The sequence below is a fragment of the Malaya genurostris genome, chromosome 3, assembly GCF_030247185.1.
Source record: "Malaya genurostris strain Urasoe2022 chromosome 3, Malgen_1.1, whole genome shotgun sequence".
Classification (NCBI taxonomy): Eukaryota; Metazoa; Arthropoda; class Insecta; order Diptera; family Culicidae; genus Malaya; species Malaya genurostris.
Window position 1 is genome coordinate 29286927 of NC_080572.1, and position 60948 is coordinate 29347874.

At 36.0% G+C, this 60948-nt stretch overlaps 2 protein-coding genes across 3 annotated transcripts; one reads left to right on the forward strand and one right to left on the reverse strand.

Moving 5' to 3' along the window:
* Positions 1–28389: 28389 nt before the first annotated feature.
* Positions 28390–52881, forward strand: LOC131435407 (sialin). Its single transcript, XM_058603251.1, has 6 exons — positions 28390–29026; positions 41532–41777; positions 41833–41917; positions 41991–42370; positions 42426–42800; positions 52448–52881. The coding sequence occupies exons 1-6, from the start codon at positions 28682–28684 to the stop codon at positions 52724–52726; spliced, it is 1710 nt and encodes a 569-aa protein (XP_058459234.1). The 5' UTR covers positions 28390–28681; the 3' UTR covers positions 52727–52881.
* LOC131435406 (structural maintenance of chromosomes protein 2) lies at positions 52882–56987 on the reverse strand. Of its 2 annotated transcripts, none has more exons than XM_058603249.1 (6): positions 56839–56987; positions 56574–56773; positions 56089–56511; positions 54490–56000; positions 54232–54380; positions 52882–54173 (listed from the first exon to the last, which is right to left on the reverse strand). In XM_058603249.1, exons 2-6 carry the CDS (start codon positions 56739–56741, stop codon positions 52882–52884), a joined length of 3543 nt encoding a protein of 1180 aa, XP_058459232.1. In that variant the 5' UTR covers positions 56742–56773; positions 56839–56987. The 2 variants fall into 2 exon arrangements, with proteins under 2 accessions (XP_058459232.1, XP_058459233.1); XM_058603250.1 differs by having other exon boundaries at positions 56835–56891.
* Positions 56988–60948: the final 3961 nt, after the last annotated feature.

A 60948-nucleotide genomic window follows, 5' to 3' on the forward strand; every position in this document is an offset into this window, starting at 1 on the left:
AATGACTGCTACAATATTATTATTATTATTATCATTATTATTATTATTATTATTATTATTATTATTATTATTATTATTATTATTATTATTATTATTATTATTATTATTATTATTATTATTATTATTATTATTATTATTATTATTATTATTATTATTATTATTATTATTATTATTATTATTATTATTATTATTATTATTATTATTATTATTATTATTATTATTATTATTATTATTATTATTATTATTATTATTATTATTATTATTATTATTATTATTATTATTATTATTATTATTATTATTATTATTATTATTATTATTATTATTATTATTATTATTATTATTATTATTATTATTATTATTATTATTATTATTATTATTATTATTATTATTATTATTATTATTATTATTATTATTATTATTATTATTATTATTATTATTATTATTATTATTATTATTATTATTATTATTATTATTATTATTATTATTATTATTATTATTATTATTATTATTATTATTATTATTATTATTATTATTATTATTATTATTATTATTATTATTATTATTATTATTATTATTATTATTATTATTATTATTATTATTATTATTATTATTATTATTATTATTATTATTATTATTATTATTATTATTATTATTATTATTATTATTATTATTATTATTATTATTATTATTATTATTATTATTATTATTATTATTATTATTATTATTATTATTATTATTATTATTATTATTATTATTATTATTATTATTATTATTATTATTATTATTATTATTATTATTATTATTATTATTATTATTATTATTATTATTATTATTATTATTATTATTATTATTATTATTATTATTATTATTATTATTATTATTATTATTATTATTATTATTATTATTATTATTATTATTATTATTATTATTATTATTATTATTATTATTATTATTATTATTATTATTATTATTATTATTATTATTATTATTATTATTATTATTATTATTATTATTATTATTATTATTATTATTATTATTATTATTATTATTATTATTATTATTATTATTATTATTATTATTATTATTATTATTATTATTATTATTATTATTATTATTATTATTATTATTATTATTATTATTATTATTATTATTATTATTATTATTATTATTATTATTATTATTATTATTATTATTATTATTATTATTATTATTATTATTATTATTATTATTATTATTATTATTATTATTATTATTATTATTATTATTATTATTATTATTATTATTATTATTATTATTATTATTATTATTATTATTATTATTATTATTATTATTATTATTATTATTATTATTATTATTATTATTATTATTATTATTATTATTATTATTATTATTATTATTATTATTATTATTATTATTATTATTATTATTATTATTATTATTATTATTATTATTATTATTATTATTATTATTATTATTATTATTATTATTATTATTATTATTATTATTATTATTATTATTATTATTATTATTATTATTATTATTATTATTATTATTATTATTATTATTATTATTATTATTATTATTATTATTATTATTATTATTATTATTATTATTATTATTATTATTATTATTATTATTATTATTATTATTATTATTATTATTATTATTATTATTATTATTATTATTATTATTATTATTATTATTATTATTATTATTATTATTATTATTATTATTATTATTATTATTATTATTATTATTATTATTATTATTATTATTATTATTATTATTATTATTATTATTATTATTATTATTATTATTATTATTATTATTATTATTATTATTATTATTATTATTATTATTATTATTATTATTATTATTATTATTATTATTATTATTATTATTATTATTATTATTATTATTATTATTATTATTATTATTATTACTATTATTATTATTATTATTATTTGAATCTTTACATTTACTTTATAGTTATAAATTTCATTTCTCTTCAAGGAGTATGTACCTAAAGAAAGATTTTTTTATTTAAAAGATATTTTATTCAGGCCTATTTGCGTACAAGCTTTACGTGGCCGATTTAGCTGAGTTTTTAGATATTTTTTTTTGTATTGGATCTCGTTGACACCCTTTTTCTAGGGGAGAGGAGCTTCCATTTACCTCCTGCGAGGATTGAGGGGCAGTTTGTTCGTGGTTCGTCTCGTCATCTATTGCCGAGGTATTGTTGTTGATTTCGTTGCTAGTTGCTGTAGATGCGCCTTGTTGTACATTGTTTGCAGTTGCTGGTTAGTTAGATGGTAAGCTGCAGTGTACTTTGTTCTATAGGGGATACGTTGGATGGTTTCGTTGAAGGGGATGCTTCACTGTTGTTGGTGACTGTCACTGGGTGTACTGGGGTTGCTTGGGGTTGGTGTGAAGAAAGCACCGTTGTCCTTTGGTATAGTTGTCTCCTTGTCCGGTTTATCACATGGCTTACAGTAGTGAACAGCTTTTTGGCAATATTGACATGTGGCCATCTGATTGTCATAGGTAACAATTGATGTGCACGGTATCGAGTACTGTAAAGATAGTGTCTTCGAAGTTCTGGACATACTTTGGAAAATATTTAAATTTCAGTTAACATACGCATTTTATTGATCATTTTTGAATAGTATGAAATTCTCTTATGTGTTGGTTAGATATTACCAAATATTTGATTCCCAACGACAATTGTTAGAGATATGGTCAAAACACCCAAAACTTTTGCACTTCAATTGTAAATAACATGAAAAGTAAACATCGCAGCTCGGTTGTATAGAAGATATTATATTTGGAACAAGTCTTATAAAAACTCAGCCATTTCTGAAATTTTGAACGCTTTCTTGCGTACATATAGACAGACACACGCATATTTCTCATTTCGTCGATTGGTATATGAAGCTCGGTTCTCCGGGCTTCAGAAAAATTTCCATAATTCGGTTTGAATGCATAAAGGTGAAATTTTTTTATTAGTCCAGTAAAAGTGGTAAGCTAAATTAAAATTTGATTCATTGCATATTGCATTTAATTATACAAAAACGAATAGACAGATCGATAAAATTGATTTTTACCAAACATGAAAAATTATAAAATCGTTGAACAATTCTCTTATTGCCGACGGTGCTAGTGTATATGAATTACCACGACTGTGACATTTATTTTTCAGTTCAATATGTAGGCTTTCCTAAAAACATACAATTTAAAGTACTGTTTACCTAATGCTGGTCGTAAGAAAGGTTTTGGCTGAAATTCTCGTTTATACACTCTACGGTCTCGGACTTGAATCATATTCGGCTTATATATATTGCCTAGCAAACTTTTATTTTAAATGTAATATGCTGAAAAAGGACAATTCAGAAAACTCCCGAGGGACACATTTATTTACTTAAAATGTAAGTAACTGTTTTTCTGGATCAGCAACAAAGTCGTCGTCCGAGTACAGGTATGATGACTATAAGCCTGTTCTCAACTGACAACTGGGAAAAGCAAAGAAAGGGTTTCAGTTTATTTGGCGAAAAGAAGGGTAGTAATTTTATATACTTTTCGTTATGGAGTGAGATGATGTTGTGTGTGAATTTTTCAGTACCTCCTAACAGCACTGTATTCCGAGTGGCCTTTTTTCTAATTTAGGAACAAACATGAAGTATCTCCTGTTCCAACAGGCAACGTCATCGAATTGATAACTAGATATATGTTCTTGTAGGATTGATGTCTATCCGCTAGAATTTATTTGTGAGCAAAAGTTTTACAACTTCAGCCCTTCCGCATGAACTTTTGTCAATAGAGTGGTCTAAATGTATGCATAATTGAACAGAAGGTTGTATTTCGGAGTTGTGAAAAACCTGAAGTATAAGTAATAAACTCTTACAAGAGTTTACATTCAGCCGATGGTCAGATCATTCGCGATTTTTTTCGTCTCGTGTATCGGCGTACACATCGGAAGGATTTTTTTAAAGTATTGTGAGTGATGCATTGGTGGTGTGTTGACGTTTTGTCTTTCTCATATACAAAGGCTATACAATCACGGCAAAAACCGACTTTTGAACCAAGGCCCGACGAGCTGAGAAAATTTCTGTGTGTGTGCAAAATATTGTCACTCACTTTGCTCGGATTTTCACAAACTTAGATTCAAATGAAAGGTCTAACGGTCCCATACAAAGTTCCTGAAATTCATTTGGATCCAATTTTCGGTTCCGGAATTAAAGGGTGATTTGCATCAAAAATGTGAAAATAATGTCGCTCACTTTTCTCGGAGATGGTTGAACTGATTTTCTCAAACTTAGATTCAAAGGAAAAGTCTTATGGTTCCGTACAAAGTTCCTGAATATCATTTAGATTCGAATTCTGGTTCCGAAATTACAGGATGATATGCACCAAAAAAGTGAAATTAATGTTACTCACTTTTCTCGGAGATGGTAGAACCGAGTTTCACAAACTTAGACTCAAATTAAAGATCTCATGGTTCCAAACAAAGCTCCGGAATTTCATATGTATCCATCTTCCGGTTTTGGAATTACAGGGTGATATGCACCAAATATGGAAATAGTGCATTAAAAATGTGAAAATAATGTCACTCACTTTTCTCGGAGATGGCTGAACCGATTTTCACAAACATAGATTCATATAAAAGGTCTTATGGTCCCATACAAAGTTCCGGAAGTTTATTTTTATCCAGCTTCCGGTTCCGGAATTACAGGGAGATATGCATAAAAAATGTGGAAATAATGCTACTTACTTTTCTCGGAGATGGAAATTCCTAAGATGCCATAAGAGTATCAAAATTTTCATTCGGATCGAACTCATAGTTCCGGTGATAGGGTGCTAAGTATGAAAACATTAATTTTAGGAATACTTTGTTCATAAGCTACCTCTTTTTATTGTCTAGTTTGCAGACCATGAGACTCTGTAACTAAATAAACCATTGATAGTCCCATAAATGACTTGCTGAATTTTATCCAAGTCCGACTACTGGTACATTTTTGTTCCAAAATTCAAATCGTCATAGAGAATCGTAAAAATATGTGTAGGTCATATTAGTACATGGTTGTATGAACTGAATGTCACTATGTCGATATCCAGCTTTCGGTTCCGGAAGTACCGGCAATAATAATCCAATATGATAAAATGGAGCTCACTTTCTCACATATGATAGAATAGATTTTCACTAACTTAAATTCAAATGTAGTGTATCAATGTAGTATTATTATGCAACAGAAATCTTCAAATCTATTTTCTGAACTTTTTGTCGTGAATACGACTTACTTTACTATGGGGCACCTTTTCAAAATTTACCCTGTACAAGAATGGACAGAACTTTATCACGAATATCTCTTGATGTACTTAACCCAACAACAAATTTTTGCCTTTCTCTATAGAAAGGTATTAGAATTGCTGGAAAAACCGACTTTCGAACGGAGCCTCGGAGACCCATAGTGTTATATACCATTCGACTCAGTTCGTCGAGATCGGAAAATGTCTGTGTGTGTGTGTGTGTATGTGTGTGTGTGTGTGTGTGTGTGTGTGTGTGTGTATGTGTGTGCACTTTTCGAAGATATTTGAACGCGCTCAATTTTCTCAGAGATGGCTGAACCGATTTGAACAAACTCGGGCTCGTTTGAAAGCTACTGTCGTACCATTGATCAAGTTCGAAGATCAAATGGCTGTGACTTTTGGTTCCGGAGATATGATTGCATAAGTGACGTAACCGACAAAAAGCGTTGTATTTGAACGCGCTCAATTTTCTCAGAGATGGCTGAACTGATTTTAACAAACTTTGGCTCGTTTGAAAGCTACTGTCGGGCCATTGATCAAGTTCGAAGATCAAATGGCTGTGACTTTTGGTTCCAGATATATGATGGTATAAGTGACGTAACCGACAAAACACATTGATTTTTATCGCTCTTATATATATAAGGGTGCCAAAATTTTGGGATCACCTCTATTTTCGTTAAGCTCTAGTGCTCAAAAGTTTAAGCACCTCGAAAAATGCCTTCATGCAAAATTTGAGCTAAATCGGACATGCGTAAGGGGTGCTGCCCGGTGGTAAAGGTTTGACAATTTTCGATCTTGAAAAAGCACCATAGGGGGGAGTACATGAAATTTCCAAAATCGAAAATTTTTTTTGATGCCGAAACTCTTAAAACTGCATAAAACATCTAAATTTAGTGTCATTTCAAAAAAAAATTTTTTTGAAAAATTCAACTTTCTGGGACTTTTTTCTAAGTCCCAAAAAGTCGACTTTTTCAAAAAAAAATTTTTTTCGAGATGACACTAAATCTCGACGTTTCATGCAATTCTAAGCCTTTTAGCATCAAAAATTTTTTTTCGATTTCGAAAATTTCATGTACTCCCCCCTATGGTGATTTTTCAAGATATATGAAAATTCCACTAAGTGGACTAAGAAGGCTTTTTGCCTTTCTCTATAGAAAGGTATTAGAATTGCTGGAAAAACCGACTTTCGAACGGAGCCTCGGAGACCCATAGTGTTATATACCATTCGATTCAGTTCGACGAGATCGGAAAATGTCTGTGTGTATGTGTGTGTGTGTGTGTATGTGTGTGTGTGCACTTTTAGAAGATATTTGAACGCGCTCAATTTTCTCAGAGATGGCTGAACCGATTTTAACAAACTTGGGCTCGTTTGAAAGGTACTATCGGGCCATTGATCAAGTTCGAAGATCAAATGGCTGTGACTTTTGGTTCCGGAGATATGATTGTATAAGTGACGTAACCGACAAAAAGCGTTGTATTTGAACGCGCTTAATTTTCTCAGAGATAACTGAACCGATTTTAACAAACTTGGGCTCGTTTGAAAGCTACTGTCGGGCCATTGATCAAGTTCGAAGATCAAATGGTTGTGACTTTTGGTTCCAGATATATGATGGTATAAGTGACGTAACCGACAAAACACATTGATTTTTACCGCTCTTATATATATATGGGTGCCAAAATTTTAGGATCACCTCTATTTTCGTTAAGTTCTAGTGCTCAAAAGTTTAAGCACCTCGGAAAAAGCCTTCATGCAAAATTTGACCTAAATCGGACATGCGTAAGGGGTGCTGCCCGGTGGTAAAGGTTTGACAATTTTCGACCTTGAAAAAGCACCATAGGAGGGAGTACATGAAATTTCCAAAATCGAATTTTTTTTTGATGCCGAAACTCTTAAAACTGCATGAAACATCGAAATTTAGTGTCATCTCAAAAAAAAATTTTTTTGAAAAAATCAACTTTTTCATATTTTTTCTAAGTCCCAAAAAGTCGACTTTTTCAAAAAAATTGACACTAAATCTCGACGTTTCATGCAATTCTAAGCCTTTTGGCATCAACAATTTTTTTTTCGATTTCGAAAATTTCATGTACTCCCCCCTATGGTGAGTTTTCAAGATATATGAAAATTTCACTAAGTGGACTAAGAAGGCTTTTTTGTTTAGATTAGCATCACTGTTCTCATACAAATAGGCAACGCAAATGTCAAGCACTAGTTTGGAAAAATGTGCTGACTGTGTGACATAAACACTGAAGCATGCTTTTGTGAACTACTTGAAACAATCTGAATCAATTGGTGTCAAAATTAGTATCCGAAATTATTTAATAAAAGTATGAAATATATTTTCATGAGACTGTTATAAAAGAAGAGAAAGGCATTATCACACCACTAGGTGGATTAAGAAGAGGTTTTTTAGATTAGCATCACTGATTACAAATAGGCAACGCAAATGTCAAGCACTAATTTGGAAAAATGATGCTGACTGTGTGACATAAACACTGAAGCATGCTTTTGTGAACTACTCGAATCAATCTGCATCAATTGTTGTCAAAATTAGTGTTCAAAATTATTTAATAAAAGCATGAAACATATTTTCATGAGACTCTTATGAAAGAAAAGAAAGGCATTATCACACCACTAGGTGGATTAAGAAGGGTTTTTCTACAGCTTATCGGAAATATGATCAGGAATTTGTGATTAAATTTTCAACAGCGTGAGATAACCATAAAGAACTGTAAAACAAAGTTTTGGAAATAATGAAAAAAATTCATCACGCTTGCTTACCTTTTTCACACCCGGACGACGGTTTTAAGGTAGTCAGGCACATATCAATTCCGATTATCTACTGGACGAGTATGGTAGGCAATCTTTGTTTGAAAATTGTTCATTTCTTCCAGTGCTTCAGACGGAACTGGATGTCGAGGTGAGGTTCTCCCACCAACTTTAAGGTAGCGCTTCGCCGTGGTCAAGTCGAAGCGAGACAACTCACTGCTTCCTCTTGCTTTGTCGCCGAAATTTCACTCTAAATTGCAAATTTCTCCAATACTAACCCGATTCACGAAAAATCAAAAACATACGATTGTAGGTAAATGATTTTACTATGCATTTGGCGAAAAATATTAGTTAGAAAGCTTTTCTTTCGCGAGATTTCGTGTGAGTTTTGTTAAACCTTTTGTTTTCTTTTTTCCATTTCTCGCTATAAACAACTCGCATATGTAGGGATGTGCTACGTTTTCAACAAAGCTTCAAAGCTAGTAGCGATGAAAATCATTACTGATTTCTGGTTCTACTGAAACATGAATAGAAATTATTTTACAAAGTAGTAACACTTACTTACATTTTCTACTCATCTTTATTCAACGTTTACACAGAGAGAACGGACAACGAAAACAAAAGAAATGTTGTTAGCGTCTACCGCATGTGGCATTTTTCACACCCCAATGCATGCGTTGACATTGTGTGCGTGCGAAAGAATAAGGAAAAACTCATTTATTTTTAAAACTCGCACGAAATCTTTCGATAAAAACGTTTATCAGGCACAGTTTATATACGAATCGATAGAAAAATTAATTATCTAGAATCGTATGTTCTTGGAATTTCCGTTTTCTTTACCGTTTTCTCACAATTTTGGGTAAAGTGCGTGAAACCCCGGGATAGGCAGCGAACTCCCGTGACCACGGCGAAGCGCTACCTTAATAAGAACAAACCAGGTATAAAGCGTGAAACGCTCAGGTCGTGATTCCATCTGGACTTCGGTCGTCAGGAGGAGCAGTCGTCGGCAATGAAAGCAGACCTTTTGCGTGGAACAAAACCTCAAACGCTCAGGTCGCAGAGCCAGTTTTCCTTCAAAGAAGATGGATATCGTCATACTGCTGCTGGATGTTTGCAAAATACAACGAAAAATTCACAACAATGGGGAAGATTATGCAAAATAAGCTCTTCTAATGGCTCCAAATTTTATCTAAAGAACTGTAAAGATTGCTTCTTTGCAAATCGGAAATTAAAACCATTATTGTAATAGTTCAAATCCAGGATAATTTGGTAAGCTTTGTGCAATTTTCGCAACATTGCGTAATATAGTAGAGAATTACACAATTTGGCCCTTCTAAATGCTAGAAATTTATGTCGTGAATACGACTTACTTTACTATGAGGCGCCTTTTCAAAATTAGTTTTATGGAAGAATAGGTAGAACTTAATCGTGAATATGTCGACTTGTATTAATGGCAGCAACATAATACTTTCACTATTTCATCAAAAATACGATCAGGAGTTTAGGATAATATTTTGAACAGTGTGAGATAACCACAAACAACTCAAAAATTAAGTTTTCTCAAAATTTTAAAAACAACGCGGAAAACTCTTTACTTTCGCTTGGGGTTTTCGCGCAAGGACGACGATTTCGAGGTAGTTAGGCACATATTTTCAACTGAACGTTATTAAAGGGGAACCGTGGTCGAAAATCGACCATTTCTTCTTGTGCGTTAGATGGAAGCAGACGTCGGTGCGTGAAGACGCATTCAACCAGCGGCATCGGAGAGTGCACCTTCTGCATTGTTAAAAACCTCAAACGCTCAGGTCGTAACTCGTAGTTCTCATTTGCCTTTTGGTCGTCAAGGCGAGAAGACGCATTAAACCAGTTTCGCATAATTTGGCACTGCAAGCGGATGTGTTGCGGTTTGTACGCAAAGCTAGTTCCAACCAGGCTTCCCAGCAGTACTGCTTTTCAATGACATCCGCCACGAGATAGCATGAACTGTCGGAGCGCAAAGTCGAAAGCCCAGTCTACAATATGTGTGAAGCATACGCCGAACTGTAATGGCAACAGCGCTCGCATGCCTAAATGAATGCTGTCACTGAGACAGTTTGTACTCGCCAGATTGATGAGAGTATTCTATCCGGAGAGTAGTCAAACCGAACGGGCTGTTTGTATCCTGTTTCTTTCTGTTCGCTCATTCGCATAAAATGTTACGGAGACAGCCTTTGAAAATCGAAGACATCCTTTGATTTTAAGGGCATTACTGTTACGAAGGGCTGTCGCAAGCCGGCTGTCTCATCAATGTCTCTTGAAGCAATGAACCGGCTGTTTCTGGAGACGAGCCGTGGGTCATAGTGCGCTCGCACTATTTCGGCTGCCTCAATGAAATGGTACTAGTACATACGATTGCGTTGTTGGGATTACCTTTGCAGGAAACTTTAGTAACGTTTCATTACAATACCATTGTGAAATAAAGAAATTGTTTTAGATTTATATATACTGTCGGCGAAGGCAATGAATTTTAATAACTAACGAATATTAAAAGATAAACACTGAGTTTTGTGTAACGGCTCATATGTATATATGAATTTCTAAAGTATTGATCCTTACTGCTTCCTTCTTATTCCTAAAGAAACAGATACACTTCCATTCATTAACAATACTCCGAAAATGTCTTATGCACCCTTATTCTGAATAATGACGTTTGATTTTTGGATCGAATCGTAGCTACTTTTCACAACTAATTAATTATGTAGTGTATTTAACGTTACTCCACCAATAGTCGGCACACTTTGGTACCCGTGCCTCACCGATTTCGTTGAAACTATAGAATATGATACTCTGAACCCAAATAAGATGTTTGGTGCACTTTGAATAGTTTTCGACCATAAAATTGAATGGGCAACTTTTATGTTTATATGTGAACATGTGCTTTCAGATTTTCGCTAAAAGTGTTTTAAAAAGAAAAATATAATGAAACCATTATTTTTCCCAAAAGCATCAAATTTTTTGGTTTACCCCAAACTTTGTTACAAATTTAGTATTCTCAATTGTTCTTTTCCACATAGGAATCAATCAACTAATAGCTTAAATTTATTTAAAATAGCTTAAATTTAGTTGTTCATTTAACATTCACATAGGTTTTGCCAGCAGTTGAAGGAATGAGAATATAAAAAACGTTGAGTTCTTAATTTGTTACTACCTTTGAGAACAGATCTTCAATAAACCTCTTTTGTTTTCATAAATATCACAAAACTAGAAAAATAAGTTTATAAGTTTTTTTATGGAATTCAGTGCCTATTAATATAGCTTCATTGCGGCTTAAATTGACTTTCCCTTTGCTCTCATTGCAAGTTTCTAAGTACTCCCCGGACCTTGTAATTGAGCTCTTTTTCGTTGAGGTGGTAGATCTTTTAGTACCATCTACACAAATACAGGGTCCGCAACCATGAAGTTGATTGGGGGAGCTCTCAGATAAAAAGTAGTTCAACAGATGGTTGTTTATGTGAAGAAAAGTTAAGAAGAAATTTTCATCGCAAATCATTTAATCATCGCAAATCATTTAATTAAAAGCCTTCCATTTAGTTTCATCCATATTCGACTTCTTGTTTCGAAATTAAGGGATGATCAGTACCAAAACTGGGAATTTAAAAATTTAATTTTTGAATTTTAAATAAATGAAAGACAAATTCGTGTCATATACAGCTCTTAAATTCTGTTTCTCCTAGGATAACTAAAACAATGAGTTTCTTAGGGTCGGAAATGACTGCTACAATATTATTATTATTATTATCATTATTATTATTATTATTATTATTATTATTATTATTATTATTATTATTATTATTATTATTATTATTATTATTATTATTATTATTATTATTATTATTATTATTATTTTCATTATATCTTTTATTTATTCCCGGTTTCAAACTTAATTGTTCACCGGGGATTTACACCTACATTTTTCAGAACATAATTTCTTTTTAGAAAGAAAACTGTTAAATATGTGCAAAGAACTCGGCTCTCAGAAAGTTTGACTATTTAGTTACAATATTTATAGTTCCAAACGTTTGATTTTTTTAAATGCAGACACAAGCTACTAAGGCAATTAGATTTTAGAAAATTTTCGACATTATTAGACTTTTAACTGCGGAAGTCGGATCCGAATTAAATTCAATAGTTCGCTTTGCTATTCACGAATAACTTTCCTTTTCCGTGAGGGCGTGAGAGTCGACTCAAACAGAAAACGAAAAATGTGTACGAGAATTGTAGCGAGCGCATATAAACTGGATGTGCTGTTTGAAATTTCAATGCACCGCATCTTCTTCTGCGTGCGGCTCGTGATTGCAACATCTACATTTCCAAAATTGGATTGAGCGTAAAAGCACATAAAGGAAATGATTGAGATACTTCTAGAAGTTTACATGAAATTGTCCTTTTAACTGTAGATATAAATTTGGGCCTCAGTTACTTTTATAGCAAGTTTTGTGGTAAACAACGACATTAAGTTAAAGAATTCAAAATATACTGACACAAGCTTCTACTTGATGAAAGATACGCTTTAACCGAGTTTTAAATTTTACAATGTAAAGTGACAGTTTCAACGTGTGTAAAAGTCGCGAACTTCTGGTAGCTATGACCAAAATAATGTAATAGTTAATATGCTGTTTCTGGAAATAAGATAATTCTATGCATAACAGGAAGAAAATGATTCAGCAGATTATCAGCACAACCCTATATCATATAAGTAACCGTACTATATCCGATTTTTTTTTGGAATATATTCCAGGGTAATAGAAACACCATACTATTCATATATAGAAGAGAACTTGATATGTATGGAAAGCTTGAGACCACATTACTCAAGAAAGACATTATTACATAACTTGGGGAATTAAAACTTTTTTTCTAAATAAAACAAAATAAACATTCGAATCTGTTACGGGCAACCATGCTGCATTCCACGCTTGGAAACATATTTTTTTGAAGAACCGGAATTTTTCATTCAGTTTTTGCATTCAAAGCTTTGTTGTACGGTACCTGAAAATAAGATGTTTCTGGATGATTTTTGCCTTGCAAATTCCGACTCCAAATTTTTCACTCAAGGTTTTTATTCGATTGGTGGTTCAACGTATAACGAACTTAACGAGCCAGGTTTTGTATGTTTCATTCCTGACTTGAAAGAATTCTTAGTGTCCGTAGTATTGCAGCACTGGCCATGCAAAAATCCCGTAGACTTACAAGTCGACTGCAAAGCTAACGCTAACGAGTATCGAATACGGAATCTTTGATTTGAACATATCTTTCGCTACGAACATTTATTTACCGTTAACATATAAATCTAAAATCTGATTCAATTGGCTTTTACACTCTTATATAAGGAACGATTGCGCCTTTACTATCCTGAAGGAAGAGATAAAGAGGATGAAAATAATGCTCCACGCACATCAGTACGCGCATACACTATGAATGTTACAGCCCACAAACCGACCGCAAACTGCCTGAAAGGAGCACGCCGAACTGACTCAGCTATTAAAAAACATTGCTCTTTAATTAATCGATCTATCAATTCATAGAAGATCGACCAAAATATAAAAATTAACTTTCATTAAAACCAAAGTCCGTTCTTCAATCCGTTTCGTATTAGGAGTTTCGTATATTATTAATTATCAATTATATTGTTATCAATGCCCTACCAACGGTGATTGCTATGCGCAATGATCAACCGCTGCGCAAAGCAATCACCAAAGGCAAAACTAAAACCCACATGCTTGCCTCGAATCTTCATAGCAAACCAAGAGCAACAAATTTGAACCGCACCGGTTACTGTCGCAGACCTGGTCAAGGGAGAGTAATATTTTGCTCTCGACAGAAACAACGCAGTGACTGATACCCGAAGCTTACTGTCGCAACAGCGAGAACTTCATGCTTCTTCGGCTGTCGTGGACCATGACAAAATGTCTTACGATGGAATGAACTGTCGAACGAAGTGAATGACGGCAACGTTGGCTGTACAGAACTATTTGTCTAAGGGCTGTCGTGATGAAACCTATCACAAGGCTGTCATGGAAAGAGTAGCATGACATCCTCAATAATAATGTCGCGCGGCGGTACATTTGGGAAGCCTGGTTCCAACTCAAATAAGAGCGATTGCTTCATGCAACAGAGCTTCTGGTAGTTTGCATTGGAGAGAAAGAAAACAAGAAACGAAAAGTGGACAGCATTATATAAAATCAGCCGTTCTAAAGGCTCTAAATGTTCTCTAAAGAACTATTAAGATTACTTCTTTGCAAATCGAAGGTAAAAATCATCAGTTTAGTGAAAATCCAAAATAATTTGATTTGCTTCGTGCACTTTTCGCTGTGCGAAAATCGTTCGGGAAAAATGTTCCGAACTGTGCTCAATATCGTAGAGAATTTCACAATTTGGTGCTTCTAAAAGGTAGAAATGAATCTTGTATCTTGATAGCTTCTTTCAATGAAATATGCAAATCCGAAATGCGATAATCGACGTCAAAAGTTTCACAATCCACACAATCGATCAGCTATCAATTCGAATCCGAAAGTATAAAGAAATCGTGTCAGTTTTATTCGTATTCACGACATCCAGTTATGTCTCTGACATTACACACTTGTACTTTTTTAAATTGCAGTATTTCGGAGAATTTCTGCTGTAATATACAGGAGAAAATGAAAATGAGAAAGACATCATAACACCACTAGGTGGATTAAAACAGGTTTTTTGTGTATTGAATGCATTTTCATGTTTTCGTGCCCATGTACACCTTCAGAAAGAGAAGGAATAAATCCTCTCATAAGCTCCCTAGTAAGGGTTCGAATGTGTCGCAGTGATTGGAAATTCTTGCTCAAAATTTAATTTTCCAAGACCTGGAGCTTTTTACTCCGTGTCTTACCATCACTTTCAGTTAATTTTTTGAGACCCACCTCAAAAAATTAACTGAGAGTGATGGTAAGACACGGAGTAAAAAGTTCCAGGTCTTGGAAAATTAAATTTTGAGCAAGAATTTCCAATCACTGCATTGCAGTTCACCTGTAGAAGTGTCATCCCAAAAATAGATCCCTTTAAATTGTGTATTAAACCATCTAAAATGTGGCGCATTTGCATTGTGCGAAACTTGGCTAACATCTGACATTCTTTTAAACTTGTACGATTTTTATATTATTCGCCTGGATCGAGATGATCCCTAAGGATGGGGATCAAAAAGTGTTATTCGTTTGTCGTGAATACGACTTACTTTACTATGGGATGCCTTTTCAAAATTAGCCATATGGAATAATGAGCGGAACTTAATCGTGAATATCTCGACTTGCATTAACGGCAGCAACATAATTCTTTCACCATTTCATCAAAAATATGACCAGGAATATAGGATGATATTTTGAACAGTGTGAGATAATCACAAATAACTCAAAAATTAAGTTTTCTCAAACTTTGAAAACAACGCGGAAAACTTTACTTTTTCTTGGTTTTATCGCGCAAGGACGACGATTTTGAGGTAGTCAGGCACATATCTTAAACTGACTGCGTATAAAAGGGAAACCGTGGTCGAAAATCGATCATCTATTCGTCATCTAACACTCGATGTGGATAGAAGAATAACCTGCTACGATTAATTTTGTTTTATCTTTTATTCGCAACTGCCTATCTATTCGCGCTATGGGTAAAACGCGCCATAGATCCGAGATGGATACAAAGGATGCTAAGCGTCTGAAGCCATGTGATGGTAAACGACCGTTTGCTGAGTAACAACCAATACGGTTATCTGCCAGTTGATGTCGAAGAGGAACTGCAGAAGAAGGAAAAATGCCGGACTACAGGCAACAATCCGTTTATTTACTGAAGACTACAAAATAACTGTACCGGCTTTGAACCACTACAAAGCAGTGGAATGTTATCTGATGCAGACAAAAGCGGAATAGTTCACACACGATATTGCCGCCAACAAACCTACTTCGAGGACTACCCGACATGATGGAAGCCGAACTAAAGCAGGCACTGTCGGTGGCTGGACTAAAGCCTGTGATGGTGTTTAAAATGAAATGACATAACACGGACAATCGAAATTATCGAGATCAGCTGTACTTGATTCATCTGGAGAAGGGCTCCATCACCATGAGTCAACTGAAAACGATAAAATCGTTATTTCATATAATCATCAAATGGCAAAAGTATAAACCGCTACATCGGGATGTCACACAGTGATGTTTAAACTGTTTAAACTACGGCCATGGAGCGAGGAATTGCCACATGAAAAGTCGGTGCGGGAAATGTGCCGATTCACACAATACCAACGATTGCCTACTAGATGACATCCCAGTAAAATGAGTGAACTGTGATGGCGACCATCCATCTACTAGCAAATTGTGTCCCAAACGTGCTGAGTTCACAAAAATTCGACAACAGGCGTCCCGTCAACAATCAACGCGCCAGAATGTTCCACAGAAGGATGAAATTAATTTCCCACGGCTCCCACCGAAGAGGGATATTCCAAATTTTCCGCTGCTTCCTCACAGCAATCCAAAAGATACAGCCGCTGGATCACGAAAAGATTCTTCCTCCAAAATCCCATCAACCACAAGCAAAGGATGATTCTGGTGACTTATTCTCTGCTGAACAATCGTCGTCGTTTTTGAAACAATGACAACAAAACTACGAAACTGCAGAACGCGGTTAGATCAAATCAACGCCTTAGGCAAATTCATCTTCGAATATGCAATATAATGAGTTGGTTGTAGTAAATTGGAATGCTTGCTCACTCAGGAGTAAAACTGCTGAATTGTCCGACTTTCTTCAGGAGAAGAATGACGATATTGCTATTTTAACTGAAACTCATCTTAAACCTGAAATTTCTATTTTTATTTCCAATTACAGGATTCACAGGCTCGACAGGACAACTACCAGAGGAGGAAGAGTTGCCTTTGCCGTTAAACGATCCATTCAGCACAGGCTTCTGTCAGCCTTTAAATTGCAACTAATATGTAGAAGCCATCGGAATTGAGATTGCAACGACGATGGGACCCATCATCATCATTGCAGCGTACTGCTCCAAACAAACCAATCTTCGAGATGGAACGTGTGCATCATTGAAGTGAGATCTGACTATGCTCACTCGACGACAGAACAAATTGATCATTGCTGGGGACCTGAACGCACGGCGTGAGCTGTGGAGAAACAAAAGACAGAATCGAAGCGGATTCGTACTTGCCGAAGATTACAAAGCTGGACAGTACAACATCCTCGCTCCAGATAAAAAACGCGACTTTCCAGATCGGGAGTTCATTCCATTTTGGATATATTCATCAGCATAGATAGCTCTCCGGTTGTCTTCAACGAGCTCGCTTCCGACCACTTTCCAGTAATATTGACGTTAGGATCTTTACCAGAAACAGTGCCTATTCAAACTCGGAGGAACTATTATCGCACTGACTTGGTCCAATTTCAACAAATCGCCGACCAACTTATTAATATTGATCTGCCACTAGATTCCCCGATGAAAATCGATGCAGCCCTATCATCCATCCAGCATTCAATCACAGTCGCTCGTGATAGGACGGTTCCAGTACAACATATGCCGAGTTCCCCTTTTCAAATTGACAGTGTCACCAAGAAACTCATCCGACTTCGAAATATCTACCGGAGGCAGTATCTACGAACTGGCATCCTAGATAAGAAGACCTCTTATAACAACTTAACTAGGATAACCCGTTTCAATCGTTGGGAGCAACAGTCATCGATGCTTTCATTTGGATTTCGGTCGTCAGGTGGAGAAGTCGTCAATAATGAGAGCAGCCCTTTTGCGTGGTATAAAGCCTCAAACGCTCAGGTCGTGCTCTCTTTTGGACTTCAGTCGTCCAGTGGAGCAGCTGGCAATGAAAGCAGACCTTTTGCGTGGTATAAAGCCTCAAACGCTTAGGTCGTGCTTTCTTTTGGACTTCAATCGTTGGGAGCAGCAGTCGTCAATGCTTTCATTTGGATTTCGTGGAATGTAGAACATTATGCAAAATCCGCCCTTCTAATGGCCCTAAATGTTACCTAAAAAAATATAAAGATTGCTCTTTTGTAAATCAAAAATTGAAATTAGAAGTGTAGTGCAAATCTAAAATAATTTAATCAGTTTTTTTTGCAATTTTCAGTTTTAAATTCGCAACACTGTTTAAAATCGTTTATATCCAATCAGTGTTTAATATCTTTTACATCTTATACAATTTGGCCCTTCTGATATGCCATAAATTAATCCCGTACAGCATTTTGATAGTATCTTTTACTGAAATATTGAAATCCGAAATCAAACAATCGAGCCATTTAGAACCATAATTTTATACTCAAATAATTATGCGAAATTTTACTTCACCATACTGTATATGGCTCATTTTTAATCAGTTGTAGTTTGTAGTAAACTTTCTGCTGATTTGCTATATAAAATGCATAGCACCGACTCAGAAGTCACAACCAGAAACAAAACAAAATTCTTGTTGATAATCAAATATGCTGCAAATGCAAAACAATTCAAACAGATTAAAACTACTTAACAAAACAGAAATACGAAGTTTGAAAAGCAATAAGCTGTATCACTTACTCTGTAAAGAAAACGATTGTAAACCAAAAACGAATACAAATAAATTTGAATTTATCATCATCATCATCACTCAGAAGTCATTCATTTAGAATTTGGCTGTTGTTGTCATCGTGGTGATTATGGTGCGATCGAGGAATCTCCAAGCGAAATACAAAGCTTGTTACCGCAAGCGGAAGAAGCAGAAGACTCCAACAGAACACATATCATTATTGCATTCACGGACAATAGGTCAGCCTGGAAATAGATGACAGAAGTCAGCGGTATCCATCGGAAGTCAATTGTATCCATCGTAATTTGAACTCAACTCGTCACTCTCCATCACGAACGCCTTCACAAAGGTTCTTTTCAGAACCACCATTATTTGATCATAAAGAACTATACTGGTTATTTCGTAATATTTGTGTGTCAGAATATTTAATGTAATTAATCTGTACGGTAGTTTAGGTGTATCGTTTCAAATTCTAATAGTGTAAAAGGGCAAAACTTGCACAATTCACACAATCGATCAACTAACTGATATTCGGAAGTATAAAGGAAAAGTGTCAGTTCTATTCGTATTCACGACTAGTTATGGCTATGACATTACACACCTGTACTTTTTATCGAATTCCATCTGCGACTCAGAGATATCATAGAGCTCCTTCCCGCAACGACGTTGGTTTTAGAAGACAGATCAGCGATGATTCATGATATTTGCAACAATTTCAATATGGCAATCTTGAATTCGGAAGAAATGACACGGTTTTCTACACTTCCAGCAAGACCAAGTGCGCTGGATATATCCCTTTGCTCGACATCACTACGGTTTGATTGCACCTGGGAGGTAATACCTGAAAAGATGGCTTTTTGGTCAAGTGTTTCAAAAGCCATCTTTTCAATAAACTATAACAAAGAGGTCGTACCGTCTTGATAATATGATAATACCTGATCCCTTTGGTAGTGATCATCTACCGATCGTAATCTCAGTAATCCGCGACTCAAAACCATCGAAGACAATCAATGTTTCATATGGCCTAGCACGAAAAATTGATTGGAATAGCTATGCGACCGCGATATCTGAGAAACTTGAAAGACAACAACTTCCTCCGGAGGAAGAGTACACGTTTTTGGTGGCTTGATTCTCGACACCGCGACTTAAGCTCAAACGAAACGTATACCCGGCGCAAAAACTAACATTTCCCGACCCGTGGTGGGACAAATAGTGCTCAAAATTATACGCGGAAAGAGCTTCATCTGATAATAGACGGATTATCGAGAGAAACATCAATGAGCACTCTTTGGAATACGGCCCGAAGAATGCGCAACCATAACACCATGAACGCAAGTGAGAAATATTGTAAACGTTGGATGTTCGATTTCACTAAAAAACGATGTCCTGATTCTGTCCAGAAGATCATACAGTGGATATAGTTCTCACTTGCGCTTTTGTCATGTATTAATAAAGTCCAGGGGCTAGACAGAATCAAATTCAACTTGTTGAAAACGGGAGCGGGTCACTTCGCCGAAAGTCGTTTCGCCGAACGCCATTCCGCCGAAAGTTGTTTCACCGAATGCCATTTCGCCGAAAGTCGTTTCGCCGAATAGGTCTTTTCGCCGAAAGAGTCATTTCGCCGAAAGGGACATTTCGCCGAAAGGGTAATTTCGAATACATTATATTATTTTTTTGTGTTATTATGCCTCCTGTATAACTGATGTGGCGCAGCCACATAACCAAAGCCAAGATGTCTCGGTGGCATAAAGCGGAAGCGGCGGCCTCTTGCATACAAACCTGTAACCGCCTCGATTGCCCGGTCTACTCAAAGCTAGGTTTTTTTGCTTTAGTTAGGTCCGAACGAGCGGTAGCGAGGTCGGACAGCACACGAATCAAATCGATGTGACGAAGCCGCATTAGATATTTTTTCATTTAGTAAACGGAAAATACCACATACATTTGCTTGGTAGATACACCTATACAATTGCTTTGATGCTTAGTGGCTAATAGTCAACAAGTTTCCTTGGGAACTCCGCTCTGAAGTTCATGAATCAATCTTTCTCCAAGAATAAATCAATATTTATTCAAGAAGTACAATCCTAGGTCAACAAAACAGGCGTTAACCTATTATCATTCATTTGTTTTTATTTTTAATCAATTCCAATTATAATATTAGGACAATTGCAGGAATCGGCGAAATGACCCATTCGGCAAAATGGCTTTCGGCGAAATGATATGCGGCGAAATGACCCATTCGGCGAAATGACTGAATTTATTCAATATTTTTCTTGAGTAATATTGTCCCACACGACTGGAGACAATTGAAGGTGATCGACATTCAAAAAACAAGTGAAACCTTCCGATTACTATTCGTAAAATTATTCACAATTGGGTCGAGACTAATGGCTTGCTTTTAGATACACAATTTGGTTTCCTAAGGGGCATCAGTTTTCCTTTTATACAATTTTTACATAAACAATATTGATGAATGTATCAACTCATTTTGCACGCTAATGTTATTTCGTTTTTAACGGTGGTACTACATTGATGCCTTGATTACACCCAAATTCGAGCGAATATTGTCACTGCTACACTACACCGATGCAGCGCTAAAAACAAAAACGGCATAAGACAACTTGCCGACGACAGCGTTGTGTCTATTATAGCACCCAAAGCTGCCGACATCCAAGGACCATTACAAGATACCCTCGACAATTTGTCAACATGGGCTTTTCAAATATGTATCGAGAAAACTGAGCTGGTTGTATTTTCAAGGAAGCGAGAACCAGCACAATTACAGCTTCAACTAAGAAGTGAAACAATAGCCCAGGTCTTCACATTCAAATATCTGGGGTCTGGTTCGACTCTATACAAAGGCACCTGGAGATGTCACATTAGGTATCTGAAACAAAAATGCCAACAGAGAATCAACTTTCTTGGTAAAATAACCGGATCATGTTGGAGTAACCTGATCAAGTTGTACCAAACAACAATATTGTCCGTAATGGAATATAGGTGCTCCGCTCCGCCACGAATACGCATTTCATTAAGCTGGAAAGAGATTGGTAGCGTTGTTTGCGTATTGCCCTAGGTTTTATGCAGTCAACTCATACAATGAGTTTCGAATCAAACGACGGATCATACATCAACCAGTCCACAGGCTTCGGCGTCTTCAATCAAGATATCACCGCTTCGTACAAACTTCTGTTAACCTGCTATTCAGTACATTCTTGAGGTCATTGAAACCTTGCCCAAAGACCATTACTTCATTGTCTTAGACGGTCTAAGTTCAATATAAGCTCTCCGGGCGATGAAGCCAGGAAAGTATCCCCCAATTATCCTGTGAAAAATTCAGGAACACTTGAGAGCTCTATCTGGACGGTCTTATTTAATATCCTTAGTCTGGGTTCCATCGCATTATTCCATTCCGGACAATGAAAAGGCTTGTTGGCTAAGGTGGCATTAGAAGGTGATATTTTTGAAAGATCAATCTGTTTCAATGCATTTTGTAGTATAGTCAGAAAACTCTCGAAAGTTAACAAACTTCATGGAGTAATGGCGAACTGGGACGATGATTACATTCCATTATCCCTAGTGTATCGACGAAAACTTGGTTCAGGGGGATGAACGTGAGTCGTGATTGCATTCGTGTTATGTTACGACTCATGTTAAATTATTACACCTCCGACGTGTTGGGCTCGCGGAGAGCGGTCTCTGCACCTGTGGCGAAGGTCATCAGGAGATCGAGTATGTCGTGTGGTCGTGCGTAGAGTATCGCGACGCCAGGTCGGAGCTTTTGGAATCCCTCAGGGCCCGAGGTAGACCGCCTGAGGTTCCGGTTCAAGATGTGTTGGCGAGTCAAGATGGTTCTTATCGAACAATATTTTTTTACAGAAATAAAGCATGAATCAATTTTTCCTTGAATATATTCTGTCACGTTATAATTTCAAACTGATAAACAGCCGAGAATATAATTATAAATGAGCGTTTTATATTCTCACGTTTTGGTGCTCAAGTGTTCAATTCGTACTAAATTCATTTTCAACATAACTTGATTAGCGACAATATTATTAGGCAAGATTTTCTACTCTCATATCCATTGAATTCCATTCAATGCACAACATTATGATAAAAAAGGTATTTTTTATTCATATAATGGGTACTATTAGGGTTTTTACAATCAATCTGATCACATCACGAAGTTTACCGCCTGTTCGCTTGTCGACATAGGTGAAATAAAAGCTCCATCTGACTGCCAATCAAATTGTAATTTTTGAATCCCTTTATTTCCTCACCACACGTTCAATGCAATGCAATGCAAAGTCTACTTCTCCGGTGGCATGTGATAATACCTTTTTCTTTTCCGCTTCCTTTGATGGGCACCGTAAAGACAGTTTTATCGTGTTGATCCAATTTCAATTTTATCACCCGCTTCGGTTACCTTTTCACATTTTCGGTAAATAAACCCTCACGCGGCGGAACAATCTTGTTTGTTGCGAACGCATTGATGCTGATTCAAGGCGAAGCCGCCCCAATCGAGATGGGTGCCATTTTTTTTGTGAACTTACTCAGGTATTTACCATTCGAGGAAGATGTGGTAATTTCAAAGATGTCAAACTGTATTGGGATTTACTGGGTGCGGTAACATTTCCGGAAACCATACGATACAGCACTTATGGAGGTTGAATCTAATGCCATACACATATTGATGGGGATTAGATAAGTTACTGCGCGAAATGCGAAATGTATTGAAATCAAATAAACATAAATTTCCGCAATGTATGATAGGTATAAAAGTGTCTTTTACTGCATTTGAATATTTTATCAGCCTTGTGTATGTAGCTGTAACTGTACTTTGTATGTTTTGCAATCCATAACGAATGAGACAAGATATGCTCTTCGATTTGGATAGCAAAGATACTACTGTTGCGAAAAACTACTAGCAGCTAGGGGAGAGAAATATTTCTGAGACATGCGGTTGCTTCCGGCAGAGTTCTACACTTATGGAACATTTATTATACATGAGTGTTTTCGTGTTGCATGTGTATGAGGAAAATATCTGAACGCATCCCTGAAGTGAACAAATATTCTATGCAAATATCACAAAACCAAGTGTAGCGAAACACTATTGTTATATTGCAAAAAAAAACAATATGGCGTTTCCAAGGTTAAAACAAAGGCTAAACAAAGGAACATGCAATACAATACAATTTGACTTTTGCTTGCCGTTTCATAAAATATATTTTTGAAAAAATCAGTTGAATTTTCGTTAGCTTTCATTACATTATTACATTCCGGCGCATTGAGAATGTTTCATTTTCCGAAAAAAATCGGTATTCTTATATCAATTTCTTTCGGAAAAATATTGACAAAGTACGCAAAAAAATATTCGCAAAATCCTTCGTTCACTAGTTATATCAATTAGAAACCTCGACCTAAATTTTGTAATAATTCGATTAATTGTTTTTATCTTTTTACATTTTTGCCTTTCTCTATAGAAAGGTATTAGAATTGCTGGAAAACCTATTTTCGAGCATCGGAGACCCATAGTATTATATACCATTCGAATCAGTTCGACGAGATCGAAAAATGTCTGTGTGTGTGCACTTTTCGAAGCTATTTTAACGTGCTCAATTTTCTCAGAGATGGTTGAACTGATTTTAACAAACTTATGCTCGTTTGAAAGCTACTGTCGGGATATTGATCAAGTTCAAAGATCAAATGGCTGTGACTTTTGGTTCCGGAGATATGACGTATAAGTGAAGTAACCGACTAAACGCGTTGTATTTTCACGCGCTCAGTTTTCTCAGAGATGGCTGAACCGACTTTAACAAACCTATGCTCGTTTGAAAGGTACTGTTGGGCTATTGATCAAGTTCGAAGATCAAATGGCTGTGACTTTCGGTTCCGGAGATATGATGGTATAAGTGACGTAACCGACAAAAAGCGTTGTATGTTTACGCGCTCAATTTTCTCAGAGATGGCTGAACCGATTTTAACAAACTTGGACTCGTTTGAAAGCTACTGTCGGGACATTGATCAAGTTCAAAGATCAAATGGCTGTGACTTTTGGTTCCGGAGATATGACGTATAAGTGACGTAACCGACAAAATACGTTGTTTTTACCGGTCTAATGTATATAAGGGTGCCAATATTTTGGGATTCGTATTTCTAAAGTATTTCGTAAAGCGCTATTGTTCAGAAGTTTAAGCTTCTCGAAAAAAGTCCTCATGCCAAATTTGAGCTAAATCGAGACTTTTGGCATAAAAATGGTGATTTTTCAAGATATATGAAAATTTCACTAAGTGGACTAAGAAGGGTTTCAATTGGTTCAGCTCGACGAACTGAGCAAATTTCCGTGTGTGTGTGTGTGTGTGTGTGTGTGTGTGTGTGTGTGTGTGTGTGTGTGTGTGTGGGTCCGCATGTGTGTTGTCCACAAAGAAGTCGAGATCTCAGAGATGGTTGGACCGATTTTGATCAAACTAGTCGCAAATGAAAGGTCTTCCCGTCACCCTGAACGATATTGAATGGTTTTGAGATCGAATGTTTACTTTTTGAGTTATACGAAGTTTTATGTCAAAAATTTCAGTTTTTTGACAATATCCGTCACAATTTACCTTGAAAACAAAATATTATTTTGGACTTCGATTCCGCAGCGCTTTTGAGCGCTGAATGACAAAGTAATGCTTCAAAGCTGGACTCAAAACTATTGCAATTTATTCGTCATATAAATTTATGGCCGTGCGAATCGCTTTCGGTTATGCTGGATCCTGAATACCGGTTCTGGTAGTACGGTAAATAACCGTAAACTGTAAATTGGAACTTATTTCGATATCTCATGGAATGTTCAATCGATTATTACACGTTTAGATTCAAATTCGATCCGTCATTCAAAGAATGTCATGAGAACTAAAACACCGAAGAATATTCATGCAAAAAACACATACGGATGATAAAAAAAAAGGTATCATCTCACTGCTAGGTGGATTAAGCACTTTTTTTAGTTGTAAAATCTAACGATATTTGTTTTTCGCTAACTTAACAAAGCATGTATTATGATTTACGATACTTTATGATTCATCAGAATAAAATCCTTTTTGAACCTTCTAGATGATTCAAAAGATATTGACTTATTATCTCACACCGGAAGTTATGTCAATCTGGCCTGTTTTCTGAGTTTACTGCTCGACCACACATTCGGGGTTTTAAGAAGTTTTAGTTCAAAGTGATCGTTTTGCGGTAAGCATTTTTATTTTTAGCACGTAATGATTTTTATTTTTATCGTTCTTACGTTTCGTCTTCGATTGATTCGCTGTCCGCGGCAGCAAAGTTATTTAGATTGAAAGGATAGGTTTTTATAGAAACTCATTTATTCGATGTGTTCACACATCTTACTCGTCCCTATCTAGTCCGATGTATGTTTCCTTCTTAATTCAACAGTTCCATACGTCAATATTTAATTGCTGAATCTCGGTAAAAAATTGCCAAGAACTGCGAATTCAAGTGCTCGAATTCTGTATCGGAAGAATACAAAATTACTAAGAATCTAGGGAGTCACAAATTTGACGAATATTCACCGAAATAACCAGCAATATTTTTACTGTTTCCTCTCCAATGCGATAATAATTAAATCATGAATTGTTGAGTCTTCTGTAACTAAACAGAAATTATTTTTTGCTTCAACATAGTACGAAATAATGAACACGAATTCAAAATTTTGCTGCTTTTATAATCCTCTTATGGATAATAAACATAAAAAGTATATTGAGGGTCCATTAAAAAAAAAAACGGACGTTGCATATTTGTAACTAGTGCTACACAAAGCCTCTGCCAGGAAGGTACTAATGTAATTTTTAGTTTCATTTGCGGAATGGAAAATTGATTCCTCTTCGTCTTTTTTCACAATGGTCGTGACAAATATCGTTCTTTTCCTTGGAACAATTGGCACATTTCGCAGATTCACAAGATATGGCGACGTGATGCGATGCGAAATTAACAAGTGTTATTTGGCGATACTTGTTTCACTGAACCTTGTACGTGTCTTAAGCGTGTACTAATTTAGAATTCTCAGCACATGTAATTTCAGTATATTTGTTACATATTGGCGAATTCAACTGTTTTACTGCTGAATTTCTGTAAAAATACGCACTTTACCACTTATACTCTTTTTAGCAGATCACTGAAAAAAGCACGTTCATTTTCATTCGCTTTTGCTCGAAGTTTATTTGCTAGAAATAAACGATTTACCTTGAAATAATGCACAAAAGAAATAGTGTTTTGAAAGAAACTGTAAAGAGCGAACTTGTAAGTACTCACGAACAAAAAAATATATCTCTGATAATGATAGCAACGTTGCAACTTGGTCCGTTATTGAATTTGATAATTCGCCCTTTTACAGATTGCATCCGTCTTCAACAAGCTTCTGGATAAAATTACCGCATTGTGCCATTATACTACAAGTGAGCCGGGTCGCTCACAGAAAAGAAGTGAATAGTTTCGAACCGTGTATATTAAATGACCCAATACCAAATTTGTCGTATGTACAATCCCCGACTTGGAAGGATTCTTAGTGTCAGTAGGATCCATAGTACTAGCTATGCAATGATTCTGTACACAAAGAATCGGCTGCGAAGTCTGTTAAAAAAGAAAGGCTAAATTCCACAAAAGGAATGCAATGCCAAGGAATGTAATGAGTGTTTGCTTTGCTTTGCAATACTAAATTTCATGACAATCTATCCACTAGTGTTCGAATAACAGCTGATCGTGTGAGACGAGCTCTAGTTTTCATCAAGCTACGGAAAAAAACGCACCGGCGCATTCATGCACAAAAGCAATGATTTGCCGTACGGATTGGTCCACCATCCCCCGTATTCTCCAGACCTGGCCCCCAGCAACTATTATATATTTCCAAACTTAAAAAGGTTACTGCAGGGAAAGAAACTTCTATTGAATGCCTATTTTGAAGGCCTTGTCGAATCTACTTTTTAAGTGTACGTGGGGGTAGTGTAGTTCAATTGCAAAATAATTTCACCGGATAGGAGCTATCTACGAGTTCGAGTTCCGTCTCTGCGGTAACCTTTAAGCTATAAATTTTATTCTAAATTACTTTCAAATTTTGTTTATTTGATGAAACTTACATTTTGATATTTGTTTTACTCGCAAATATAATAGCACGAAATCAAGTAATTTATCCAAACTGTAGAAATAGAATGTTAATAATTAGGTGACCTCGTTTTAGCAGAACGTGGTAACTCCCAGTCGACGTCGTTCTATTGACCAAATGTCACCAGCACTTGTGAGCACTTAGTTATATCACCTCTTGACGACCAGAAATTGACAAATGTGAAGTTCACCTTAAACATTTATTTCCAATAATGTTTACTTCATAGTAAATGCGCACACATTTTTAATTTAGTGGAAACTCTGTGTATTCGTTTAAAAGGCATTAATTAGCAGTAAAACATTTCGTGTCTCTTCTATAAATTTCGTTGGAATAAAACCGGACTAAAAAAACAACATTAATAATAATAACAATAAGCACCAGGTATATAGAATTTTGCAGTGAAACAAGAAAACTAACAGTTTCGTGGTACATTTGAAAGCAAAGTTATTAATGATTTAACAAAACAAATCTCACCAATATGACAATTCTACATTTGAGTGATAAGACTAGTTCTTTATTAAAGCAGACACGCGATCAAGCGCTTCCAGTAACTGATACTGCCTCGTCCGTATCATTCAAGTAAATAATGCCAGAAAAGTACACTTTATCACATCTCCCCGCACAAAGAATAGATCTGAGGCCGTTAGTAAGCAAAGAGGAATTAAGTAAAATCAGTATAAATCGCAGTACTACACACATCAGATGTTTCACTTACCGTCTTCGCGTTGTGCTAAGCTTTGAGTCGGCGTTTACATTCAGACCAGTGAGTGTATGGCCTCCAGTTCCAAAGAACGGATTCGGCATGTTAGTTTGAGATTGACTTAATTAAGACCTAGTTTAAATACTTGTTCAATTAAAATTATTGAATCAGTAAATTTTAGTGTTCCAAAAATGAGCAGCGAACCAAAAATGAACGCTCGATCAGTATTATGGTACTTAGTGTTTGTAGGATTCGCGGTAAATTACATGATCCGGATTAATATGAACATCACGATCGTCACCATGGTCAAGCCTCCAGGAGTTAAAAAATCTCTTACAAAATCAAGCATGAACGCAAATCGAGACAATCACAACATCTCGGTAATACAATCAGGACACCATCAAACAAGAATGTATGCATGCTACGTTGAAAGAAACACTTCAAATCTCGCTGATGTGCAAAGCTCTGTAAGAGGAAGGCTTCAGTACGAGCCGAAAGTTAAATCACCAGAGATACTATTGCTTCACGCTCTCCAGGTAACTACAGGAATGAGCTGAATGAAAAAAAAACCTGTTGAATAAATCACTTAGGGTTGAGTTACATGAATATATCTAATTTTCTCAAACTAGTTGCAATGTATTTTGGTGCAAGTCAATTGATGTTATGGTCTTTTTTTAAGTAGAAATCTTTTTAATTAATACATAGAATTTTGAATTTAATTTACTGTTCATGAAAATAAGAGCGATGCGTACTTGTGGTGGTTACTATTCAACTAATTATGAGTTTTAGTGAATATTTTAAAGTGCAGCAATGAAATCAGGACTCCTTATACTTAACCTCCAAAATGAGCTGCAATTATAGATGAAATATAAATACCAGAACAAAGATAAGTATCGAGCACACACGCCATATTTTGTGGGATTGAAAAAATTATGGCGTTAATTTTCAGGGATTGCCATGACACACATTTCCTTGACAATCTCGGAAACAATAAAATAAAGCTAACCATGGCTAAAATCATTGATTTAGGACTCAATTGATTTCACCATTCATCATATTCACCCGATTACCCTAAGTTTACCACCCTAAGTACAAAAATCGGTCTACCCCTAAATTACCTAAAAAGATGGCTCGCACGAAGAGAACATCGTCACCGTCCGCAAAAGGTATTTTGAAGACCTTCTGGAAAATTCTTTTTCGGACGGGACCGAAAAGTTGAAAATTTTAAGGGTATCGAACTGGAATAAGTGTAGCGCACTACAATGAAAATACATATTTTTTTTCCCAAAGAAGATATTTTTCACCCCATCCAGTATTAAAACTCTAAACGATTGGTAGCATTTTTCGAGCTAGTAAGATTTTGGAACTTTTTCAATACGATCGAAATAACGAAATAACTAAAACTCATTCGTCATTTGATTTTCTCGTACGAAAAGAAACCGAAACGATCTTTGCCCTTGAAGAAGAGTTCTCATTTATCTGAATGTAATGCTAAGGTTGTACATTTTGTGTGGTTGCATAAACAATATTTGCAGTGTCTTTCTTACAATATATCTCATCTGAAGGCAAATCTTCAGAGTAAACGCGGTGAAAAACAACCAGTAACAATATAATAAACTGACAACTGCTCTTATCGTATTCCGACACGTCGTAAGCCTAGTAGATGGATTAGCTATTCGCAACAGAGCATGGCGCTTAAATACAGTTAAGATGCTGCTGGGAATGATTTATGCTCTTCCTCACACGTTTATACTAACAATTCAATAAACGGAATACGTTGTACACTTTATCAGCATGGTTCAAGTGTCAGCGTCCAAATTGGTCTATAATTATTATTAAGTATTCGTTAGAAATGTTTCTGTTTCAATAGAAGTATCATTCAATGCGGCTGATTGAGGTATCTGATATTGTAAATGTTATAGTTGTTACAGATAAATTGAAAGAATTAACAAATTTTCCAACTATTTTTAAATGATTTAGAAAGACCAATTAAACTTTTTGAATTAGGATAGCAATGTGATTTTTAGTCATCCCATTCCATTTAATGAACAAATACAATAATACGACAGAAATAATAGAATGATTATCCTAACTATTACAAATAAGGGCGCAACATGCAAAAGTAAATCAATGGAGTCGCTCTTACTATCCAATAAAGGTTTCAAAACATAGCAATTTAGATTTGTGTTGATGTGGAACACATCTTTGTTTTCTAAATAGCGGTGCGAATTAGAAATTCAAGGGTAAATACAAGTAGAAATGTGGTCAGCGTTTGAACACTTACAGTTCAGTCAGTTTAGTTTCAATCAGGAATGTTATTGCACCAATTGATTGGAAATATTTCTACGTATTGATTTGAATGTGCATAGCCATGTATTTTCAATTATGTATCATAGAAATGTTGATTTAGAGCTAGCAGTGTTTTCATTTGTCCTCTAAAAATCTCCAGTAAACCTGATTTCCCTAACGTAGACGACGGTTTTGAAGGAGTAAGCGATATATCAATGAAAAAGTATCGCTCTGATTGTTCAATCGATGCAAAAGCGACGCTGTTGAAAGCACGCGAATCTATAAATATAAGCGAAATTACAGCTAACATTTCCGTCCTACGTGTAACATGCAGGCGCGTAGCCAGAGAAAATTTTCGGGGGGGGTTTTAGAACATGGTGATAAATCAACACATGTACAATTTATATCACAATGTTTCCCATGGGTTATAATTTTTTGTTTCGGGGGGGGGGGGGGTTTGAACCCCTAAACCCCCCCCTGTATACGCGCCTGGTAACATGCCAGAGATAGGTTGTTACTAGACGGCAAAACATAAAGCGCTATAAAATGCGTGTTCGGTTGAAATTCTATATTATGTCGTTTTCGCCTGAGAAATTTGCATCTACCCCAGGGTAAATTTTAAGTGCTTAAGATTAATTTCTAATTTATATAAGATAAATTCGATTAATAATGAGAAATATTTTATCGCTTCAATCGCGAAATCACAGAATGGTAGTAATGGTAGAGAAACTGAACGTTATAAAAATAATTGCGTGCATACAAAACTTGAACACAAGCTTTGCAAAGAGAAGCCTAAATGTCGAAATCCGTATCCCAAGTATGTACAATGATATAGTTGCATACATTTGGGATATTGATGTAGTTTCGTCGGCTATAAACCAAACAAAAAGTGTCTATATTCTGGGTTCGCGTGGTTCCTAATAAAGATCAATCTAAGCAGACTCTCGTGCATTTGCGGATTCAAAATTGTGACGATTGATTGAACTGTTTGATTAAAGATGTCGATCATTAGAAATTTTGGTTGCCTCCACATCAATGGCTCGAACAACCCCTTGAGACACACCGTGATATAGTGGTTTTAAGTGTATCGTGATGGTCGAACCTCCACTGACAGTGTCAAAACTACATAAAAAAGAGGTTCACACCGTGGCAAAATAAATTACAATTTAAATAATATATGAAACTGTACTGGATTACCGGATAGATTCTGCAGATGAGATAGACTTTGCAATAAAACTTTAAACGAATCAGTGATTGAATCATTTACGGTGAATGATCAATTATCCATCAAATGATACAAACCCTGAGAAAATTGGCCATTGATCTGATAACTGCTTCAAAAAAGTTTTAGCTATTAGAAGGAATGCTGCGAAAATCCATTCTACAATTCCGAAAACTTCAGTAATCCTATTTCGTCACGTTTCGCCTTCGGTTCATCAGTGCATAAAGCAGTTCAAATTGAACAGCCATCTCCGCCTAGCAATTCAAATTAAACCTCTAAGCAGACACAAAGTTCACACAATTTATGTGACCCTTTAAAGACATTCCACTAGGTGTTTTATCCTATGTGACGTCTCGGTATAATGAATATTCTATAAAATTGTATAGAAAGTTTCATTTTGTGTTTGCGCAACTCAAATGCAGCGCATGCTGAGAGATTATGAGGACTCTCCCAACAATAAACACATTTTTTAATATCTTTATCGCAAAGATTATCCTCATGGGACCCTTCACATCTGAAAAACTTTGTAAAGAACTGCTAGGAAAAAATCTGTAAAGAACCGCTGGTCAAACGAACCGACATGGACTGTAGCGGTTCCGGCTGTTTCGGAAGTACCGGAAATTTGTATTAATAGAATGAAACACACATCTTTTTCTCAAAGAAGTCTGGCCTGCTATTGAATTCCGAAAATACGGTGAAGTGCATCCAAATTTTAAAGAACCGATTCGAACGATACCCAAGCTTTTATTAAAATTCATCAAAAATAGTTTGAAGAGTATCACAGGAATATGATAAGAATATTAATATAAGAAAGGCGTCACTACACAACTAGGTAGATTAAAACAGGTTTTTTTGCTGGAATTTTTACTGTTCATAATTTTGGTGTTATTGTCACATGTTTGTCTCATTATCAGTGTTGCATTTAGTATCCGTAAACAAAGAATATTCACTGACGGACACAAGCGTTCCAACAAGAATCGTTTCTCTTGCAAGCTCTCTCATGAAAAGCTGCATATACTTTCATTAATAATGTATGAGCTTCAATGAGAGAGATATTTCCTCAGTTCAATCTGATGCTCATTTGAAAACGAATCAATATGATTGAAATCTTAGAGTGACGGTCAATTTTTAAAATTTCCGTCGTGATCGTCAATTGCAAGAAAAATTCCTTACAAACAACGTTTTCTCGGTTTGACTTAGTTCATAGAAGGAAACTAAAAATGAATTCGCAATCCAATGTTCAGTCTATATATGAAAAGTTGCAGTAAACCGATTCATACACCAGCGTATATGATACATAATACCAAATTCTTTTAACATTAACGGAAATTTACTAATTTTAACATTAACGAAAATTTACATTTAACATTAACATTAACTTTAACGAAAATTTACATTTATTTTAACATTTTTAACATTAACGAAAATTTACTAACAGAAGGAAATCAACACCATACTTGCATCATCTTGTACGTTAGGTGATGTCGAAGAACGATTATGAACATCAAACATAAATTAAGCAAACATAGATTTCCCACTGTACGATGACACTGACAGAACCTCTAGTGGCATTTTCAATCATAGTAGGCAGCGAACAAAACAAAACACTTTTGTCTCAATAGAAATCGCATAGTGAATTATTGATGAATTTTTTTTATGTGGAACACATTTTTGTTTTCTATATAGCGGTGCAAACTAGAAACTCAAGAAAAATACACGTAGAAATGTGGTCAGGTTTTGAACAATTACAGCTCAGTCAATTTTACATAAATTATTAATATTATGTCACCATTTGATTGGAAATATTTCTACGTATTGATTTGAATGTTCATAGGCATGTATTTTTAATTGTGTATCATTGAAATGTTGATTAATAGCTAGCAGTGTCCTATTTGTCTGCAAAAAATCTCCGGCATACTGGATTTCCCTGCCATAGTTGACGGTTTTGAAGGAGTAAGCGATATATCAAAGGAAAAGCATTGCTCTGATTGGTCAATCGATGCTAAAGCGCAGCTGCTGCAGGCACGCGAATCTATAAATATGAGCAAAATTATAGCTAACGTTTCAGTCCAATGAGTAGCACGCTAGTGGTAGGTTGTTGCTAGACAGCAAAACAAAAAGTGCCATAAAACGATTTGAAGCTTTAATTGGTATGCTCTGATCTTGTGTCAAGCAAGTTCGGATGAAATTCCATGTTATGTCGTTTCGCCTGAGAAATTGACAACTACCCCAGGGTAAATTTGGAGTGCATAAGATTAATTTCCAATTTATATAAGATGAACTCGATTGATAATAAGAAACTCGCTTCAACCGAAATCACAGAATGGTTGTAATGGTAGAGAAACGCTATAAAAATAACTGCTTGCATACAAAACTTGAACACAAGTTTGGCGAAGAGAAGCTTAAATATCGATATCCGTATCGTGTATAATTGCATACATTTGGGCTATTGGTTTAATTTTGTCGGCTACAAAACAAATACAAATCACGACAAATAAAGTCTATATTCTGGGTTCGCGTGTTCGGTTTTGGTTCCTAATAAAGTTCAATCTAAGCAGACTCTCATGCATTTGCGAATTCAAAAGTGTGACGATTGATTGAACTTTGTAGATCATTAGAAATTTTGGTTGCCTTGTTCCACATCAATGGCTCGAACAACCCCATGGGGCTGATCCTAGTAGTTTTTTTTTCAATGTAAATTAGGTAAATGCATATTTAGGAACCAAAACTTTCAGTTTAATGATTTTTTTTGCATATTTTTTTGGAAAAGAAAATGTAGAACAATTCATATGTATATACAGTAAATATACGTGTTCAGATTCATTCAAATTCCTTCATTTATTTCATATTTTCAATGTTGAATTAGAGTGGAAAATGTACATCTGGATACTATATGAAATGAAAACTATGCTGCAGTGTTTTATTTAAAAATTGTTATGGATATGTTGTAGTGGATCACTGATGGTTGAAGTTGTTCCAATCATAGAGTGTAGGAAGAAAATTTTCAAACAACTGTTTATTTAGTTTAGCGAGTAAAACGTCCTCCAAAACATCTTCATAGATCCCTGTTTGCAAATCTGATGAAATCGCACCTTAATTGAACTGGAATTCACGTTACACTGATGTTTCTTCTCTACTTATTCTCTTATTCGAATCATTTTACTCTCGACGATCATTTTTTTTGCTGTGACGGAACTATTTCATATGCTTTGACGTGTGGATGATGATCACGACTCATTGCTCATTATAAATGTAGTCTAAATCGCTGATCCAATACAATAACACATGGATCAATAAGTCCCGAGACTAACAATAGAAACAACATTTTTTTTGCAAAATTTTATTTTATTCATCAACATAATCACCTTTTAGGGAGATACAATGGTTCCAACGATTTTCCAATTTTTCAATACCATGTTTATAAAAGAATTATCTTTCGCTTCAAAATAAGCTTCAGTTTAAGCGATGACCTCCTCATTTGAGCCAAATCTTTTTCCCTGGAGCATTTTTTTAAGATCAGCAAAGAGCCAATAGTCATTGGGGGCTAAATCTGGCGAGTATGGGGGGTGGGGAAGCAGATCAAAGCCCAATTCGTTCAATTTAAACTGCTTTCTAAATCGGATCAGGGTCATTTTGCCGAAAGCCATTTCGCCGAAAGCCGTTTCGCCGAAAGTCATTTCGCCGAAAGGGTTATTTCGCCGAATGACATTTCGCCGAATGGGTCACTTCGCCGAATGCCATTTCGCCGAAAGCCATTTCGCCGAAAGGGTCATTTCGCCGAATCCTGAAATCGTAATTAGAATTGATTTAAATTAAAGACAAACGAAAGATGATAGCGTTAACGCCCGTTTTGTTAACCTACCATTGTACTTCTTGAATAATGATTGATTGTTGTACTCTTGAATAAAAATTGATTCATGAACCTCAGAAAGTAGTTCCCAAGAAAACTTGTCGACTATTAGCTACTAAGCATCAAAGCAATTGCATAGGTGTATCTACTAGGCAAATGTAGGTGGTATTTTCCGTTTATTAAGTGAAAATAAAAAAATACTAATGCGGCTACGCCACATCGTTTTGGTGCATGTGCTGTCCGACCTCGCTACCGCTCGTTCGGACCTAACTAAAGCAAAGAAACCTAGCTTTGAGTAGACCGGGCAAACGAGGCGGTTACAGGTTTGTATGCAAGAGGCGGCGGCCGACTCACCTGGCGTCGGCACGGCGGCTTTGTGCCGCCGAGCCATCTTGGCTTCGGTTATGTGGCTGCGCCACATCAGTTATACAGGGACATAACATGCAGGAGATATGACCCTTACAGCGAAATGACCCTTTCGGCGAGATGACCCTTTCGGCGAAATGATCCTTTCGGCGAAATGACCTATTCGGCGAAACGACTTTCGGCGAAATGGCATTCGGCGAAACGACTTTCGGCGAAATGGCCCGCTCCCTTCTAAATCATCGACTCGTTGCTGTTTTTGTTCCATCGAAAGCAATCGCAACACCCACTTGGAAAAAACCTTTTTCATGCTCAATTTTTCATGAAGGATAGTAAATACACTTCCATATGATATCTGTATCATCTCAGCGATCTCACGGAGCTTCACTTTACGATCTTTCATTATAATTTTTGTCACTTCACTCACATTTTACGGTGTAACGGCTTCCACAGGTCTACCCGAGCGTTCCGCGTCATTTGTGTCGGTACGACCACGTGTAAACTCGGCGAACCACCGACAAATCGTTGCTTTTGATGGACAAGAGCCCGGATAACATTTTTCAATCCATTGTTTCGCTTGCACGGTGGTTTTACCCAGGCTTCCCAAATGTACCGCCGCGCGACATTATTATTGAGGATGTCATGCTACTCTTTCCATGACAGCCTTGTGATAGGTTTCATCACGACAGCCCTTAGACAAATAGTTCTGTACAGCCAACGTTGCCGTCATTCACTTCGTTCGACAGTTCATTCCATCGTAAGACATTTTGTCATGGTCCACGACAGCCGAAGAAGCATGAAGTTCTCGCTGTTGCGACAGTAAGCTTCGGGTATCAGTCACTGCGTTGTTTCTGTCGAGAGCAAAATATTACTCTCCCTTGACCAGGTCTGCGACAGTAACCGGTGCGGTTCAAATTTGTTGCTCTTGGTTTGCTATGAAGATTCGAGGCAAGCATGTGGGTTTTAGTTTTGCCTTTGGTGATTGCTTTGCGCAGCGGTTGATCATTGCGCATAGCAATCACCGTTGGTAGGGCATTGATAACAATATAATTGATAATTAATAATATACGAAACTCCTAATACGAAACGGATTGAAGAACGGACTTTGGTTTTAATGAAAGTTAATTTTTATATTTTGGTCGATCTTCTATGAATTGATAGATCGATTAATTAAAGAGCAATGTTTTTTAATAGCTGAGTCAGTTCGGCGTGCTCCTTTCAGGCAGTTTGCGGTCGGTTTGTGGGCTGTAACATTCATAGTGTATGCGCGTACTGATGTGCGTGGAGCATTATTTTCATCCTCTTTATCTCTTCCTTCAGGATAGTAAAGGCGCAATCGTTCCTTATATAAGAGTGTAAAAGCCAATTGAATCAGATTTTAGATTTATATGTTAACGGTAAATAAATGTTCGTAGCGAAAGATATGTTCAAATCAAAGATTCCGTATTCGATACTCGTTAGCGTTAGCTTTGCAGTCGACTTGTAAGTCTACGGGATTTTTGCATGGCCAGTGCTGCAATACTACGGACACTAAGAATTCTTTCAAGTCAGGAATGAAACATACAAAACCTGGCTCGTTAAGTTCGTTATACGTTGAACCACCAATCGAATAAAAACCTTGAGTGAAAAATTTGGAGTCGGAATTTGCAAGGCAAAAATCATCCAGAAACATCTTATTTTCAGGTACCGTACAACAAAGCTTTGAATGCAAAAACTGAATGAAAAATTCCGGTTCTTCAAAAAAATATGTTTCCAAGCGTGGAATGCAGCATGGTTGCCCGTAACAGATTCGAATGTTTATTTTGTTTTATTTAGAAAAAAAGTTTTAATTCCCCAAGTTATGTAATAATGTCTTTCTTGAGTAATGTGGTCTCAAGCTTTCCATACATATCAAGTTCTCTTCTATATATGAATAGTATGGTGTTTCTATTACCCTGGAATATATTCCAAAAAAAAATCGGATATAGTACGGTTACTTATATAATATAGGGTTGTGCTGATAATCTGCTGAATCATTTTCTTCCTGTTATGCATAGAATTATCTTATTTCCAGAAACAGCATATTAACTATTACATTATTTTGGTCATAGCTACCAGAAGTTCGCGACTTTTACACACGTTGAAACTGTCACTTTACATTGTAAAATTTAAAACTCGGTTAAAGCGTATCTTTCATCAAGTAGAAGCTTGTGTCAGTATATTTTGAATTCTTTAACTTAATGTCGTTGTTTACCACAAAACTTGCTATAAAAGTAACTGAGGCCCAAATTTATATCTACAGTTAAAAGGACAATTTCATGTAAACTTCTAGAAGTATCTCAATCATTTCCTTTATGTGCTTTTACGCTCAATCCAATTTTGGAAATGTAGATGTTGCAATCACGAGCCGCACGCAGAAGAAGATGCGGTGCATTGAAATTTCAAACAGCACATCCAGTTTATATGCGCTCGCTACAATTCTCGTACACATTTTTCGTTTTCTGTTTGAGTCGACTCTCACGCCCTCACGGAAAAGGAAAGTTATTCGTGAATAGCAAAGCGAACTATTGAATTTAATTCGGATCCGACTTCCGCAGTTAAAAGTCTAATAATGTCGAAAATTTTCTAAAATCTAATTGCCTTAGTAGCTTGTGTCTGCATTTAAAAAAATCAAACGTTTGGAACTATAAATATTGTAACTAAATAGTCAAACTTTCTGAGAGCCGAGTTCTTTGCACATATTTAACAGTTTTCTTTCTAAAAAGAAATTATGTTCTGAAAAATGTAGGTGTAAATCCCCGGTGAACAATTAAGTTTGAAACCGGGAATAAATAAAAGATATAATGAAAATAATAATAATAATAATAATAATAATAATAATAATAATAATAATAATAATAATAATAATAATAATAATAATAATAATAATAATAATAATAATAATAATAATAATAATAATAATAATAATAATAATAATGATAATAATAATAATAATATTGTAGCAGTCATTTCCGACCCTAAGAAACTCATTGTTTTAGTTATCCTAGGAGAAACAGAATTTAAGAGCTGTATATGACACGAATTTGTCTTTCATTTATTTAAAATTCAAAAATTAAATTTTTAAATTCCCAGTTTTGGTACTGATCATCCCTTAATTTCGAAACAAGAAGTCGAATATGGATGAAACTAAATGGAAGGCTTTTAATTAAATGATTTGCGATGATTAAATGATTTGCGATGAAAATTTCTTCTTAACTTTTCTTCACATAAACAACCATCTGTTGAACTACTTTTTATCTGAGAGCTCCCCCAATCAACTTCATGGTTGCGGACCCTGTATTTGTGTAGATGGTACTAAAAGATCTACCACCTCAACGAAAAAGAGCTCAATTACAAGGTCCGGGGAGTACTTAGAAACTTGCAATGAGAGCAAAGGGAAAGTCAATTTAAGCCGCAATGAAGCTATATTAATAGGCACTGAATTCCATAAAAAAACTTATAAACTTATTTTTCTAGTTTTGTGATATTTATGAAAACAAAAGAGGTTTATTGAAGATCTGTTCTCAAAGGTAGTAACAAATTAAGAACTCAACGTTTTTTATATTCTCATTCCTTCAACTGCTGGCAAAACCTATGTGAATGTTAAATGAACAACTAAATTTAAGCTATTTTAAATAAATTTAAGCTATTAGTTGATTGATTCCTATGTGGAAAAGAACAATTGAGAATACTAAATTTGTAACAAAGTTTGGGGTAAACCAAAAAATTTGATGCTTTTGGGAAAAATAATGGTTTCATTATATTTTTCTTTTTAAAACACTTTTAGCGAAAATCTGAAAGCACATGTTCACATATAAACATAAAAGTTGCCCATTCAATTTTATGGTCGAAAACTATTCAAAGTGCACCAAACATCTTATTTGGGTTCAGAGTATCATATTCTATAGTTTCAACGAAATCGGTGAGGCACGGGTACCAAAGTGTGCCGACTATTGGTGGAGTAACGTTAAATACACTACATAATTAATTAGTTGTGAAAAGTAGCTACGATTCGATCCAAAAATCAAACGTCATTATTCAGAATAAGGGTGCATAAGACATTTTCGGAGTATTGTTAATGAATGGAAGTGTATCTGTTTCTTTAGGAATAAGAAGGAAGCAGTAAGGATCAATACTTTAGAAATTCATATATACATATGAGCCGTTACACAAAACTCAGTGTTTATCTTTTAATATTCGTTAGTTATTAAAATTCATTGCCTTCGCCGACAGTATATATAAATCTAAAACAATTTCTTTATTTCACAATGGTATTGTAATGAAACGTTACTAAAGTTTCCTGCAAAGGTAATCCCAACAACGCAATCGTATGTACTAGTACCATTTCATTGAGGCAGCCGAAATAGTGCGAGCGCACTATGACCCACGGCTCGTCTCCAGAAACAGCCGGTTCATTGCTTCAAGAGACATTGATGAGACAGCCGGCTTGCGACAGCCCTTCGTAACAGTAATGCCCTTAAAATCAAAGGATGTCTTCGATTTTCAAAGGCTGTCTCCGTAACATTTTATGCGAATGAGCGAACAGAAAGAAACAGGATACAAACAGCCCGTTCGGTTTGACTACTCTCCGGATAGAATACTCTCATCAATCTGGCGAGTACAAACTGTCTCAGTGACAGCATTCATTTAGGCATGCGAGCGCTGTTGCCATTACAGTTCGGCGTATGCTTCACACATATTGTAGACTGGGCTTTCGACTTTGCGCTCCGACAGTTCATGCTATCTCGTGGCGGATGTCATTGAAAAGCAGTACTGCTGGGAAGCCTGGTTTTACCCATTAAAAAACAATGTTTTATCAAAACACATTTTCCATCTTTTAAACAAACTACAAAACGACTTTACTCCAACCTCGATAACTCAGCTGTTTCTGGTCGGGTCGACTTAAAATTTTGACCCGTTTCAAGCAAAGGTTAGTACTCTAGAAAGACGTGGTTACTGGTTTACTACGAGCGCCATCTCTGCTTTAGTCTCGGGACTTATTGATCCATGTTTTAATGCACTGAACATGAGGAAATTATTGTACAGCCATCACGATGCTTCTAACTACAATAAAAACTTCAACAGCGTCTTCGAATCAATGAGCGAAGGCGCGAACAGTGTACCATTCGATTCCCCAATGGTGAAACATTTCGAATCGCGAAAAATAAAACTCTGAAGGTAGAGAAAACTATTACCTTTCCTTAATATGAAATACGACGTGGTCATATAGAAATTAGATCAACTAAAACACGTGCGTATTTGAAAAAATTTCACCGTACCAATTTTGTTCTTATTTCAGTATGCACCCGAGAACGATGGCTTTGAATGGAACGAGTACGAACAAGGCTTAGTGCTGGGAGCATTTTTTTGGCTGCACTGGATAACACAGGTTCCGGGAGGAATACTCGCTCGTAAATATGGTACGAAATTGGTTTTTGGGTTGTCCAATGCCATCGGATGCTGGTTATGCTTCCTTATGCCACTTGCATCATATTTAGATTTACGAATAATAATATTTCTTCGTGTAATTCAAGGACTGATTGTTGTAAGTTTTTCTGTTCTTTGATTCGAAGAAATCTCATTTATAATTTCGTTAATAGGGCGTCGCCTGGCCAGCAATGCATCACATGGCGGGTCAGTGGATTCCTCCAAATGAGCGAAGCAAGTTCGTTACTGCATATCTAGGTAAACTTTTACAAGAATGAGGTTCGTTTTTGCCATTAGTTCCAATTATTGTTTGTTTTCATACCAAACAAAGGCAGTTCGGTTGGCATTGCACTCAACTTTCCACTATTTGGTTACATCATTTCATGGACCTCGTGGGAATACGTTTTTCATTTTTGTGGGATTTTTGGAACAGTTTGGTATATTGCCTGGAAATACCTAGTATATGACTCTCCGGCAGATCATCCTTGGATACATCCGAAAGAACGAGAGTATATCGAGAGCTCACTAGGAATACCAGAAAAATCCAGAAGTGAAGAACACCAACGACCTACTCCATGGCGGAAAATGGTTTTTTCTAGACCGATGTGGATAAATATAATTGCCCAGTGGGCTGGTATTTGGGGTTTGTTTACACTGATGACGCAGGCTCCAAGTTATTTCAACTACATTCATGGATGGGGAATAAAAATGGTGAGTTTACCAATAGGACTTATTCAATCCATTGATTATCTCACCTTACTTACAGACAGGAATCCTGTCGGGTATTCCGCATCTTTGCCGCATGGTTTTTGCCTATTTTTTCTCCTGGATCGGAGATTACCTGCTCCAACACAATTTGATGTCAAGAACAAATGTTCGTAAAATGGGTGGAGCATTGTGCTGTTCAGTAAAAGGCATCTTTGTTCTGGCCCTTGCTTATAGTGGATGCAACGCTACAGCAGCCATATTGTTTTTGACATTAGCTACGATGGTACACGGAGCAGTTTCCACTGGACCTCTGGCCAACATGATTGACATGAGTCCGAAGTATGCTGGCATACTGCTCGGAATTAGTGGGATGATTACGGTTATCCCAGGATTCGTGTCTCCGATTATCGTTGGAATCTTAACACTAGGAAATGTAAGTTAATACTTTGGGATCCTTTCGGATTACGCATAAGCGGATTGAACGGTGTAGTCTCTTTGGTATGTACAAATTAACAGCCGAATGGCTTCACTGTTGTGTGGTATTGGTAGCACATAGCGATCGATTGATCGGTTACTATGAGCGTGTTCTATATGTATACGATGATGAGGTTAGGGTTACCAGGTGAGTTCGTCACAGCACTCCCCCCTTAGTCATTCCAATAACGCTGAGGGATTTTTACATGCCGACCAGACCTTGTTCGGTAGGGAAATGCTTCGTTGTTATCCTGTATGTTAGACTGTTCTGGTGCTAATTCATCGACTTCGATGAAGGCAGCTTTCAGTCTGTAGACGGATATTGGAGATTTCTTTCCACAAATGTCGATAATGAACACTATCTTTTTCCTGCGTAGTATGTACTCGGGATGGTCCATCATATGGTTGGGTTAAAGGTGGTTTGATAGATCCGTTTTTCACAAATACATGGCTGCAGGTGCTTAGTTGTCGAAGTAAGTCGTAGTTTTGACATTCTGTTCTTCAGGTCGGTGATGAAATCTGGTGCAGATAGCTAGTTTTTCGTTTCGGTGAAAAATTCTCCTGGTAGTCGAATGGTTGTTCCATAGGTTGCTTCACCGACTGAGGCTTTAAGGTCTTCCTTGAGGGCAGTCCTCATTCCGAGAAGTACGAACGGCAACGATTCTGTCCATTTGTTGTTCTGGTGGCACATAATCGCGGCCTTGAGCTGCCGATGAGTTCGATCGATTTGCCCGTTTGCTTGGGGATGGTATGGCGTAGTCTTCAGGTGAGTTATTCCCAATAATCTGGTTAATTTTCGGAAAAGTTCGGAGTCGAACTGTTCTCCGAGATCGGTGGTAATCTTTGTTGGAACTCCCAAGCGCGCAATCCAACTGCTAACGAATGCATGCGCGACTGTTGCTGCTGTCTTGTTGTGGATAGGAATCACTTCTGGTCAACGTGTGAATTTGTCGATCATTGTTAGACAATACGCATTGCCTTCCGATATTGGTAGTTGTCCAATGGATGGATTTGATTCGGCTCAGCATGTCGGCGACTTTGTTTGCTTTGCCGGGTACATGCCTGATGTCCGTGGTGTATTCGCTGATGAAGCTAAGGTGTCGTTGTTATGCCGTTTGCTCTAAGTCGTTCGAATACCAGACGAAGGTGCTGCTTGTGTTGGTCGATGTTGTCGGATGCTATACAAAGATCATCGACATATGGGAAAACAAAATCAAAGTCGCCCAAAATATCGTGAAGGTGTCTGTAATGTTTGTCCAGCGTTCCGGAGTCCGAATGTCATATACTTGAACTCGAATAGTCCGAATGGAGTAGTAATTACCGTTTTTTGGGATGTCCTCAGGTGCGACTGGAATTTGATGGTATGCCCGCTGTATATCGATACACGACAATATTTTTTTGTTGTGTAAAATATTCGAAAAATCCTGAATGTGCGGTATAGGATATCGATCGGGAACTGTAATTGCGTTCAAGTTCCTATAATCCCCGCAGGGGTACCATTTTCCATTAGACTTTCTTACCATGTGTAACGGACTAGCCCATGAGCTCTTCGAAGGTTGACAGATACCTTGTTCCATCAGAAATCAGAACTCAGTTTTGGCTTCGTTCAGCTTATCGATTGGCAATCGACGTGGTCGAGAAAAGACTGGTTGTCCTATGGAGATAATTTGATACACGGTGTTCGCTCTTGTTGGGCGGTGATTCAAGTCCAATAAGGTGATGTCCTGATTTTCTCGAAGGATTTCGGCAAAAGGTGAGTTCACATTGAAAATTGAGATTTTTGGCTCGGAGACAGCAGTGATGTTGTTAACTTCCAGACAGGTTTGATTATCAATCAGTTTGTTTCGTTTGAGATCCACTAACAGGTCTTATTAAAATCGGCTCCGATGATCGGTGACTTAACGTCGGCGATAGTGAAAACCCAAACGAACGATCGGCGAAGGCCAATGTCTATGGTAAGTCGTTTGGTACCATACGTTTTAATTGTACTACCATTAGCGGCAAAAAGTTGATTAGATTTCAGAGGGCAGAGAAGTTCGCGCGGAGACGGAGGAATAACAGAGATGTCGGCACCAGTATGAATGAGGTATTGCTGGGAGGATTTTTGATCATGAACATGGATTCGTAGTACGGTTAATGTATCATTTACAGTCTGATTGTTTTTTTCATATCGATTTATTAAGTCGACCAGAGGCTGGAGAGTTAGTTTTTTTCCAGGGCGAATATGCACTGGAATTTTGTTGTAAAAAATGCAAGGAATGTTTGCGTTATCGCCTTTTTTTGCGCTTTTTTGCCTGTGCTCCATGGTGGTAGTGGAATCAACAAATCCAACGCCGAGGTACACTTGGTCGCGATTATTCGCGTCGTTCTGGTAAACACTTTCTATGACGCCTTACCGAACGTCCTCGGTTTCGAAAATTTCCCGAAAAAGCTTCCTCCAAGCGGCGAGACAGCGCTTCGATGCGTTGTTCCAAATTGGAAATTAACGATTTCTCGGTTGATTTGATCGCTGATATCTCGTTACACGGTGCCTCCATAATTTAATTGCGACTTTCGCGTGTTCCTCGAGCAGAGCGGATGGCATCGATGCGATCGAACGAACGGTTAGGCAAAGCACGTAGCTACATATTTGAGAGTACTGTGTCTGTACAGCTAGCACCTCCTAAACGTCGCATTTCTGATTGCAGCGCGCTCGGTTTCTGGTCACCAAGTGTCATTCCGGATAATAAACTCGAAAAACGTTGCATCTCCGATAGTCGGAAATGTTCTAGAATGGCGGTTTTGAGCGTCTCATATCGGTCATTGTTCACTGATTCGTTACATTTGGCAATAGCGGTGTGGACAAATTTTGCACGAGGTCCAAGGGCCACAATCACTGCGTAAAACTTTTGTCTCTCGTGTTTTATTAGATTTACACTAAACGCTGCTTCTAGGCAGATAAACCAGGTGTCCACATCATCTGCATCAAATTCTGGGTAATTTATTTTTGCAATCACTGTGCGTACCACTTGTAGTGCCATTTTCCTTGTTTTCGTTGTCCTTGTTACCACCGCCATTGTCGAACTTGGTTTCTTTTTCGGTCATGACTATGGTTCACAATTGTGTTTTTTTGTTTGCACTTAACGCGATCGCGGATTTCCGTAACGAAAACTGTTTTCGGAGAAAACTAAACTTTGTCATAAGATCACGTCGGAGTCACCAAATTTTTGGGATCCTTTCGGATTACGCATAAGCGGATAGAACGGTGGTCGTTTTATTACTACTTTACAAATGTACAAATTAACAGCTTCACTGTTCACAAAGCGATCGGTTTATCGGTTACTATGTGCGTGTTCTATATACGATGATGAGGTTAGGGTTACCAGGCGAGTTCGCCACAATACAAATTTGTCTTAGATGCAAAACGTATAGTTTCGTTGTTGCTAAACCTAAAGTGTTTTGTGAAGAGCTGGGGTTCACTTGGAATTGCATAGTCCTTATAATATTTTTCGAACAGGACCAACCTGGATGCCGTATGGAGTTCGGCGGCAAAGTAAAATAGCCAAGAATAGACACACTGGGTCCCTGCTCTCATGTCGTGAAATGCCATAATTGCAAGAGTGGATCTCTTTTCCTACTTTCAATGTTTCAAATCTGATACTGTATTTCAAGGGTGGCATTTATCGTATCAAAGAACGCTCACTAGCAACTCTTCACACGATTCAATCAATGCCATCAAACATAGAATAAACACTAGTGCGAGAGCGAATTTCTCTCGATGACCTGTCTGAGAATCAAAGACTAGCACGCTTATGTGGGGATTCTCTCTGAAGCAACTAGCGGTCGCTTATTCTCGTTTCGCGATCCGATTCTGTATGGGCGATAGAATCATTTTACTATTGCCGCCTATTCTAACTATGTGCATATAACCTTTGTATAAGTTGTGTCTATGAAAATATCTGTGAATGCTCCACAGAAGGGTTTTGAAATATTGCAACCTCTTATGAGAATCATCAAGTCGAATCATCGATTCGATTTTCTGGGATAATTGTCAACTTGCGATTCTCTACTGGCAAATTCCACACAGCATCGATCATTATCAGACTGTAAATTTTTTTGGGGGCCGTGAAATACTCAGAGTATGAAGTACAGAGAAGAAATGTACAAAAATTCTCTCACGGTTCATGCACTGAGAGACACGAGTTCTTGTTGCATCTTCTACCGGATTGAATATGTTGTATACAATATAGATAAATATCGAGCAGCTTCTGTCAAATTATCAGCAACCACCAACACTGGTGTATTTTACTAAACTTCGTTCAACAAACAATTTTTGCTATCAATATATATTCTTAATTTTTCGAGAAAACTTTTTATCTATTTCTTCGTGTTTGAAAGAATAGTTTCATTTGGCAAAATACGTTTCCTCATTTTATTTTATTTTTCGTTTTTCAAGATTATAATTTGAATGAAATGAATCATAAATAACATTATTTTGTTACTTATATAGATGAGTCTGTCATACTCGTTTTACGTTATGTTGGATAAATTACAGGAAAATACTTGACACTTCGGTGTCAATAAGTAATTTGTAAGTAGCAAATACTTTACGTCTGCTCAGCGGTTTATGTTGAACCGTCAGGTGGCGTTAGCAGTTCAACATAAACTGCTGACGCACTGATGAGCTGAATGCGAAACGTAAAAATAAAAACTAGTCATGTGCACTTTAGCACAAAACGGTACACATGAGGTACCAAACCCCTAAATGACTACAATCTGTTGACGGCCAGTAGCCGTCAATTTGTTTTAGTGATGGGCGAGCGCTCACGAGCCGTTCATTTGAACCGACTCGTAGCAATGAGCGAACGAACCACGGCTCTTCAAAATTGAACCGCGGCGCTCAAGCAGAGTTGCCATTTTAAAATCTGCGTTTCAACTTGGGAAATCTGTGTGCCTGTGTACGCCCAAATTTGATTGCGTTGTTGGTGATGTTTTCTAATGAAAGTGTCAAAATACATAGGAACATTCATTCAGCTGTGAATTTTCAAAGAATTCTGTCGTAATAGGAAAAGAAAAATAGTGTTCCAAATGGAATTTCAACTAATTTATTTCAATATCCCGGTTCCTCGCACACGGACACCTCTAGTTGTGAAACACAATTTTAGATCGCCCATACCGCTCATGCATTTCCGTGGTTCTAACACTCACTTTCTCGAACCGCTTCTCCACATTGCCGTTTATTGAAAAAGAGCCAATGAGCCGTTCAATTGAACCGGCTCTTACGAAAGAGCGTTCGGTTCAGAGCCGCTCATTGAAATGAGCCGTATTGCCCATCACTAATTTGTTTTGCTCTTTCGGCACGTCAGGATAGACATGGCACTTCGGTGTCAATAAGTAATTTGTAAGTAGCAAATACTTTACGTCTGCTCAGCGGTTTATGTTGAACCGTTAGGTGGCGTTAGCAGTTCAACATAAACTGCTGACGCACTGATGAGCTGAATGCGAAACGTAAAAATAAATACTTGACATGTTTGATCATCACACTATTCGACACAAATGTCACTGCCGTGATAATATCGGTCATAAACTATCAATAATAACATTTGAAACCCATTAAAAATTTTCAGTAATAACAAATATGTATGTCTAAATTGACGGGCAACACTACAACACCGAAACCGGTATATGATTTTAAGGATCAAGAGTGAACCAAGTTAACTTGTGTTGGTAATTTGTGTATTACATACATTTTATTTGGTACGTATGTAATAGAGCTATGTATGCAGTGCAACCAGTTTATCAAAGTGGCTTGCACGATTGAGTTTCAAACAATCTTTTTAAGCAATAATTTATTCTCAAACGAACGTTAAGACAGACTTTTTTGATGAAATATTAGTGTTGATAAATTTTTCACCAACGTTTGATGGAAAATTGCTTACATTTTATGAATGTAGATTTCAATTCCCTAATAAAAAAGTTAGCAACACTGTTTCAATGGATTTGTATTAGATTGCGCTACACAAAATAAACAAAATTAAGTATTTCCTGTTACAAAAGCAGTTTTCCGGAAAAATAAATAGTTTTACGACAACATTCCATATCCATCGCCTTTCGCGCATAAAATTAAAGGTTTCTATTTTGCGGGTTTACCTATAGAAGGTACGTAAATCTTTATATCGCAATAATTGCTGCAAGAGGAAACCCATACAGGAATGTGTTTGTTGCTAATAAAATGTGTTAGTGGATGTAAGCTGAAACTGAAATGTTTTTTCTCGAGCAGTTTTGAGGAAATTTTTCAATCATATGGAAGATTTATTGATTAAAATCAGGAAAAGAAGCGCCGGAATTTGTTTTTACGCACACATTGTTGACATTACTCATACGCTTGCAAAGAGTCTTGCTCCTTAAATAAATCGGTCAAATGATGCCAGTGTAAAAGCACATCTGCGTTTAATCAATTCGACATCAATAACATAAGTAAGCAAGAATCTGACCAGTATGCCACAACCAGTTTTTTGGGTTGAATCTGAGATCTCTAAAGAAAATACATTCAGACAAAATGATCTTTGAACTTCATGAGAACGAATCATGACTTTCAGACATAAAGATAATAAATGGATTCCGTAAGTTTGTCTTATAATATAAAGGGAAAATTCTCCAATATTTTACTTCAGATATTCATTAGATAGTTTTACGGAATTCACAAAAATGTTAGCAAAAGTTTCATAGCTTACGTTTTAGGATAATTATTTTTTTAGTATAGTAAACTCTGTTCTGAAATTTAATTCAGAACTTTTTTTAACATTTTATGTACCAGCTGTTAAAAACATTCGAAAGACGGTTTCAGTTGGTTTATATTAAAAATATCGTTAAAATGTTCCCGTACAGAAAACTAATCATATCACATATATTTGCGATTTTGACGACTCGTGGTTCTTATGACTAGGGAATACAGCTTTCGCATCAATTGAAATAAAAGTGATTTCCCTTTCGTTATAATACATTCTTGGTGATCGGAAAAGCTTCTGAAATAATAAAACGTGTTGGAAATGAATTAATAATTACGGACTATTGGTGAAATATATGAAGCGAATAATTATAACATGCATAGAAAACAATTAAGACAATCTTAAGACTGCTTCTTAATGGAATTAATTTCTGCTTTTTTAATAAGCCTTAGTGTAGGACCTAAATTAATACGTTTGGTTTAAATTTTTGTGTTCAGACTAGTATTGTTATAATCAAGTTTTTTTCATCCTCTCCCCATAATTCAGACATTAATTTTGCAAGTGGTTTTGGGGGTTTTAACGCAACGACGGGTTCTGCAAAGATTTAGGTAATTATAACGACTATGTAAACATATTTGGTTCTGTTGAAAAATCTTATCGTGAATACGAGTTACTTAAATTATGGGTCACCATTTCAAAAAAAAATTCTGTACAAAAATGAGCATAACTTAATCGTGAATATTTCTTGTTGTACTTAACCCAACAACATAATTTTATTCCATGCTATCGGAAATATGATCAGCAGTTTATGATACATTTTTCAGTAGTATGAAATGACCATAAAACATGTTTAGTTTCAGCGAGCATTAAGAAAAACTCATGACGCTTGTTTGTTTTTCTCGTGCTCGGACGCCGGTTTTGATGCAATTAGCGACATTGCTTTTACGGGTAGGTATAAAATGTAGTTAGGTAGGTATAAAATGTAGTTAGTTTTAAAGAACCCGTAATAAAATGTAAAAATTGACACATTTCATTGATTCTGGCTTGCGTAGTTGATTTTCAGTATCGATAAATTAATTATTAAAAACATTTTGATACTTTCTTCATTGAAATTATTGTAATTCGAAACCGTGTATATTTCTGCAGGTAAGCAATTTTTTGTCTTTCTTTTATTTTGCTTGTCTTATTATTTTGGGTATTAGAAAAAGTGTGGAATATTTTTGTTTTTTTTAAATGTTGTAGCTGAAGTCCTAAAAAATACTGTCAAATTTATAGAATAGAGAAACAATATTTTAAAAAATTAAATATTTTCAAAATAATGTGAATAAAAATATAAATAAATAAAATGTTAATTTTGCTATATACCAGAGATGGCATTTCACTAGAGTGATACACCAGGACGCAAGTTTCAATACATTTGGTGTGCTCCACACAAAGAGGCAAGCGCACTTCTTCTCAGTGTCCATTAGACAGACTTTGAGTGCGTGCATGTGTTGAAAGAAGCTGGTGCGAGAGAATCACATTCTCTTCGCACGAATCGCTCTCACGTGCTCTCGCCTAAATACACCCAAGTGATCACTGGCGCGTGATGGTGAGCAAACACTTCTGTGAACTTCAAATAATAGAGAGTAGATCTGGCCTTGCTATGAAAAACATTTTTTTTACAGACAATATAGTTGATTCATTGCATTGGCATATTCTAAACAGCTGTTAAAAAATCATTTTAAATCACCAAATAAAGGTCAATAGATTTCACGCGCGCCTTGATTCTTTATTATTTCCGCTTTATTATTTTAATTATTTATTAAAATTATTAATTGGTTATATTGGTTGATCTGCGCAATAGTTGATTTTTATCATTCAATTTATAATCCTGAAAGACAATCAATAACATGGAGGAAGAAAACATTTCAAATAAAACTTTTCTCCGGAGCTAGACGGAATTTGATAGGTTGAATGAAGAGATAATTTAGTAAAATAGAGTAATCAGAAGTGAAACATTGAAAATATCTGATAACTGAAAGGAAAAAAACTCCTGCACGTGTCGCCTTTTACGACATGGAAGCAGGAACCCAGTGGATCTATTCTATAAAATTTTGTTGAAAAATATATAAAAAACCAATTTTTGATTTTCCAAACTTTACATTTTTTTAAGATATTTGAACTCTAAGTTTTATTTTTTAAATAAAACAAAACAAGACAAGTTTTTCAACAGCACTCAATTTTCTCATATAGTCTATATAATTACCTAAAACATTGCAGTTATCAAATCGATTAGACTCACAGTTTCTGGGATATATATTATTGAAAATTTTCAAGATTTTTTCTTAGTTCCTTCTCAAAAGTAAGGCTAGAGTAAAAATGACAAATTTACGCAAACTGTATATTTTGATCTTAAAGAATGCCGATGCAAAATTTGAGCCCAATAAAAAATACAAGAAAAAATCGACCTTTGATTTCGTATGGAATTACTCATACTCTGTTTAGCCGCTAGCGATGCATTAGACCTTTTGAGAAACCGGCGCTTCTCGAAATTCTGTATGAACAACCGGCGATCCGCCATCTGAAGAATACATGTTTACTCGGTTTACCAAAAACTCGATTCCCTAAAAAAAATCCGTTAAAACCGAACGACCGACAGCGAGGTAAAATAGAAATAATTCACATCTAAATGAATTTTAAGAAAGTTGTAATTCGACGAAATGGCCTCGGGTTTTCGACCAAAACCTCTGTCGTTTGAATGGCAATAGCATACCGGCTACTTCTGTAGTTTTCTCACGACGATCTCGGTATTCCAGAAGTAATCCTTTCGAGAATATTTGCGAACACTCTTTTTACACATGAAAAAGAACATTTTTTCTTTTGAGAAACACAATTTGAAAAACACTTTTGTTTACAGCAAACCGTTCAACAGTGGCAGTATGTGTTCCTGATCAGTGCTAGTATGCTGATAGCCGGAGGCATTATGTATATTCTGTTTGCTGATTCGACACTACAATCGTGGAATTCTTCTGACCATTTAGACGTTATGAACGGTCGAGAATTGGAAACGTTAAAAGCAAATTTCGATGATGCAGTACCTAAGGACATGGAAGCTGCAGCGGAAACACAGAAATCTACTACGGCGGAAGTTACTGAAAATGAAACTGAATCAGCTCAGACAGTATTAGTTCGTTGAGGTTGTGGAATGAAGAAGATACAAGCACAATCGGAAAAATTTATACTGATTTTATTATTTTTATTACAAGAAAATCGTAATCTTACTACTTTAAACATATCTTTTGTACTCCTAAAGCAACTTGTCAGAATATGCACCTTATATTTATTCAGAAATCACCTACCAGCTTTCTTCAATTGCGCCACGTTCACCGTTCTTGTAACTCCGGACATTCCATCAACAAACTTCGTTCGGAACAGAACATTTGCATTGTTGAACATACCATCTTTAAGCGAAACAATAACAAACTGAGAGTTGGTGAAGTGCTTTTTCAGCATGTTACCAATGTTCTGAGTGTGAGACAGATCCAAAGCAGCATCCACTTCATCCAGGATATATAACGGAGCCGGTTTGTATTTTAGCATGGCCAATATAAGTGACAAAGCAACAAGCGAACGCTGTCCACCACTAAGTTCTGTTAGTGACTCCTTCCACATACCGTTGAAACCAACTTTAACTTCTAGTCCTTTCATAAAATTTACCCCATCCGGTGGTACTAGTTGTGCTTGCGTTCCTGGCAATAAAGTGCTGAAGATGCTTCCAAAATTCTCATTCACTTCTGTCCAAGCTACCTTCAGCTGTTTCTTCTTTTCCTCATCGAGATCGGTGATGATTTTCTGGATCTTCTTTTTATCGTCTTCTACGACTTGTTTTCGACGGACCACCTCCTTGTACTGTTCTTCTTCTCTTTCGAGTAAAACCATCGCTTTCTGATTGATGTTTCTTCCCATTTTTTCTTTCGAATCCTGTAGTTTATTTAATTTTCTGCCTGCCTCCTGAGGGTCCTCTTTATTGTAATCGTACCTAGTATTTTTCACGCCAAAGAATTCTTTGTCCTCGGCGATCCAAAGATATTTTTCTTCGAGAGCTGAGATCTTACTGTAACCATCTTTGTTATCATTTTTAACCTTCTGGATTTCATTTTCTTTTTTTTTTATGTCAAGTTCAAGTTCCTCATTTTGCTTAAGTAATTTGTCTCTATGATGGTACTTGCTCTTTAACTCCTTGTTTTGACTATTGATCTTGTCTTTGTGTTCTTTTATTTTTTGCTTCACAGCAGCCACTGCAGTCGCCATCTGTTCACTATTCTCACTGGCGCTTTGAAGCTTCTCCTGCAACGTAGCTATAGTTTCTTCTAATTTGGTGACTTGCTCCTTAGCTGATGCTATACCTTTTTGTAGCTCTTCGATTTCTAGCTTCAATGTTTCGAAACCTTGCTCATGTTTCTTCCAGTTTTTGCGACTATCCTCACTTTTCTTCTTTAATCGTTTCATATCATCTTCTGCTGTTTTCAGTTCTCGCTCACGATGTCCCTTGCTATCTGCGATTTTCGCAGTAAGATCCTTCACTTTAGCATTGGCTTGCGTCTGTGCTTGTCGTGAGTCTACCATAGCCTGCTTTAATGTATCTGAAAGAGAAATTATAGCTATACAAGTTACTATTGTTAATGTATCAGTTGAACTCACCAATTTTCTGCTTCAAATCTTCTATTTCTTGCTGCGCTTGTTGGAAAGTCGTTTGAGCTAAACGTTGCTGCAGAGTAGTAAGCTCATATTTAAGCAAATCGAGTTGTTCCTTTAACTGACTATAGCGTTGAGAGACACGCTCTAGTTTACTAATAAATTCATGAAAAACATTGAGGATTAAGTTTGAGCCACACAATTTGCTTTTTTTTAATTACATATCTTACAGAAACAATAATTTTGAATTATTCAAAATCTCACCTTATTTGCGCACACACTTGCTGATATTCTGTATCCTTCAGCGCCAAAGATCGCTGTAAGTTTTTTATTTCCTCCACTTCGAGTAAGATAGTTCCACCCTTCGGTTTGGCACCACCAGAAAGCGTTCCACTGGGATCTACCACATCGCCATCCAGAGTAACCGTTCGGCACATGATTTGCCGATGGTAAGTCACCTGTTTGGCGACATTCATGTCGTCGGCCAGGAAGGAATGACCGAAAACGAACTTCATTGCCGGTTCCAACTCGCGGTCATAGTCGATGCACGATAAAGAAGTTACGGCACGTCCCTTTCCAACTAATCCATCCGCAACTCGTACCGTACTCTGATCAATTGACCGACTGGAGATTTTATTCAGTGGTACCATTGTGGTTCGACTTTGAAGTTGGCCTTTCTGGAGAAGCTTTTTGCCGGTTGTATCTGTATCAACAACCACACTGTACAGACTCCCACCAGCTGCCGTTCCCAAAGCAAGAGCGTATTTCTTATCAAGAACAGTAACTAGTTTCGCAACCATTCCTTTAACCGCAGTGCGATCAAAATTTGGCTCTGGATCACGGTACTGAAACTCCCATCGATAAGCGTTTCTACAATCAAGTTCCCCACGAAGATGTCGTATTTCTTGAGATAAGGTTTGCTTTCGCTCCTGCAGATGTTCAATACTTCCTTCTTCGTAGTCAATGTTTTGTAATTCCACGGTTAAAGAATGAATTTGGCCCTCGGTTTTAGTGAGTTTCTTTTTGTCGTTCAAATATGCTGCATCGCTCGAGTTCATATCTCCCTGTCTCTCTTTCAGTATCTGTTGGCAATGTTTCAATTCCATTTCGCTTTGTTTGATTGATGTAGCAGACTCAGCTGCTTTTTGTTTAGCAGCCATTAACTGATCTTGTAATGTGGCAGCTTCACCATCTTCATTTGTCGACAAACCCGCACTTACGGCTTCAAATCGCTTTTGAGCATCAGTAAATGCTTTTGCATCGGCTTCATCTGCATCTTTGAGACTTTGAAACATATCTCCAGTTCGTTGCATCTCTGCCTCCTTCTTACCGAGTGCATTTTCGTCATCTTTAATACTTTTAAGCAAGTTCTTTAGTTTTCTTTGCTCTACTCCGATACTGTCTTTAGTGCTATTTCTTTCTGCTGAAACTGTTGCTTCTTTTTTGCTTTCAGTACTCAATTCGGCTTCCAGTTCAGCCAAAGCTCCTCCACCTTGCGTGTCAATAGTTTCTTGCAACGCTTTCGCACTCATTTCGATTTCTTTACTTTCTTTAATATTGCTTTCAATTTTCAGTCGATTGTTATTAATTACATCGTTCAAAGATGCGATTGACTTTTCTGAATGTTCAACCGATTTCACATGTTGCAAGTACTTGTGGGATATGTACAATCGTGTCAAATATTCAATATCTCGACAGATCTTCTGGTATTCAATATAATGAGCACGCTCTTTGCGTAACTTATCCAGTTTCGGTTCAATTTCCTCTCGAAGAACCTAAAATGAGTCAGAAGATTAAAAAAAACTAAAACGATTGTTCCGAGTTCTACTTCCGTAAACCACACAATAATAAATAAATCCTTACCGTGTATAATTCGTTCAATTTAGCGTCTTTCTTCTCAATCAGCTTAATTGAATGTTCTCGTTTGGCTTCATAAACACTTGTACCAGCCGCTTCTTCGATCATTGATAGTATTTCCTGTGGTTTCATATTCAACACTTTTGTTATACGCCCCTGCATAATTAAAAAATTTGGATTGTTCACGTTCAGTTGTACTGAGCAAAACAAATCCTGCACTTTTTTGTTCTGAACCGTCTTCCCGTTGATCAGGTATTTGTTTTTCCCGCCCACAACAATTTGTCGTGTGATAGAAATTTCATTGCACTTCTCGTATCCAAGCGGGCACTGATCCTTATCGGTGTTATCGAATACAAGCGTTACTGTTGCTTTGGTTACACCCGCCTGACCACTTTTGTATACCAACTCTTGGAGAGAAGTGGCTCGAACCTGAAACCAACACAATTTAGTTGCAATTTATACTGCAACATCACGACTCAACTTCTACTTACATGAACCAAATTCGATATTCCCAGCACGAAACATATCGAGTCCAAGATATTAGATTTCCCTGTCCCATTCAAACCTGTTATGGCATTGAATTCCGGATCGAAACCATGAACTTCCGTTCGTTTACCGTACGACTTGAAGCCGTCTATAATGATAGATTTTATATACATCGTGACGGATTCAACGAACGTTCATTATAACACTAAAAATACATGAGGAACTGCTTTATATCAAATAAAATATATCACTTTAAAGCAGCATACAAACCAGCGTCCAGCTTTTTTATTGTTTGATTTGACCACTTTGACAGCAACGACGGTTGGAAAAGAAATGGTATTATTTATATATGTGTTAGTGACTGTTTCAATTGAGCAATTGAACATCTCTGTTACACACACTGATGCAGAGCGCACATATATCTATTCATATATGAAATTAGAATGTGTGCGAGCCGAAGTCAAAGTTTGTTGGGGGCAGCGATGCTAACTATACCTATTTATTCGTATTTATACCGATTTTTGGACTCAAATAAAGGATATGCTCTCTCAAAATATCGATATTTCAGTTTTCATACAGATAAATACCGATTTTCAATTTTTATGTTTGGTTCACTCCGGGAAAACCAAACTGAGCGAGCTTGTTTTTGCTCGCAAAATCTGTTTTCCCTCTAAATCGATGTTTGATTTTTCGAGATAGATGTTGTACAGATAGATTTTGGAAAGAACAGTTTGCAGCACTGGTTGGGCGTTCAATCTTACACTGAGGTAAAATTATTTTTGACTCATAATCATACACTTCGGAAAACATAAAGAGTTTCGTAAGCTATGAACTTACGAACCAAGTAGAAGACAGTTCCATTACCTGTTTTAGATTTTCATAAACCATTTTATGATTTTCTCAACTGTTCTCTTGGCATTACATTATTTTGTATCGCATAATATGTCTTCAATGATTGGCACAATGCGGCTCGAAAAAACTCACTGGGTATTTGCGACATACTCACACTAGAGTGACTATAATCAGAGTGGCGACAGCTGCTCGTTTGGAATGACAGCTCCCAGTTCCAAACGAGCAAACGACCTGTCAATTGAATGTAAAGCTAATGGAATGTTTTGAATTGTTGCCAAAATTACGGATGAGATGTCGTCACTCTGGTTATAGGCACTCTAACTCACACTAGTATTCACCAAACAACCACTGAAAATTGCCACACCAACCCACCCGCATAGCGTTTTGGCTACCTGGGCAGCCATGGCCACCAGACGGCTACCAAAATTTATTCAGTGTCGGTTGTCAAATCCAATTTGACAAAACAAAGTCGTCTATATCTAAGTTAGCCGAGCATTTTCATCTTCTCATCTTCGCTGAAAATGTCAAAGATTTCAATGTGGAAAAATCCTGGTGGATACGGTTCTATCGTTTGAGTTGTATATCTGGCAGCGGTGAGGCAGTCGGTCACCAGAATGTCTGCCAGCCATATTTTTCCAGCTGGCAGCGTTTAGTTAGCCATCTGGCAGCCATGCGTATGCGGGCATACGTGAATTCTAGGTTAATTTTTCAAAAGGGCGTATAAGCAAGTGACAGTTTCTCTTTGTTTATTTTATCTTCTATTAATTACCAAGCGGTTTCCACGTTTATCACTCAACTCTTTGCATGAAATGATACCCGAAACTTTCTTGAAAGTCGAATAGTGATATCAAAGAAAAACTTTTTAATCACATCACAATCACAGACTAACAGACAGGATACTCAAATTAGATTCTTCAATCATTTTAACGGTCATTTCGAATATTCCATTATTTGGGAGAGTACTCACATGTGTCATGATGGCGCCACGTTACCCTATCAAAAACATCCTGTCTGTCATCTAGACTGTGTTTATTTTTTTCATTTACCAACAGAGTTGCCATTCATACAGAATTACCTGTAATATATTGATTTGTATACGTCCATGCGAATTTCATGCAGGATGCAGATTTAATACATATTGACAAAACTATATACTATAACTATAACTCAATTTCGGGTGAAAACTACCAACACAATAAAAAATAGTCTAGATGAACAACGTTGAGTCAAATAAATGGTTACCTTCCAACATCGCGAAAAAGTTAAATATATTATCAACGTAATCTAATAATTTATTGTGACGATTCATTTTCAAATATTTTGATGAAATCAGGTATCCCTGCAAGCAGCTGATCGGTGTTGACAAACGAGGGGAAACCAACTAGTAAAAAAAAACTTTTACATAACACAAGAGGTGTACAGATAGTAAATAGTTCGCGCAGTACAATATAGGTAGAACTAGTGCACCACGAAAAATTATTTTTATAAGAATTTACTCATACTGTCATGTCTGTTACTCTGTGTCACAATAATCGAAAAAGAGAGTGATTAAAGAGAAACTGTCACTTGGTTTTACGCCCTAATGAAAAATCAACCGAGAATTGGACAATGCGACAGTCCCACGGCAAAAGGACCTAACTGCAAATGACAGTTTCTCTTTGTTTACTTTTTCTTTCACGATTTACCGCACTGATTTCATACTTGACGCCTTAAAGGCTATCCGCATTAGGCCGATCCGACGGATCCGAGCTCTCCGGCGTTTACTTCTTCTCTGCTTCGGCTATGGCTGAGCTGCACATGCACACAGCCGAAGCAGAAAAAAGTGAACGCCGGAGAGTTCGGATCGGTCGGATCGGCCTAATGCGGACAGGGCTTTATTGACCGCATTCGGCCGACGTTGCCATCGCCGATCTTTTTTCGCTCTTCGGTTATGACTGAGCAGCCAGCGTGCGCAAGTATAGGTGCGCCGGACTCGACATAAAATTCATATCTTTGGCAACGATATTCCTCACCGAGCTTTTCGCACCGTAGCAACTGTGTCGTACCTATGCATGCGCACACCCGTAGCTCAGCCATACCCGAAGCAGATAAGTCAACTCGGATCGGTCGGATCAAAGAGCTCGGATTGGTCGGATCGGCCGAATGCGGAGAGCCCTGAAGGGTTTCAGTTGGACGGTTTGATGTGGAACACATCTTTATTATATATATATATATATATATATATATATATATATATATATATATATATATATATATATATATATATATATATATATATTATATATATATATATATATATATATATATATATATATATATATATATATATATATATATATATATATATATATATATATATATATATATATATATATATATATATATATATATATATATATATACAAAATTACAAAATTCAAGGGTAAATACAAGTAGAAATGTGATTAGCGTTTAAACACATACAGCTAAGCCAGTATAGTTTCAATCAGTATTATTATTTCATCAATTGATTGGAAATATTTCTACGTATTGATTTGAATGTTCATAGCCATGTATGTTCAATTGTATATCATTGAAATATTAATTTCGAATCTACAGGGTGATTTTTTAAGAGCTTGAGAACTTTTTTAAACAATAAAACGCATAAAATTAAATCTCATCGGTTCTTTATTTTAAACGTTAGATTGGTACATGACATTTACTTTTTGAAGATAATTTCATTTAAATGTTGACCGCGGCTGCGTCTTAGGTGGTCCATTCGGAAAGTCCAATTTTGGGCAACTTTTTCGAGCATTTCGGCCGGAATAGCCCGAATTTCTTCGGAAATGTTGTCTTCCAAAGTTGGAATAGTTACTGGCTTATTTCTGTAGACTTTAGACTTGACGTAGCCCCACAAAAAATAGTCTAAAGGCGTCAAATCGCATGATCTTGGTGGCCAACTTACCGGTCCATTTCTTGAGATGAATTGTTCTCCGAAGTTTTCCCTCAAAATGGCCATAGAATCGCGAGCTGTGTGGCATGTAGCGCCATCTTGTTGAAACCACATGTCAACCAAGTTCAGTTCTTCCATTTTTGGCAACAAAAAGTTTGTTAGCATCGAACGATAGCGATCGCCATTCACTGTAACGTTGCGTCCAACAGCATCTTTGAAAAAATACGGTCCAATGATTCCACCAGCGTACAAACCACACCAAACAGTGCATTTTTCGGGATGCATGGGCAGTTCTTGAACGGCTTCTGGTTGCTCTTCACTCCAAATGCGGCAATTTTGCTTATTTACGTAGCCATTCAACCAGAAATGAGCCTCATCGCTGAACAAAATTTGTCGATAAAAAAGCGGATTTTCTGCCAACTTTTCTAGGGCCCATTCACTGATTTGCAAGCGTTGCTCGTTAGTAAGTCTATTCATGATGAAATGTCAGAGCATACTGAGCAAATAATAATGCATGAAAATCATAACCTCAAAAAATCTGAGCAAATACTAATGCATGAAAATCCTAACCTCAAAAAAATCACCTTTTATAAATA

Coding starts and splice junctions, on each gene's coding strand:
- LOC131435407 (XM_058603251.1), top strand. CDS start 28,682: ATGAGCAGCGAACCAAAAATGAACGCTCGATCAGTATTATGGTACTTA. Junction 41,778..41,832: donor TAATTCAAGGACTGATTGTT/GTAAGTTTTTCT, acceptor TTTCGTTAATAG/GGCGTCGCCTGGCCAGCAAT. Junction 42,801..52,447: donor GAATCTTAACACTAGGAAAT/GTAAGTTAATAC, acceptor TTTTGTTTACAG/CAAACCGTTCAACAGTGGCA.
- LOC131435406 (XM_058603249.1), bottom strand. CDS start 56,741: ATGTATATAAAATCTATCATTATAGACGGCTTCAAGTCGTACGGTAAA. Junction 56,512..56,573: donor GAATATCGAATTTGGTTCAT/GTAAGTAGAAGT, acceptor TGTTGGTTTCAG/GTTCGAGCCACTTCTCTCCA. Junction 54,381..54,489: donor CAAGTGTGTGCGCAAATAAG/GTGAGATTTTGA, acceptor TGAATTTATTAG/TAAACTAGAGCGTGTCTCTC.